Source organism: Rhinoderma darwinii, chromosome 4, assembly GCF_050947455.1.
Source record: "Rhinoderma darwinii isolate aRhiDar2 chromosome 4, aRhiDar2.hap1, whole genome shotgun sequence".
In the NCBI taxonomy this organism is placed as follows: Eukaryota; Metazoa; Chordata; class Amphibia; order Anura; family Rhinodermatidae; genus Rhinoderma; species Rhinoderma darwinii.
Window position 1 is genome coordinate 271,399,436 of NC_134690.1, and position 72,089 is coordinate 271,471,524.

The following is a 72,089-nucleotide window of genomic DNA, read 5'->3' on the forward strand; positions in this document are numbered from 1 at the left end:
TTAATGTTATGGTATGTTCACACGCAGAGTCAAAAACGTCTCAAACTACGGAGCTGTTTTCAAGAGAAAACAACTCCTGATTTACAGAAGTTTTTTGTGCCACTCGCGATTTTCGCTGCGTTTTTTACGGCCGTTTTTGGAGCTTTTTTCACTAGAGTCTATGGAAAACGGCTCCAAAAACTTCCCAAAAAGTGTCCTGAACTTCTTTTTTGCAGCCTTTTTTTACGCGTAAAAAAACGCAGCGAAAAACGCTTCGTCGGAACAGAACGCCCTTTTCTCATTGAAATCAATGGGCAGATGTTTGGAGGCATTCTGCTTCCGACTTTACGGCCCGAAAAACGGCCGAAAATAGGCCGTGTGAACATACCCTTATATTCCTTTACCTTGTTTGGTTACTCACAACCAAGTTGTAACTTTACCTATTCAAAAATCTAATTATGAAATAGTTTCCTAGTTCCATGTTACCTTTCATTGTTAGTATACAACTTCATAGTGTATGGGTATAAAGCTGGGCGGGGGTTTCCGGACAGAAGAGACAAGCCCTTCTGTATACCTCACAAGCTCCTATCAAGATTTAGGAGGAGGCACTGCGCTAAGTAAGAAGAAAGAGATACATTAAACCCATATTACGTTAGAGACTTAATTAAGGGGTGTTACATTCATATAAAACAATAGTCACTAAATGTTCAGTTATTTACATGAAAATATCATGAAAGCCTTCTTAAAACATGTAAAAGCTATTTACATGCTCACTTTCATCAAATACCTACACTACAAGGAATATAATCCTCATTCTGGGATAGTGGATGTAGACATGCAAATTGTTCCTTTCTATCTCTAGTGTCCAAAATTTATTTTTAAACCACATGAAACGGGGAAAGAACAATAAGCAGATCTTGGTACACAGAATATGTCTTTCACAATGAATATCTATGAATGTAAATATAACGTCTTCACAATGCTTTCCAACATAACCAAAGGGGAGAAAGATTTTTATTGTGGTCACAGGGATCTTGACATTGCGGTGTTGAGGAGTCGGAAAGGATATGAGTAACTATTTTGGCCTAATAAATGCCTTCTTAGGGCAGCAAGGCTGCCTATTTTATTTCCTTTTCTCTTTGGAAGTGTGAACATGATGCCAAAGTATAGTTGATTGGCACCATTAGGAAATAAGTTGGCCATACACATAAGATACTGTAAAAGATCGATCGTCAGATCAGAAGGCGGACTACTGTCTGGCAGGTTGTGTTTTTTTTGTCCTAAAACCATATGTATGATATGATCGAACGATTTTATACAAACCCACTATTGGCTTACATTTTTTTTAAAACGATCTCCCTGATCTGCCAGTTTAGTCCGGCATGTTGATGGTTAAATAATTTGTACGCATTCCCGGCGATACTAATCTTATGTGTTTGGCCAGTTGTGTTCTTTTAGAAATTAGACAGGTAGGTTATGTTGGCAAAAATCTATTTCGGATAAGCCCAGATTTTGCATTGTGACAGGGAAACCATTAGCCTGGCAATATAATTTTGGCTTCTGCATGAATCCTAGATCCATGGAAATGACAAAATCTACATTATGCTTCAGTTTTTAATGAGATATGTACAAGCGAAAATGATGATTAATTTATTTCTAGTCTATTCTATTTTGCATAGTGTTTTCTACTTAAGTTGATATATTTAGATGTATACAGTCTGTGGCTACTTTATTATGAAAATGTATCTAATTCTTTATTGGGTCACCCCCAATATGCTGTAATGACAGGCATTGCACTTTACGTTGAAAGGTTGAGCTCTGAATTTGACTCCCTGTTGCACATCGATTTGCCAATACAATGCCTAGCTCCAGCATTCGATAGTTGTTTATAAGCACAGGCATTGTGTTCACTCCCTATATTTGGTCTAACGCTCCACACTCTGAAAATTTTAACAGCTACTGTTCTCACACCATTCCCAGTGGTTTTGCTTTTATTCACTGCAGAGCTTTAGCAGCAACCGTCCCATGTTCAATATTTGTAAGATTACCTTATTCACCCATTATCTAAACACTAAGTGTTATAATAGTTTCTGAATGTTTTCGCACTCATGACGACAGTGACACCTGTGTAATAACCACCTTACATTTCCTACTGGTCAGTAAACTGAATTATTTGACTGTCATTTTGGTCTAATACTATGAATACAATCCCTGTACATTTTATATAGGGCCTGTGAACAGGTTTGCTCGATCCTGGGCAGCCTCTTTCTTACGCCCCATGCACACGACCGTAAAAATCGTCCGTAATTGCGGACTGTAATTGCGGTCCGAAATTATAGACACATTCACTTCTATTGACAACGGACACTTTCCCGTATATAAACAGGAAGGTTTCCGGGCAGTAGAAGTGTACTGCAAAATATAGGACATGTCCGTACTTTTGCTTTTCACGGACTCTTGCTCCCATACTTTAGAGAAGTGCTTGGGTGAGCGCTGAGCTACTTAGTTTCTGATCGTTTTTTCTCGGAAAGCCAAACAATTGGAGTACGGGCTCATAGACTTTCTATTGAGCCCATACACCAATTGCTTGGCTTTCTGAGAAAAGTTGTTGAGAACCGAAGCAGCTCAGCGCTCTCCCGAACATTTCTGCTGCTTCATTTTAGTGATCGGTGGGGGTCTCGGTGCTCGGACCCCCACCGATCAAAACTTCTGACATGTTACTATGACATGTCAGAAGTTTTTTGAAAGTTCAGTTACCCTTTAATGTAAATGGATATTTCTAAAGGGAAAGGAGGATACTTAAAGCGTACTTAACTGTTCAGGCTACTTTTCAGAATAAGCTGTCATATGTGTGTACACGAGGATTAACACTATTTCTGGTCATTATATGGCTTGTATTCGGCATTTTTTAGCAGTGTCCCCTCTGTAGCCTATATCTTTATCTTTCACCTTGTGTTCCTTGTCTGTGTTCTAGAATGTCTCAATAAATAAAACCCTTATTCAGCATAGTTCACTGAAAATAGTACAAGCCAAAGGCACTGAACCAATTATATGTGAATGACTTTAACTCTACACTGTTCATGTATGAATATTGTATAACTGACCTAGCAGTAAATGGCTTTGAACATTATTAATTTACACTTCTGGTTTTTAAGTATTATTTTTCTATAGAAAATGTTGCGGAATTTTATATGGAGAACAAAACGTCCCATTAGAATGTTGGTGTCAGCAGTTGCCAGTGCTATGACGTAAACAGTAGTACAATTTAAGTGGAAATATACAGTGCCTTTTCATATAAAAGATAGAAAGAAGCACTGGCACAGTTACCCACAGTACGTTGTACATTCTTGCCCTATTTAAAGTTAATAGATCACTAAATTGTGACGTATTAAAAGTATTCCAAATAAGAATGTGAATCAAATTCGGGTAAGTAAACATTTTCTTTGGAAACTCAAAGTACTTATTCTTGCTGACTCATTTATCCAATTGGCAAGTGATACCAAAGGAGAGCAATGGATACTGTAGTTCTCAAAGTTTTCCATTCCTTGTCTAACCAGAATAATACAGTTGCACGAAAAAGTAAGTGAAACCTTTGGAATTTCCTGGATTTCTGCATTGATTATTGCTAAAATGTGATCTGATTGTTATCTAAATCACAAATATAGACAAACACAATCTAAACTAATTTTATTAAGCACATTGAGTAAACATCCACAGTGCATAGAGAAAAGAGCTCTAAAAGCTAATTGGCAAAAAGTATTTCAATTAAGGAGATGACATAGGAAGTGTGTGTTTCACGGTTGCTTTACTTATTAAAGGGGTATTCCCACAATTAAGCATTTTAAAAATTATTTTTATTTACAATGTAATAAAATTAGTCAAATTTGCAGCGTTCAAAAGTTATCCTTGCCCCAAGTACCCCAAATCCTACTTTGTTGAGATTTTGTCGCCACTGGCTACGTCCTGCTGTAGCCCATTTTCAGCAGGACGAGCATGCGCAGATTCATATATTTTTTAACGCAGGCCATTAGAGGTTTGCTGTATTGTGCCTGTGCAGCAGGTCTGTCCTGTACGTACTGGGCGGGCATGTTCAATGGAGCTCTTAGTGCCGCTTCCGCTGTCCCCCCCCAGGAACAGCATCATAGGACAGGCGCTTACAGAAGATTACTGCGATAAGCCTCATATGTGTCACAAGACACTTGGATTCATACAATACAAATCATGGTTTTTTTTTTCCGCGAATGCCATGTTTTAGAAAATCTGTGCATTTTGTAGTGGTTTTGCAGTAATTTCAGGAAAATACCATGACTGTTGTGCAGCTGGATATTATTGCTGGTCCATTTCAGGCTTCACTCGATCATTCCCCATTAAATGGTGATCCTTTCTGACTTTGACTCTGACTGTGACAGAGAGAGTTCAGTGTAGCCTTCCTCTGCAGCAGCACTGACCTCTGACTGTCAGGATACCTGTACTGCAGAGACATAAGTTAGAATCTGGAGAGTTGCCTATTATTAGGCACATTCTTTTCAAAGAATGCCACTGTACTGAATAAAACAGAGAAACCCATATTACCATTCACTGTGAAGGACTGTAGGACAGGAATGCGCCATACAGGGACGCGCTGGGGATCATGGGTAATAAAGTTTATTCCATTGGAATAGAGAAAGGGCAAGAGAACACGGCGCCACTTGGTGTGGATCAAAGAAGGTGGAGGTGAGAAATAAAGATAATATATGCTCACCGTGAGGTTATGAAGGTTGAATGAAGGAGTCCACGAAAGAGCTGCTGCCAGATCCGGGCCGGTTACCGAGGTGACCGCTTGGGTATGATGAGTGCACGTGGAAAAAATTGGGATCTATGTTGGCGCTGCTGCGTGGTAGGACAGGAAGAAATCCATAGGCCGGGTGAACTTTGAAAGTTTTATTGCTATGCAACGCGTTTCAACGCCGAACTGGCGTTTTCGTCAGGCATGGTGAACACAGAAAAAAGAGACATGTATATATATACACAGAAGAGGTCATCTGATTGGAGCCAGTTCAGACTGGGCAATTAGGCAAAAAAAACGCCAAAAACTCATGCAGGTCAGAGTTCAAGCGGTGCAGTCCAATGCAATGACATTTCATAGTATTTAATCAATAAAACACAATAAAAACCATAAGAAAGATAAAAGGCGAGTTGTCACTATAGAGAACTCTTATTTTGTTCTTATATGAAAATGTCGGGGGATGGATAAAAACATTTTGTGTGGGGGACGGCAATATTTTGTTATTGAATGGTTAACTGATAACATCAGAAGGGAACAGGTGGTGAACAAGTAGTAGATGTTTTGTTCTTAGTTTGTTTATTTATTTAGAGCGTGGGACGTTTGTGTGTCTGAAATATGAGTGGTTACGTGTGAAGGTTGGATTTGTTACTAGTTGTCAAGGAGACCACCTACGTTACGGTGGCCGACGTGGTCCAAATCAAGATGGAACGCACGGTGACCCGCAAAACGCCAGAGGACGCCGATCTATGCAGCAGGAACAGTGGGTGATGAACAGAGAACGGGTTGCCGAGATGTAATGGCAGGAAGGAGGTGAAGGGAAAGTGAGCCCTAATCTACCCACCGCCCTGTCCCTGCCTACTTGCAACGACCCGCCCTAGGCGACGAGGTACAACTGGGCGGCGGTCCCTACGCTGGCTAAGTGCACAGGAAGACAAACAGGGAACACGCAAGGGAAGGGGCAGTAGCCACGGAACGCCACGAGGAAACGGGGCGGCGAACGAACAGTCAGGACCAGGACGAAGTGAGTACACCCGAGCGGACACGGAGACAGAAGCAAGCCAGGGCAAGCAAAGCAGGTCAAGCAGAACTGCAGCAAGGCAGAAGCACGGCAGAAGCAGGCTGGAGCAAGCAGCAGTGGGGCCAGGAATCCAAAAGAATTACAAGCACTGAGGGAGAGCACAGGGCAGGTAATAAAGGGCAAGGGGCGGAGCTAACTCCGAGAGACCAGGCCGCGATAGGCTCTCCCACTCCTGAGCCTGCCACCCTGGTTGGTGGGAGAAGGTGTCAGTCGAACAGGTCTGGCCTCAGGTGTGGATTGATTAATCCCAGGAGTGTAGCTAGATGAAGTACCTGGCAGATCCCTAACAGTACTCCCCCTTTTATGAGGGGCCACCGGACCCTTACTAAGGGGACCCGGTTTAGTGGGGAAGAGGAGGTGGAACCTCCTGATCAATACCCCAGCGTGAACATCACGGGCAGGTACCCAAGTCCTCTCCTCCGGCCCGTATCCTCTCCAATGGACCAGGTACTGGAGGGAGCCCTGGACCATCCTACTGTCCATAATCTTGGCCACCTCGAATTCCACCCCCTCAGGGGTGAGAACGGGAACAGGAGGTATCCTCGAGGGGGACCAGGACGGGGAGCAGCGTTTAAGGAGGGAGGCATGGAAGACGTCATGTATGCGAAAGGATGGGGGGAGCTCCAGACGGAAGGATACAGGGTTGAGGACTTCAATGATCTTATAAGGTCCAATAAATCGGGGAGCAAACTTCCTGGACGGGACCTTAAGGCGCAAGTTCCTGGACGACAACCAGACCAAATCCCCGACGACAAACCGGGGGTTAGCAGAACGTCTACTATCCGCCTGAATCTTTTGTGCGCTCTGGGACGCCTCTAGGTTCTTCTGAACCTGGGCCCAGACAGTGCACAGTTCCCGATGAACCTCCTCTACCTCAGGATTATTGGAACAACCAGGGGAGACGGAGGAGAACCTAGGGTTAAACCCGAAATTACAGAAAAACGGGGAGACCCCTGACGAGTTACTGACCCGGTTATTCAGGGAAAATTCAGCAAGGGGAAGGAATGAGACCCAATCGAATTGACAGTCAGAGATGAAACACCTTAAATATTGTTCCAGGGATTGGTTGGTCCTTTCCGTTTGGCCATTGGTTTCGGGATGGAAGGCGGAGGAGAAGGACAGATCAATCTCCAACTTTTTACAAAAAGCTCTCCAAAATAAGGAAACAAATTGTACCCCTCTGTCAGAAACGATATTGACTGGGGCCCCATGGAGACGCAGGATGTGTTTCACAAACAAAGAAGCTAACGTCTTGGCGTTAGGTAGCTTCTTAAGGGGCACAAAGTGGCACATCTTGCTGAAGCGGTCGACTACCACCCACACCACCGACTTGCCCTGAGATGGAGGCAAATCGGTGATAAAATCCATGGAGATATGGGTCCAAGGTCTCTGGGGAATGGGCAAGGAACGTAGTAGGCCCGCAGGTCGGGACCTAGGGGTTTTGGACCTAGCGCAAACCTCACAAGCGGCGACGTAAGCCCTAACATCTTTAGGCAACCCAGGCCACCAATAGTTTCTGGTAATGAGGTGTTTGGTGCCCAAGATGCCAGGATGACCAGATAGAGCGGAGTCATGGTTTTCCCTGAGTACCCTCAGCCGGTATTGCAGGGGAACAAACAGTTTGTCCCCAGGGACGTTCCCGGGAGCTGCACCCTGATCAGCCGCGATATCAGAAGCTAAATCAGAATCCGTGGCAGAGACGATTATACCAGGGGGTAAAATACAAGCGGGATCCTTCTCGGAAGGAGGATTGGCCATGAAACTACGTGACAGAGCGTCAGCCTTAATATTCTTGGACCCAGCCCTATAGGTAACCAAGAAATTAAATCTGGTAAAGAATAGTGCCCACCGAGCTTGTCTAGGATTAAGCCTCCGGGCCGATTCTAGGAAAACCAGATTCTTGTGATCCGTAAGGACCGTTACCTGGTGTCTGGCCCCCTCCAGGAAGTGCCGCCACTCCTCAAAAGCCCATTTAATGGCTAGAAGTTCGCGGTTGCCAATATCATAGTTACTCTCCGTGGGCGAAAACTTCCTAGAGAAGTAAGCACAGGGGCGGAGATGGGTGAGGGAGCTGGTACCCTGGGACAGGACGGCCCCCACTCCCACCTCGGAAGCGTCAACCTCCACAATAAATGGCTCCTCTTGGTTGGGCTGAATCAGCACAGGGGCCGAGATAAAGCACTTCTTGAGAGTCTCAAAGGCCTGGACGGCCTCAGGGGGCCAATGGAGGACATCAGCACCCTTGCGGGTAAGGTCCGTAAGAGGCTTAGCGACGACCGAGAAGTTGGCAATAAATCTCCTGTAATAGTTGGCGAACCCTAAAAAACACTGTAACGCCTTAAGGGAGGCAGGTTGGACCCATTCCGCCACAGCTTGAACCTTGGCAGGGTCCATGCGGAATTCATGAGGAGTGAGGATTTGCCCTAAAAATGGTATCTCCTGTACCCCAAAGACACATTTTTCAGTCTTAGCAAACAGATTATTCTCCCGAAGGACCTGGAGCACCTTCCTGACATGCTCCACGTGGGAGGACCAGTCCTTGGAAAACACCAGTATGTCATCAAGGTACACAACAAGAAAATTACCCAGGTACTCTCTCAGGATTTCATTAATAAAATTCTGGAAGACAGCAGGGGCATTACACAACCCAAAGGGCATGACCAGGTATTCGAAATGACCCTCGGGTGTGTTGAACGCAGTTTTCCACTCATCCCCCTCTTTGATGCGGATAAGGTTATATGCCCCCCGTAGATCGAACTTAGAAAACCATTGGGCTCCCTGAACCTGATTAAAAAGATCCGGAATCAAAGGAAGTGGGTACTGGTTCCTTACGGTGACCTTATTCAGGTTACGATAATCAATGCACGGCCTAAGACCACCATCCTTCTTCCCCACGAAGAAGAAGCCAGCACCTACAGGAGAAGTCGAGGGGCGAATGAAACCCTTGGCCAGGCATTCTTGGATATACACCCTCATCGCTTCACGTTCAGGACATGAAAGATTAAATATCCTACCCTTAGGAAGCTTGGCACCAGGCACCAAATCGATAGCGCAATCGTAATCTCTATGGGGGGGCAACACCTCGGAGGCCTCCTTAGAAAACACATCGGCGAAGTCCTGAACAAACTCAGGAAGTGTGTTTACCTCCTCCCGGGGAGAAATAGAGTTAACAGAAAGACATGACATCAGACATTCATTACCCCATTTGGTGAGATCCCCAGTATTCCAATCAAATGTGGGATTATGCAACTGCAACCAGGGAAGGCCTAAAACCAGATCAGACGATAATCCCTGCATCACCAGTACAGAGCACTGCTCCAAATGCATGGAGCCAACCAGGAGTTCAAAAACAGGAGTATGCTGAGTAAAATAACCATTAGCAAGGGGTGTTGAGTCGATTCCTACTACAGGGATAGGATAAGGTAAATCAATACAAGGCATCTTTAGAGACATAGCAAATTCCACAGACATGATATTAGCAGATGAGCCAGAATCCACGAAAGCACTGCCCGTGGCAGACCGGCCAGCAAACGAGACCTGAAAGGGAAGCAAAATTTTATTGCGTTTCACATTAACGGGAAATACCTGTGCGCCCAAGTGACCTCCCCGATGATCACTTAGGCGCGGAAGTTTTCCGGCTTCTTATTCTTGCGCCTGGGACAGGTGTTCAGTAGATGCTTGTCGTCCCCACAGTAGAAGCAGAGACCATTCATTCTGCGAAACTCCCTACGTTGTCGAGGGGACATGGAGGCCCCGAGTTGCATAGGTACCTCCGAGTCCTCCGTGGAGGGGCGAGGAGACGGGACCTCGGGGGGAATCGCAGAAAAGTCAGAGGGGAGCACACTGAAGCGTTCTAGCTGACGTTCCCTGAGACGTCGGTCAAGTCGTACTGCTAGGGCCATAACCTGGTCAAGGGAGTCAGGCGAGGGGTAGCTAACCAGCAGATACTTCAGGGCGTCAGATAATCCTAACCTAAACTGGCACCTTAGGGCCGGATCGTTCCACTGAGAAGCTACGCACCACTTCCTAAAATCAGAACAGTATTCCTCAACCGGTCTTCTACCCTGACGTAAGGTCACCAGCTGACTCTCGGCTAAAGCAGTCCTGTCAGTCTCGTCGTAAATGAGTCCGAGGGCAGAGAAAAAACGATCAACAGAGGAAAGTTCAGGGGCGTCAGGAGCCAAGGAGAAGGCCCACTCTTGGGGCCCTTCCTGGAGTCGGGATATGATGATACCCACCCGCTGGTTCTCGGAACCTGAGGAGTGGGGCTTTAGGCGGAAATACAGTCTGCAACTCTCCCGGAAGGAGAGAAACGTCTTACGGTCCCCTGAAAACCGGTCAGGTAACTTGAGGTCGGGTTCTAGAGGTGAGGTGAGGGGTACTACTAAAGCAGCGTCACCCTGATTGACCCTTTGGGCCAGGGCCTGGACCTGTAGGGAGAGGCCCTGCATCTGCTGGGTCAGGGTCTCAAGGGGGTCCATGAAAGCGTCAGCGTAGGAGAAATGGTAGACTAGGTAAGGGCTTGTAATTATGTAATGGCAGGAAGGAGGTGAAGGGAAAGTGAGCCCTAATCTACCCACCGCCCTGTCCCTGCCTACTTGCAACGACCCGCCCTAGGCGACGAGGTACAACTGGGCGGCGGTCCCTACGCTGGCTAAGTGCACAGGAAGACAAACAGGGAACACGCAAGGGAAGGGGCAGTAGCCACGGAACGCCACGAGGAAACGGGGCGGCGAACGAACAGTCAGGACCAGGACGAAGTGAGTACACCCGAGCGGACACGGAGACAGAAGCAAGCCAGGGCAAGCAAAGCAGGTCAAGCAGAACTGCAGCAAGGCAGAAGCACGGCAGAAGCAGGCTGGAGCAAGCAGCAGTGGGGCCAGGAATCCAAAAGAATTACAAGCACTGAGGGAGAGCACAGGGCAGGTAATAAAGGGCAAGGGGCGGAGCTAACTCCGAGAGACCAGGCCGCGATAGGCTCTCCCACTCCTGAGCCTGCCACCCTGGTTGGTGGGAGAAGGTGTCAGTCGAACAGGTCTGGCCTCAGGTGTGGATTGATTAATCCCAGGAGTGTAGCTAGATGAAGTACCTGGCAGATCCCTAACACGAGAAGAAGTAGGTAGATATAAATTGAATGTGAATGATGGGACTAAAATTAATGTTTTCATTGACATAGTGTTCCATATGGTAGTTTGCTTTTATTTCTATGTTTATTTTTGTTTTGATTTTTATTTTTATTAATTGGTTTAAGTCACTTAGAGCAAATGGAGTAGTTAGAGGGGTGAAGGTGGCATCGATGAATTTTGTTGGGGCAATGCCTGAATTAAAATAGTTGATTTGGCTGTCTAGATGAAGTGTGCATAACATTTGGATTAACTCTTAGAGTTACTGCAAGGGGAGGGTACCCTATCAGAGATCGTTGGTGCATTAGGGTTCGGGCATGAAACCGCAGAAGCACAAGGGGGGGGGGGGCGTTGGGGGTGGTTTTGGTTACAGGGCTGGGATGGTGAATTAGCTGGTTATTGATGGGAAATACGGGAGCAATTGTGTCAACCGGGTCCCGTAGTTACATATTTGGGCTGTTACACTGTACTGTGTTATGGGTATTGGCTGGTGTGATGAATAGGTTTTCCGATGTTTGGGATTGGTTTGATAGTTAGTCTAGGGATGACTCAGTGATGTCGTTAAGACCCAATGGGTATAGTGTGTTCATTTTAAAAATCCAGAAATTTTCTCTTTGTTTTAATTTGTTAAATCTATTTGGGACGTCGGGGTGAATGTATTCAATGGGTGTTATTGTAATTTTATTGGATTGGCATTCGTGTGTCTGAGAGAAATGACGGGATACACTGTGTTTGAGATACCCAGTGTTAATATTGAAACGGTGATTATTGACTCGGGTTCTTAAGCATTGGGTGGTTCTACCAATGTACTGTAGTTGGCACGGGCATTCTAAAAGGTAAATGACATATGAGCTGCCACAGTTGAGAAGTGTTTGGATTGTGAATGTCTCGTTGGTGACGGTGGAAGTGTAGTTGTATTTTTTGTGGCTAATGGTGTTGCAGCAGAGGCAGCGTGAATGTCCGCATTTGAAGGAGCCTTTGAGGTTAGACAGAAAATTTGTGCGTATTGTCCGAACAAAGAAACATCTGACAATACGCACAAATTTTGTTAGAGAGAAAATTTCTGGATTTTTAAAATGAACACACTATACCCATTGGGTCTTAACGACATCACTGAGTCATCCCTAGACTAACTATCAAACCAATCCCAAACATCGGAAAACCTATGGATCACACCAGCCAATACCCATAACACAGTACAGTGTAACAGCCCAAATATGTAACTACGGGACCCGGTTGACACAATTGCTCCCGTATTTCCCATCAATAACCAGCTAATTCACCATCCCAGCCCTGTAACCAAAACCACCCCCAACGCCCCCCCCTTGTGCTTCTGCGGTTTCATGCCCGAACCCTAATGCACCAACGATCTCTGATAGGGTCCCCTCCCCTTGCAGTAACTCTAAGAGTTAATCCAAATGTTATGCACACTTCATCTAGACAGCCAAATCAACTATTTTAATTCAGGCATTGCCCCAACAAAATTCATTGATGCCACCTTCACCCCTCTAACTACTCCATTTGCTCTAAGTGACTTAAACCAATTAATAAAAATAAAAATCAAAACAAAAATAAACATAGAAATAAAAGCAAACTACCATATGGAACACTATGTCAATGAAAACATTAATTTTAGTCCCATCATTCACATTCAATTTATATCTACCTACTTCTTCTCGGCAACCCGTTCTCTGTTCATCTCCCACTGTTCCTGCTGCATAGATCGGCGTCCTCTGGCGTTTTGCGGGTCACCGTGCGTTCCATCTTGATTTGGACCACGTCGGCCACCGTAACGTAGGTGGTCTCCTTGACAACTAGTAACAAATCCAACCTTCACACGTAACCACTCATATTTCAGACACACAAACGTCCCACGCTCTAAATAAATAAACAAACTATGAACAAAACATCTACTACTTGTTCACCACCTGTTCCCTTCTGATGTTATCAGTTAACCATTCAATAACAAAATATTGCCGTCCCCCACACAAAATGTTTTTATCCATCCCCCGACATTTTCATATAAGAACAAAATAAGAGTTCTCTATAGTGACAACTCGCCTTTTATCTTTCTTATGGTTTTTATTGTGTTTTATTGATTAAATACTATGAAATGTCATTGCATTGGACTGCACCGCTTGAACTCTGACCTGCATGAGTTTTTGGTGTTTTTTTTGCCTAATTGCCCAGTCTGAACTGGCTCCAATCAGATGACCTCTTCTGTGTATATATATACATGTCTCTTTTTTCTGTGTTCACCATGCCTGACGAAAACGCCAGTTCGGCGTTGAAACGCGTTGCATAGCAATAAAACTTTCAAAGTTCACCCGGCCTCTGGATTTCTTCCTGTCCTACCACGCAGCAGCGCCAACATAGATCCCAATTTTTTCCACGTGTACTCATCATTCCATTGGAATGGGGATCACGTGAATCGCCTGTCCTGGATTGTCCATTTCAGGATCTGCACCCCCCCCCCCCCAAAAGTTGTGGAATACAAGGACCCAATAATAGACATGCTTCTACCTTCTTAATAAGGTTGTGGTAGTTTATGAAAAAACGTTTTAGTATGGGATTACCGCTTTTACTAAAGGTACAGAAAATATGGTTACTGACATATTTGTTCTTTTCAAGAAAGATTGATTAGTGTGAACCATGCCTTGAGGCAAACAACCTTCAGAAGACCGCACAAGAAGCGTAAAGCATTTCTAAAGACCTGGGTGTATATCAATCCATGGTTAGACAAATTATCTACGAATAGAGAAACAAACTGTTGTTACTCTCCCTTAGAGTGGCCGGTCCGTTAAGATCACTTCAAGGGCAAACCGGGGAATCCTGAAAGAGGTAAGAAAGAACCCAAGGGTAACAGCAAAAGACTTGCTGAAGACTCTACAAACTACAAAACCAGTGTTAATGTGTCCACTATTAGAAAAATACTGACGAAGAATCGCGTTCATAGGTGGACACCACGAAGCAAGCCGCTGCTGTCCAAACAAACCTTGTGGCCCATCTTAAGTTTGCCCTTGACCACCTGGATGTTTACAATGATTCTGAGAAAATGTTCTATGATCAGATGAGGCAAAAGTGTAACTTTTTAGCGCAAATGCAAAATGCTGTTTATAGAGGAAAAATAACATTGCACACAAACACCAAAACCTGTCAAGCATGGAGGGAGCATCATGGTTTGGGGCTGCTTTGCGAATGCAAGAGCCTTGCCAGTGAGGAGAGAGATGATAAAAGCGACCCTTGCGCCATCAGATGAAAATTTCCTAGCATACAGGCTGAAGTGGATCTGGCACTGGTTCAGAAATCCACGGCAGGTACTTGCTTCTCCATCATAGCGGTCAGGAAGTGGCAAAGACACACGCGGGTCAACACTGCCAAGAGGTGTAGTCTGAGGATCAACATTGCCAGGAGGAGTGGTAGGAGGAAAAGCAACTTGTGCCTCCTGCCGACTTGCAAGAATGTTCAACGCCTGGAGGAGCTGGTCCTGTCAAGACCGGAGGTCTAGCATATCCGCCCGCATCTCTTGAGACCTCGTCACAGTCTTGAATCGTCCAGTGGGGTCCATGGCCTGAGCGTACTGTCACAAAGGGTCTGTGGACCCACTGGGCCGTACCGCCTTGGCGGTAAGGCAGATGGCCAACAGAGCACAGGTGAATGTCTATAGTTCGTATAGGTACTTGTGGCAGCTCAGACAGCAGCAGGCCAGGCTGGGCTTGGACTAGGCAGCAGGTAGACGTCAGGCGAGGTGGAGCAGGTCAGACATAGAATACAGCACGACACAACTTTGGCACAGCACAGTGCTCGACCAGGATGGTATGGAATGCAAGGAACAGGAACTGGAAAAGGTAACAGGAACACACTAGGAGGCCATCACATAGACAAACTAGGAAACTTCAAGAACGCCCAGGCATAGAAGCAGGGGGCTGGACCCCTCCCACAGTCCAGGGTACCCACGGGTCAAAGTTCATCAAAAGTCCGGTACGCGCGCTGCCCCTTCAAGAGCGGGCACGAGCGCGCGCACCCCACGGGACCCAGCCGAGGTGAGCGGAACCAGGCGCTGGCGTCTCCTGAGAAAGAGCGGCTGCGGCTGTCAGGAGGGGATTGGAGCTGACAGCCCGCAGCCACGGACATTACAAATGGTATGATGAATATTTTTTGCTTGACCATTGTTAAAAGTTGTTCCCTTTTTGCTCTATAACAGTTCCTACAGAGAGCCTCCATTAATAATGCCAGCATAATGACCCCATTATTAGTGTCATAACAGTGCCTCCCATATATGGGGCCTAAGTAAAAGCACCCCCCCATAAATAGATCCTAGAGTAATAGAGTCAACAGAGTGACCCCACTGAAAGCCCAGTCCCAGTGGCAACTTGCCATAGTTGTTTGTGAAGAAGAAAGGCAGGAGGGACCCTCTCATCATTCTTTCATTTGAGCTCTGAAATACAGTGAAGGAAATAAGTATTTGATCCCTTGCTGATTTTGTAAATTTGCCCACTGTCAAAGTCATGAACAGTCTAGAATTTTTAGGCTAGGTTTATTTTACCAGTGAGAGATAGATTATATATATAAAAAAAAAAAGAAAATCACATTGTCAAAATTATATATATATATTTATTTGCATTGTGCACAGAGAAATAAGTATTTGATCCCCTACCAACCATTAAGAGTTCAGCCTCCTCCAGACCAGTTACACGCTCCAAATCAACTTGGTGCCTGCATTAAAGACAGCTGTCTTAAATGGTCACCTGTATAAAAGACTCCTGTCCACAGACTCAATTAATCAGTCTGACTCTAACCTCTACAACATGGGCCAGACCAAAGAGCTTTCTAAGGATGTCAGGGACAAGATCATAGACCTGCACAAGGCTGGAATGAGCTACAAAACCATAAGTAAGACGCTGGGTGAGAAGGAGACAACTGTTGGTGCAATAGTAAGAAAATGGAAGACATACAAAGTGACTGTCAATCGACATCGATCTGGGGCTCCATGCAAAATCTCACCTCGTGGGGTATCCTTGATCCTGAGGAAGGTGAGAGCTCAGCCGAAAACTACACGGGGGGAACTTGTTAATGATCTCAAGGCAGCTGGGACCACAGTCACCAAGAAAACCATTGGTAACACACTACGCCGTAATGGATTAAAATCCTGCAGTGCCCGCAAGGTCCCCCTGCTCAAGAAGGCACATGTAGAGGCCCGTCTGAAGTTTGCAAATGAACATCTGGATGATTCTGAGAGTGATTGGGAGAAGGTGCTGTGGTCAGATGAGACTAAAATTGAGCTCTTTGGCATTAACTCAACTTGCCGTGTTTGGAGGAAGAGAAATGCTGCCTATGACCCAAAGAACACCGTCCCCACTGTCAAGCATGGAGGTGGAAACATTATGTTTTGGGGGTGTTTCTCTGCTAAGGGCACAGGACTACTTCACCGCATCAATGGGAGAATGGATGGAGCCATGTACCGTCAAATCCTGAGTGACAACCTCCTTCCCTCCACCAGGACATTAAAAATGGCTCGTGGCTGGGTCTTCCAGCACGACAATGACCCGAAACATACAGCCAAGGCAACAAAGGAGTGGCTCTATAAGAAGCATATTAAGGTCATGGAGTGGCCTAGCCAGTCTCCAGACCTTAATCCCATCGAAAACTTATGGAGGGAGCTGAAGATCCGAGTTGCCAAGCGACAGCCTCGAAATCTTAATGATTTACAGATGATCTGCAAAGAGGAGTGGGCCAAAATTCCATCTAACATGTGTGCAAACCTCATTATCAACTACAAAAAACATCTGACTGCTGTGCTTGCCAACAAGGGTTTTGCCACCAAGTATTAAGTCTTGTTTGCCAAAGGGATCAAATACTTATTTCTCTGTGCACAATGCAAATAAATATATATAAGTTTGACAATGGGATTTTCAGGTTTTTTTTTTATATAATCTATCTCTCACTGGTAAAATTAACCTAGCCTAAAAATTCTAGACTGTTCATGTCTTTGACAGTGGGCAAACTTACAAAATCAGCAAGGGATCAAATACTTATTTCCTTCACTGTATGTCCTATCACATTCGGTTTCTAATCAGAGCAATATCGGAGATCGGAATAGCTTATAAAACTTATAACGTTTATTCTAAATCCTTTAAAATGTCAAACTCAAATTTTAAGTGGACCTAATACCTATTTAGAGAGAACCTATTAATATAAGGTTAATAGAGGTCTATGATAGGTATTATAATGGTAAATCAATATCCCAAAAAGGTGGATGACTTTTTGATATACAGGAGGGAGGTTGAAAAAGAGTTTGTTAAAATTTAGCGCTACTAACTTCAGGTCACTCTAACTAACAGGATTGGGGTTACTGAATAAAGCGTATTTCTTGTATTATGTAAAGCTATAAATTAATTATGTACCCCTATAAAACAAGGACCACACTAGTGTCTTTAAGGCTCTCTTTTCATTAGCGTCATGAGCCTAATTTATAATGGAACAGGTGTAAGAATGTGGAAGTGACCTACATTCTGAAAGAGTCACTGGTTTTATTCATTTGCTTTGTGTGTGCCAAAGTCATTAGTAACTAATTATGTCAAAATTGATGCTGTCTCTTTAATTGCAGCATGTTGTGTTCCAAGCTCCTTTTCTCCTCAGTGATAAGTTCCGGAGGAAGACATGTTGCTTCATTTCACCTGTATTGTATTATATTATTTGTGTGTGGGTTTTCAAACAATGGTGGCTACGGTATGTTTAAATTTGGTGCCGGGAGAAATGTTGCTACGTTTCACATTGCTGCGCCATTCCAGCACTGGGGGTCTCGAAAAGCGTGACTACTCTGCAAACCTCTTAGTGGTTAAATGGTGGTTGTTCCTGGGTTCAGTGTGCAGTCTACGGCCGATTGTACAGCAGAGGTGTTGCTGAAGTGTAAGAGAGCACAAGTGCTGTGTCAGTGCAGAAGGGCATGTGAGGGCCCTGAAATCCAGTGATGGTCCATGGAGATCGGCGAGTGATGGGCAGGAGATGTTACTGTAGTCGGGTGGAAGTGACAGGAGCCTCCCCATGAAAGAGTCTGCATTTGATTGACGGGTGGGGCCTCCCTGCAATATTTAAATAGACTGCAATTCGGAGGTCAAGTAAAGGCCTGGATTTACAGGGAGGAGTGCCAAGACTCTGTTCTGCATCTAGAGTGGTGAGCCACCATTGCCTGAACTGTTGCGAGCCAAAGTTGTACCAAAGATGTAAGCGACAGTGCCGCACATATCTGCTGACAATTGCTGTACTGCGGTTCCTTTGTGGCCGTGTATAAGAGTAACGCCAGCCTAGTAAAGTGACTTTCATTTGCCACTGGTCTCCTGGTCATCTTTCCACGACTAGCACTGCCTAGGCCTTAGCCACTCTGGGCCTCATCTTACACAATGAAAGCTATAATGGATCTGTTTTCAAACGAATCTGGACAACTCCTGGACTTATTTCAGGGCTTTGTCAAGTTCCTAGCGGCTTCCAGCGTTTTTGGTGGCAAGAATAGAGCTACAGGCTGTGCTATTCAAAACTGAAAAAAACTAACTATATTTTTTTAAGCAGTTTTGCAAACAATAGTGCATTGACTACAATTCTAAAAAATAATTAAAGGGGTATTCCCATATCCACGGGATATGGCATAAATGTCTGATATAGATCCTAGCTCTGGAACCCGCACCTTTCTTTAGAACGGGGGTCACCTGACTCTCATCCTGCCTTTAGGCAAAATGACTCACTACCATATTTTAAAGAAAATAAAACAGTGCGTCCTACTGTCTACTATATTGCATGTACTGTTGATGACAAAATCCAACAAAAGAAATTGAAACGCTTGCTAGAAAGGAGCTCTATGACGAGCACCTCACTTGGCAAACTTGCTATTACAGTGGGCCACAAACTTTTCTTGCACCTTTTTTTGTTGTGAAGGTGGTCATAGCATTTAAACAGTACATGCACATTTATAAATTGATATTTAAAATATTTACAGCAAATTTCCCACAGACACCAGAATTTTCTAAAAGTCGTTGGAAATATTTTGCTTTTGTCATATGTCTGTATAGACTTTTAAGACGGAATAAATGAACAGGTGCAGAATAAGAATTTCCTGTATGGTCATGAGGGACAGGATAAGGTTTCATATAATGTGATCCATGAAAAGGTCTGATGCAAGACTTGCTGAAATACTTTCTTGCTTTAGCTTAGCATTATAAATAAAGGTATTTTTATTCAGGAAGATGTCCAACAGATGAGGGCGATTGGTAAGTTTCTTCGAGTTGTGTCTGGTTCGGACCAGACTGGTGACCTGGGATTAAAGCATCGGAGATAATAAACAGGCAGGATCCTGATTGGTTGCTTTTCTGAGATCATCAGCAGAAGTGTAGTCAAGGGACCTCTCTGTAGTTGGCACAGATTCAAAGCTGATTTTAGTCTGATGCCCACAGCAAGAACACGTTACGGTTGTATGTCCTCTGCAAAGCAGCTGACTGGTTTTTATCGTTAATACATTCTTTTATATGTCTTAGGATATCTTAATCGCAGGATGAGGTTGAACATATGTTTTTTCCAACTTAGAACAAGTATATTAAAATAATTTACTATTCTATCACAGTATGTGTGATGTATAAATGTACACTGACATTTTTTCTATTTATTTTTAATATTAATAAAAGCAGTAACAACAACAACCACTTAGACCACATGCACATGACCGTTCATTTGCGTCCGCAATTTATCCACATATTTGTGGATAAATTGCGAACGTATTAATTTCTATGATCTCATGCACACGACTGTGGTTTTTACAGATTTGTGCTGGGGCCGCGAATCCGGACAGAAAAAGTTAATTACTAGTCATTTTACAGTACGGATTTGCAGCTTCTCTAAACTGGTGAATTGTTGTAGATCCATGAACCCTGATGACACACGGATGCACAACAAAGGTTTCCTGCGGTCAAATGGACTGCAACGCAGCCGTGGTTTTGCGGACTGCAAAACCGATACGGTCGTATGCATGAGGCCTAAATAATACAAATATCAAAGGCAGGAAGAGAGGAGAATAGTTTAACCAGATTTTAGCATATACATTAAAATCACCGGGCCTTCAGGGCCCAAGCCCTGGATCTTTGGCCCAGTTCCCCAGATGCCTAGATGACTGCCGCTACAGAGGCCGCAATTGCGGGCAGCGGTCCGCGATCCTGACTGGGCCGTGGCCACCACACCGCGTCTATAGAAATTTACTATAGTAACTGGGGCCTATGTCATAAAATACACGGGCCCCTGTTACTATAGTAATACCACTATACTTACCCTCCTTCCCAAGCGCAGCGGAAGTCCTGACGTCTTCTCACGTCATGACGTCATGACTCTGAATGCCGCGCATGACGTCATGACGCTGGATGGTGCCGGGACAACCACTGCACCGAAGAGCTGGGTAAGTGTAACATAATTACTGCTTGCTGGGGTCCTGTATCTAAGCCTGCCTTGTAATAGGTTTAGATACAGGGTCAAACAGACAGCATAATACATAGGCTTAGATACAGGGCCCATGTGTGATACTGTCTGTTGGACCATGTATCTAAGCTTACCACAAGACAGGCTTAGATACAGGACCCCAGCAGACAGTAATCTTGTATAAGATTACAGTCTGCTGGGGCCCTGCTTTTAAGCCAAATATGTGGTAGTCTTAGATACAGGGTCCAACAGATAGTATCACACATAGGCCCTGTATCTAACCCTAACACATAGTAGAATGGTGCACAGAAAAAGTAGAATTAGGCCCATACCCTCCCAATTTCATACAAAGGTTTATGGAGGGTTTTTTTCTCAAAGATTTTTTTATTCTCCGGCACATGCCATATTATAGAGATATTTTTCAATAGAAGCATTACTTCCAGGGAACAACACAGTCCCTCATAAAGGCAAAATTTGGCGCACATGGAATCCCTACAGCTCCATAACATGAACCTGTAGAGACTCTGTGTGCTGCAGTATAGGGTCTGTGCATACGTTATTGCCGTGTGCCCTAATTCAGGTCCACACACCACACCCGTTTGCCGCAGTTTGGGATGCTTATTTTATTAAGTTGTAGGATATGGAAGTTTTGACATTATTTAGTTACAGCTTACTCAATCCATACAACATTTTATACAACACTGTACCATAAAAATGTAATAGGAAAATATTTTTGAGGAAATTCTTTTATTTTGGAATGTTCCTGTTTTTATCATTATGTGAGTAACTGAGCCCCTGTGGTTTCCACATAAAACATAAATTTGTCAAATGTGTTTGATTTCCAGCCATGGATTTCACCAATTTCCCCTTGGTTTTGAGAAGCATTAAACAACATCAAAGGAGCTCTTTTAAATAAATAAAAAATAAATATTTCATTCCTAAGGCAGACACAGGTGTTAACATGTGAAACAAACACTTCTTATTTTCCCGGGTACAGTTATGTGGTGACCTTTACCACACAGCAGAATATCCTATATTTGAACATTTTCCTAGTCTTGGCGGTCACTATAATATTTCAATGCATTAAAGCAGTGTATTTCCCTCTGAAAATAATTTTCCATGGTGTATCATCATGTGTAATGTTTTAATTCAGTTGTTAGGAAAAAAAAAGGAAAAATCTAAATGGATCAAATGTTAGGGTATGTTTACACGCACTGTTTTCAGATGTAATTCGGGCGTTTTACGCCTTGAATTACGCCTGAAAAAACTGCTCCATTACGCCTACAAACATCTGCCCATTGCGTGCAATGGATTTTACGATGTTCTGTTCCCACGAGGTGTAATTTTACGCGTCGCTGTCAAAAGATGGCGCGTAAAAAGATGCCCGCTTCAAAGAAGTGCATGTCACTTCTTGGGACATTTTTGGAGCTGTTTTTCATTGACTCCATTGAAAAACAGCTCCAATAACGTCTGTAAAATACGTAGCGAAAAACGCGAGTTGTTAAAAACTTTTGAAAATCAGGAGCTGTTTTCAGGCGAAAACAGCTCCATAATTTCAGACGTATTTTGCTCCTGCATGTGAACATACCCTAATACAGTCTTATTATTTTATCTGATCTTAGTGACTGTCGATATTCCCATAGCTAAAGCTGTTCATACATTGTGTGGTATTTTGACCCATTGCAATGATAGAGTTGATAACTGAACATAAAGTGAAAGTGAAAGTTCAGTTTTACTTTCAATTTTTTTTTATTTACAGGTTATAACCTTTAAAAGTTGCATTTTTAATGTATTGTTACTCCAGTGATTTCCCTTAAAAAAAACACAATCGCAAACCAAAATATTATTAAACAGATTGTTTTACTGGACCCAACTGATGACACAGTGGCACAATAAGCATATGGTTACGATCTCTTTATGAGGCCCAGTCTCTTAAAGAGGCTCTGTCACCAGATTTTGCAACCCCTATCTGCTATTGCAGCAGATCGGCGCTGCAATGTAGATAAGAGTAACGTTTTTATTTTTAAAAAACGAGCATTTTTGGCCAAGTTATGACCATTTTTGTATTTATGCAAATGAGGCTTGCTAAAGTCCAACTGGGCGTGTTTAAAGTAAAAGTCCAACTGGGCGTGTATTGTGTATGTTACATCTGGGCGTGTTTACTTCTTTTACTAGCTGGGCGTTCTGACGAGAAGTATCATCCACTTCTCTTCAGAACGCCCAGCTTCTGGCAGTGCACAGACACAGCGTGTTCTCGAGAGATCACGCTGTGACGTCACTCACTTCCTGCCCCAGGTCCTGCATCGCGTCGGACGAGCGAGGACACATCGGCACCAGAGGCTACAGTTGATTCTGCAGCAGCATCGGCGTTTGCAGGTAAGTCGATGTAGCTACTTACCTGCAAACGCTGATGCTGCTGCAGAATCAACTGTAGCCTCTGGTGCAGATGTGGCCGACACAATGCAGGACCTGGGGCAGGAAGTGAGTGACGTCACAGCGTGATCTCTCGAGAACACGCTGTGTGTCTGCACTGCCAGAAGCTGGGTGTTAACGAACAGAAGTGGATGATGCTGATTCGTCAGAATCATACACTCCCATTCCTAACGCCCAGCTAGTAAAAGAAGTAAACACACCACGATGTAACACACATAATACACGCCCAGTTGTACTTTTACTGTAAACACGCCCAGTTGTACTTTTGCAAGCCTCATTTGCATAAATACAAAAATGGTCATAACTTGGCCAAAAATGCTCGTTTTTTAAAAATAAAAACGTTACTCTTATCTACATTGCAGCGCCGATCTGCTGCAATAGCAGATAGGGGTTGCAAAATCTGGTGACAGAGCCTCTTTAAGCATTACAAAATGCCTAACAGAAGAAACGTTAAGGGTATCTGCACACGAGAAGCGGCTTTTACGTCTGAAAAGACAGACTGTTTTCAGGAGAAAACTGCTGCGTCGTTTCAGACATAAAAGCTCCTCCTCGCATTATGCGAGGGGTCTTTGACGCCCGTAATCTTGAGCTGCTCTTCATTGACTTCAATGAAGAATGGCTCAAATTACGTTGCAAAGAAGTGTCCTTCACTTCTTTGCAGAGGCAGTCAATTTACGCGTCGTCGTTTGACAGTGTAAATGACAGGTCGTCGGCACAGTACGTCGGCAAACCCATTCAAATGAATGGGCAGATGTTTGCCGACGTATTGTAGCCGTATTTTCAGACGTAAAACGAGGCATAATACGCCTCGTTTACGTCTGAAAATAGGTCGTGTGAACCCAGCCTAATATATCAAGAATATCTCTTTGTACAGGTCTCTACTTGTCTCCCAAAGACCAGACCCAGACTACATTGCGTCAAACAGCCTTACGCCTCTACCACAGATTTCCCTGTGAGGGTATGTTCACACGACCTATTTTCAGACGTAATTCAGGCATTTTACGCCTCGAATTACGCCTGAAAAGATGGCTCCATTACGCCTGCAAACATATGCCCATTGCTTGCAATGGGTTTTAGGGCATGGCCACACGTGGCGGATTTCCTCCGCAACTGTCCGCATCAATGCCGCACCTAATCCGGGTTGCGGATTACGGCTGCGGATCTGCCCAAAATGTGCAGAAAATTGATGCGGACTAGCTGCTGCGGACTGCGGGAAAAGTGCTTCCCTTCTCCCTATCAGTGCAGGATAGAGAGAAGGGACAGCACTTTCCCTAGTGAAAGTAAACGAATTTCATACTTACCGGCCGTTGACTTGGTGACGCGTCCCTCTTTCGGCATCCAGCCCGACCTCCCTGGATGACGCGCCAGTCCATGTGACCGCTGCAGCCTGTGCTTGGCCTGTGATTGGCTGCAGCCGTCACTTAGACTGAAACGTCATCCTGGGAGGCCCGACTGGAGACAGAAGCAGGGAGTTCTCGGTAAGTATGAACTTCTATTTTTTTTACAGGTTGCTGTATATTGGGATCGGTAGTCACTGTCCAGGGTGCAGAAACAGTTACTGCCGATCGCTTAACTCTTTCAGCCCCCTGGACAGTGACTATTTACTGACGTCTCCTAGCAACGCTCCCGTAATTACGGGAGCCCCATTGACTTCCTCAGTCTGGCTGTAGACCTAGAAATACATAGGTCCAGCCAGAATGAAGAAATGTCATGTCAAAAAAGCAAGACGCATCCGCAGCACACATAACATGTGCATGACAGCTGCGGACTTCATTGCGGAAATTAGAATCTCCATTGAAGTCAATGGAGAAATTCCGCCATGAGTCCGCCACTGCTCCGCAACAGACAGAGCATGCTGCGGACACCAAATTCCGCTCCGCAGCCTATGCTCCGCAGCGGAATTTTACGCATCGTCTAAACGAACACTGCTAAATTAAAGTGGAAGTCAATGGACAAACGGCTCCGCTGCGGATTAACGCTGCGGAGTGTCCGCAGCGGAATTTAAGTGAAATTCTGCCACGTGTGAACCCAGCCTAACGATATTCTGTTCAGACGAGGTGTAATTTTACGCGTCGCTGTCAAAAGACGTAATTTGTTAAGACGTGTGAACATACCCTTAGTCAGGCATCTGTCTCCCTTTCCACTCCTACTCTTAGGGCGCTCTATCTACTTCCTGATCCTGTCCTCTATGGCCCTGTCTCTACCTTTTGCACTGTCCCTTGAATTCAGTCTAAAAAAGATATTCTCGAAACCTAGGTTCCCTGAATCTCAAGAGTTCTGCATTTTGCAATTGCTCAGTGTCCCTTCTTTGCATCACTACCCGACTCTCAAGGCTTAAGTAATATAAGGGGACTGTCTTCCAATGTTCCCCCACCAGTCACACCTCACAGGTACTACCACCAGAAGAAGTCCAGACTCTGCCTCAGGTCTCCTCCTATACTACCAGTCAACACAGGATCAAGCTAGCCTTCTCTCTAGTGCCCTGACTATTAAGAGTTCCGAACCACTACCTCTTCTGTTGACTACTCCAGCAGTCCAAACTTTTCCAGTGCTACAATTACTAGGCCACATCTCAGGCCTATAGGGCAATCAGTTCTTACTCTACAGGTCCAACACTACAGGAACAATTCTTCTCCCCTCATTAGGCCCCACTAGTGTCCCCAGGTTTGTACACAGTACCGCTCACACGTCCACTTGTCTCCACACCCGCTCTGACTTTCTCCTCCGCCCCAGCAGAATCCCCAGAGCTGAACACTCCGACCGACAATACACTGCAGTGGTGGCCTGCATGGAACACTGTCAATCCACCCTCATCCAGGGCCTGCCTCTATCAGCCTCCAGACCCTACTGGTCTTAGACTAGCTCACCGTCCCCTCTATGACACTAGCGTATGACTATCCTCCAAGGATCCTTCCACTGGCGACATCTTGCTCCGCATAGGCCAACATAACCTCTCTGGCTTACTACCCCTGCAGCTACGGCCTTCAGTCCTTTGCTGGCTGAATGCAGGAAGACAAGCCTAGCGACCAGGTCCCACTCATGATCTACAGCAATTATGTCTAGCCCCTCATGCATTTCACCTGTTCTCTGACTAATGGCGCCAAACCTTTACGTTACATGTGCCCTCCGTTGCCCTCTCTTCCTTCTATCAGCAGTGCATCAGCGTCACCACTCTCTGTGTCTTGCCAGCACCAGGCTCTTATATGGGCCATCAGTCCTCCTACCTCTCCTACCACTACCCCCCAGAACCTGATAGACAAAAACATGTATACAGTGCAAAGCAACATAATATTACCAATAAACACTTAAACAGTCTCTCAATGATTTCACATGCCAAAGTATCTTAAGGATGACAGGCCTGATTTAATCTACAGTGTATAGCTCCATTACGCATAACTACATTATTGAGCAGTTGGGAGAAATAATTGAACCACTGCACAACCATTATGTAATCCTACTTTCTTATATGTATGGAGGGACTAAGGGGCTGAGTTGCAACTAATCTGGTTGCGATTGCTATTTCTGTGAACCCTATAGCTATACTACTAGAAGAATTACACCCCACAGTGCTAGATTGAAGAGCCAAGAGATTATTTTATTGATTAAATTTGTCAGTGAGATTTGTGATCGTTTATGACCAGCTTTAAAGTACCAGTCTTTAATGATGCAATTATTAGTTATCCATAAATATATTCCAGTAGCATTCCATAGCTTGCAATTAATTGATGTTTTTTTCCCATTTCCCACAAATTGTTTTGAAAATAAAAGTTAATTAAAAGTTAATAAATTATATGTACTCCAAAATGGTGCCAATAAAAATACTCTGTCATACATGCTTGAGAAAGGCTCCTTGTATTGAGCCAAAATGTTACACGAGGGCTATTAAAAGCAACTTTTTTCACCTTGATTTGGAGTGCTGCCTATTTTTGGACACATATTGGAGGATTTGGAACCGTGATCGGGTTCCCAGGGCGTGCACCCATCCATATTTTCAGGCTGGTGCTGCTGGACGGTGGACTTTTTTTACTCTGTCATACAGCTATATCAATGTACAAATAATAATGTATAGCTCTTGGAATGTGGTGATGAATGCAGGTTCAAAAACAATAATTTCTCTTACCATTGAAATTCACTTTCCTTATTTCATGAACTGCACCGATTCCTTATCTAGGAGCACAACTTGAAGTTCCTGGGCCTGATGCAAAATATGCACCAGGGCCCCCCAACTATCATGTGCCATGTGTAGTACTAGTGTCCTGCCAACAAGTCCTACCTGTAAGTATAAAGCTCTATTTACAATACCGTCACAGCTTCCGTTTCGTTCCATACCGCCCAAATGAATTAAATGCAATGTTAAAGAAGCCTCAGCTACAATAAATGGTCAGAAAGTGTCATTGCATCACTATTGGTCCATTTTAGCAGCTGAAGTATGGTGGAACAAAATACATGTAGAGGTACACATGTAATACATAACATAAAAGCAATAATAAATAAATGCAGCCACCTTTAAAAAAAATAACAAAAAACATACACCATCAATTGGCTGTGCTCAGGATATCCAGAATAGTGTTGTGGAAAAAATATTGCAAGGTCAGGAACAAGATGTTCAGCACAGGAAAAAATGGGTCAGTTTATCTGGTGTGCATTAATATTTATTAACACTTACACCTGCATTTTCTACCTATTCCATTGTGAAATATGACTCGTCTATTTGTATACCTGCCAAACTATGCCACTTAGCAGTGTAATAATGACGAACAAGCAGTAAGAATAGCTATCACATCATGCCAGGAGTAGTACACCAAATTGTGCTTGTCAATCTACATGTGCTGACCTACTGTCGTGGTAAATACTTATCCGACTTCTACTTTCATTTACTTTTTCATTCATTTTTGTAAGGCTATAGAGTATAATATTGACAATGTTCACTTTTAAAGGGAGTCCGTAACCAGAATGTCCGAGTTAAACTAGTAACAGGGTATTGTAGAGGAGACTAACCGGTTTCCAGCAATTATTTTCATTTTCTGCTTACTGCCTCCATTGTAGAGAAATGTTTTATTAAGTTTATGCTAATGAGCATTTAGGTGCAATGAGGGCATTACCATTGCACTTAAATTCCATTGCTTCGCTCTCCGGTTCAAACCCCCTCCCTCTCTTCTTACATTCATTGACAGGGGCCAGGCAGCGTAATTGGCACGCTCATGCCTGGCTCTGTATTATCTGTAACACGCGTGCCTCCCTGCTCTTGACTCGGTGCATGCGCAGTACGATCTTTCTGCTCGACGTTCTAATCGGCAGTACTACGCATGCACCGATTAAAGAGTAGGGATGCTGCGCATGCGCATCATGGATGATTTTGTTCTCTGATACTGGAAAGAGCCTCTATATCTACAGGTGCACTTCTAGGTTTTAGATTTTCCAGGTGAATCTGGAGAAATGTGCATATTTAAGTAACTCTCACTAGACATATGAATCCTTAAATCACAATCGGTTGGGAGCTGGCGAAACTTCAGTGCTGAGTCTAAGTGTGCTCCAATTCTTCATCCCAGGACCTCTCCAAGGGTAGTCACTGATTGGCGGTGGATGCGTTTCTAGGAACATCTGGAGCAGATGCAGAATCAAAGGAAGGGTGAAGAAGCCAGAGAGATACCAGGAGCCCAATCAGCAGTGTGGCAAAACCAGAAGAGCAGATGAAACCAGAAGATAAGCCAGAGATCATGAACCAGGAAGTCGGATAAAAAGTACCAGGCAATGAAACCAGAGGGATCAAGACGAAGGTGAAAATCCAAGGGCGAAGCGAGGGTCACTGATCAGGACAAAACATAGAATAGTCACACACTAGTGGCAAGGAAATGCACCTAAATACACAGGCAATTGATCCAACGCTGAATCTTTATCTAAGGGGGTTATCCAAACCTTCTCTCCGGCCCGATCTGATGTTGGACTTGGAGAGACGCTGCAGCACGCCTGACAGGACAGTTGACAAGGCAACCATCCAACGGCAAGCAAGTATTGCAATACTTGCTGGGCGTCAGATGGTTGCCTCAGCAACCGCCTCGCCCTGTGTGCAGCAGCGTCTCTCCATGCCTAATGTCATATAGGGTGGGAGAGAAGGGTTGGAAAACCCCTTTAAAAATTGCTGTGACATCATAGTGGGCTGTTTGCCATGGAGACCGGATGCGACTGGTAGCTGTTGGCAGAGAGCCAGCGGTTGTGAGTGGGGTATAGGAGCTGGCTCACAGAGTGATAACAATCTGCATATTTTCGTAAAGAGTGAGACAAAGAGGTTGACACAGAAGACCTTTAGAAAATAAAGAGTTTTTATAAGAACCACTGCTTTTCCTTTTTTTTTTTGACCTGGAAAGAATCATATGGTGCTTGTTGGGCAAGAAAGGATTCCCTAGGTTATTTCCCATTTTCAAGCTAATTTTCAACCTCAACATGTCTTCAGGATCCCCCATAGAGGTAAAAGCTCTGTCTTTTATTGATGCAGTTACATTTATAAAAACACATATGCAATATTTAAAGAGATCTTGAAAAGACTTGTTGGTAGAACCTTGAATTAGGGTAAAGCTTAGGGCTCATGATTTTCTCAATCTGTAAAAAATGTTTTGCATTTGTGGCAATGCTTGAGCTGGATATGTTAGGAGAATAAGCAAACCATTAGTAGAGGCTGAGATCTCCCACTTTTAACCCTTTAGTAATGGGAAAGTAGGCATTTCTGTTCATTGAAATGGCCATTGGACATTTGTACAATGACATATTTGATGATACGTATTAGCAGGCATGGAAAACTTAAAAGCCTTCTAAGTGGGTTATACATTTATCTAAATAACTGGTCTGCTATATGTAAGGGCAAATTTTTTTATTTATTCTTACTCTACAGAACTGCCTATCTACGGAAGCTGGAGCAAAGAAAATTGCAGAACCCCCACCGGCAATAGGGTAATGTGATATCTACCAGGCAAAAACTACTGTATAAAGGTATTACAAATATAAACCTTCCTAGAAAACGAAAACTGTTCGAGGATTGGACTCTGTTAGTACTACCTCCATTGTTTTGTTGCTTTACGCTTGAGAGATGAGGCTGATAGGAAAACTCATGTATAAATAAGAAAAACAGATATTGTTCCTGTGCATGATTTGAGGAACTTTAATAAACAAGCGTTTAATTGAATAGATGTATTGACTTTTTTGGGCATAAGATATTTATGATGAGTCCAACCATTTATAGCTTTATTTTTGTTCTCTGTGGTAGAGTTGTTCTAATAGAACATTGTGTGCAGCATTGTACTCTTGTAGGCAAACAACAAATGAATACGTTAAAGAGTCTTCTAATGTAGTAATAAATCACGCCACAATACTTTTATAATCCAGCACAAACGTACTCTGCTATGTCAAAGGCTGATTTGTTCCTCAATACCTGTGGACACAATGGCATGTTTAGTGCCTACCCAATGAAATGTTACTTTCTGTTCGCTGCTGGTACGCTATCGTATTCCAGTGAAAAAACAGAGACTATAAGGGGAGATTTTCAACCTCTTTACACAATTTTTCTAGCCTAGAAAAGTCGCCAAAAATTCTCAAATTCTGGCATGATTTATAGTGGAAATCTGTACCTCCACCGGGCAATTAAATAAAAAAAATGCTCACATTACCGCTTTTCTTCTCCCCTCCGGGTCCTTAGCATGCTACGGATCATACAAGGTTCTGACAACGGGCAGCACCAGGACATTGTCTGTGAATATCACTGATGACATCGAGCAGCGTCAGGGTCTTAAGGCCCTTTAACACCGGCCGATAAGCGGCCGGCGCAGTGAGCGCCGATCAATGAAACATCGTTGATCGGCGCTCGTTTGCTCCTGTTACACACGAGCTATGGATGGGCACCAGCGGTCGTTACTCCGATCGCTTGTCCCCATACATTATTATCATGTCGGCAGCACATCTCCCTGTTTACACAATAATATTTCACTTTTTAAAACGATCCGACCAGCAGATGATTGAGCGTCTGCTCGTTCATCTGCTGATCGTTCCCCTGTTTACACAGGGCAATTATCGGGAACGGGCGTTCTATGAATGCTCGTCTGCCCGATTATCCTCCTGTGTAAAACCCTCTTTATTTGGAACGCAGAACTCAATTTTAGGACCTTGTATGAGCCACAGCACGCAGAGGGATCCTTAGGGGACCAGGTGGGAAGAGGAGGGATGGAGAGTCTACTTATTTTTTAGTTTACAGTATGTCGGTTGGAAAGGGGGGAATGGATGTCATAAGGCTGCTGTTGTTGCTCCACAATTCCAGCCAAGTTCCATGCTCTACAGTTGTGCCGCACATTTGGCCGAAAGTTGCCACACATTTATTAAGAGGCGTTCGCCTCTTAATAAATGTGTTGCATCTTACTCCAACTTTATTTCTAAGACTGGCGTATGAAAGGCCAGTCCTAATAAATTCCCCCATGACTCTGAATTAGACAGGGATCACAGTCACATTGAAATCAGTGAAGTTTTCATCACAAAAACAGCAAACTTTGACTCAATGATATGACTGAGTTTACTGACTAAATAATCAGAGACTCTACGGGGATGTTCACAATGAGTTTTTTGCAGGCAGGAATTTTGAGGCAGATTTTGAACTGCCTGCACTTTCTTTGCTGCATTTTTTGCGGCGTTTTCCGTGGCGATTTATGGCTCTCTCTGCCTCACATTGATTTCAATGGGAGATCAGAGACGGAATCGCGGCAAGAAAGATCGTGTTGCTTTTTTTTGTTGGGAAAAAAAAGCCTCCCTGATCTGGGCCTTAAACTTCTTATATGGCTATATTAAAAAATAATAAGAACGCACACATGTACCAGCTAAACATTAAACGGAGTTCCTACATGGAACCTATTCTTTTAGTGGGTTTGAAATCTAATGGCCCACATTTACTACTGCTGTCTAATAGTAGGACAGTGTAAACTTAGACCAAGAAGTCACAAAATGCGCCAAATTTATCACAGTGGTGTATGCTACATGAGCATTTTGGCACATCTTCACTGACCTGTTCCTTATACCACCTTTGATTTGGCTTATTTAGGCTTATTTGCACCATAATATTGTGGCAGTTTTCATTTGCGCAATTTGGCACATTTTGGTGCAATTTGTGCAATTTTTCACTAGACACATTTTTAAGAGCCACAGCCTTTCATGCTACTCCAAGACCCATTTTTTAAACACTTTTAAAAAGTGTCTATTGAGTTTGCAAAGTTCCTAATTGCGTCAAAATTGTGCCAAATTGCGCCAATATACACCACATTTCTACATATTTTAGACCTTGACACAGTAGTAAATCTGTCCCAATTTTCGAAACATATTAGTGAGCAGATATGGACTGTGATGTGGCCCTTTTTCCAACTTCTATCCACACCATAAACCCTGCTGGCCAAGGATTAGCTAGACTTTCCTTCACCTGGAGCAAATATTCATTTTGCTGCCCTAACTATATGCAGGGCCGCCATCACGAATTTCTGGGCCTCTTACTGCCAAATAGTCAGGGCCCCCTATTAATGTCAGAAAACACGGAGCGGCAGCCGCACGCAGGTGAAACCACGTCCCCATGTGGTGGTGAATGGCACCATGAGTTTGCAGGTAAAACAGTGGTAACCCTGGCACAACGGTATAGTCATTCGCCATTGCAGGTGGGCATGGTTTTCGTTCAAATGCGGCTGCCACTTTGTATGTTCTTATTGGTCCTTCTTCTTGGTCCCCATGGCGATTTGTCCTTATAACACTTGTCTTTCTTGTTGTGTCTTGTATTTATTTATGTAAACATGACAAATATATAAATGCAGACATATGGCAAATGCTAGAATCCTATTTTCCAATTTGTTAAATATAATCTTATATATATTTTCGAAAGTTTGTTTGAAGCCCGATTTTTCATTGGTTTAAAATGGATCATACTAACAGGATGTGCCAAGGGGGAAGTTGTCTTTATGCCTACATAATATTGATGGTTATGGATTCTTTCTATCATCTCCAACCTCTTATAACACACACTTCTTATGTACCATTTATTATTATTATTATTATTATTATTATTATTATTATTATAAGCGGGGCACACATTGCGGTTATCGCATACACCACTACACACATTCACTTTCCCTGGAGCTGCATCGTTCCTCTGTTATTGGACTTGAGGCGTCCGGCGCCCATCGTACTGCGCATGCGCACGGAGCCGCGCCGCGTTTCTCCTGGTGTCGGCCCCGGCGCATGTGCACTGGGTACTGGAGGAGTGGTGCTTGGTCCTGCCCCCAGTCATCGCATTGGGCATGCACGGAGGGCCGCGATGTGGGGCAGCCCTGGCGCATGCGCGTTGTGCACGGACGGGGGTGTTCTCGTGCTGCACTGGGCGTGTGCGGAGTCCTGCGTCATGCAAGATGGCGCCGCCGGTGTCTGACGCATGTGCATGGCGCTCTGACAGACGCCATCTATACCGTAAGTCAACCTCCCGAGCAACGCCGGATATAAAAGCTAGTTAAATATAGCTTATAAATTATACATTAAAAAGTTTTTTTAATATTTTTTTCAAATTATGCCATATGTATCATCAGGGTTTTATTTATTGTTTTTTTTTTTTTTATAGAAAACAATATCTGACATGTCAAACATATTGAAGAGGATAATAAAAAAAACTAATGCCTATCCACAGGATAAATCTTAAAAGTCTGAATGGTGAGTTCTGACCGCTGGGGCTCCACAGATCCTGAGGACAGGGAAAGCCTATAGAGAGAGCGCACTCACTGGGCTGTTTCCATATCTATCATATGGAGAGTGACCATGCATGCTCAAACACTTCTCCACTTCGCCACCAAGACCCTTGTTCTCTGGATTGGTGGAGCTCCCAGCAGTCAGACGCCATCATTCTGTATTTTTTTGAGCTATCCAGTGGATATCAGAAGGGGGCACAATCTAGAAGAGGCAAAGGGCCCTGTGTAGATAAGGGGCACAAGCGATCAGGGGCAATGTCTCTATGAGGGCAAGGGGGACCTATCTACCAAGGGAAAAGGGCTCTGTAAGTGCAAGGGGCCAATCTACAAGCGGCCAAGGGCTCTGTGGTGGAGGAGGCCCAATTTACTAGGACCAAGGTCTCTGTGTAGGGGGCCTATCCACCAGGGATAATGGGTTCTTTAAGGGTGGGAGGCAAGGGCTCTGTAGGGACAGAAAGTAAAACCTAACAGGGGCCAAGGGCTCAATGGGGAAAAGGGCATACATTGTGCATGATTACACAATTGCTGTTGCTAGTACTATTTCTTACCAGACAAGCAGCTCCAGCCCACTCCTCCTCTGCTCCTTTTTCAATGTGATGGTGTTTGGACTTCCGTATAACTCTAAACTCTTCTCTTCCCGTGGTCTTTTCTTCTCTGGCGTCGCAGCTGTCAGGAGAGTGAAGGGGCAGCATGGATATGTAAGGCCCGGCCGGGCATCTTGATTTTTAACTGCTGTGGCCCATGTAGTTTCAATTAGATAAAACTACAGGGACCGCAGTCATCATCATAAATGTGAGCGATGGAGAGCAGCACAGAACTCCCATCGCCGCTTCATAAAATAGGACTCTGCCTCCTCCTGAGTAGAAGAAGGGGCGGTTCGGCTGGGGCATCGGTAATGATACCACCAGCGGCAGTTGTTTGCTTGGACGGGCCCCGATGCTTTTACTTTGGTAGAAAGAATGGGAATTCGCAATGGTGCCCGTTCTTTCCTACAAAGTGAAACCGTCGGAGCCCGGGGCTCTATTGCGAAGGACCAATGCAGGGTTTTAGACAAAGTGTGGCCTTGGACAAAGTTAAAAGTGGGGCCCCAAATGCTGAATTATTGCATCAATAATGCATTCAATTCAGAAGGCGGTGTGCAGAGAACTGCATTGCTGATTTCTAGCACATCAAGGAGTGTTGCAAGCCCCAAAGCATATGTCCCCCCACTATCACAATACAATTATATACATATACAGTTATTAAATCATACCAGTATACAGATTAAATATTACCTGCATACTGTTACTGAACACAACTCCCTAATATAAGACCAATATTACCAATAATAACACAATATAAGGTCCAAATAATATCGCCACACTATAACCACATAGTGACTGAATAATATTCTGTCACACAATAACCACATAGTGACTGAATAATACCCCTATACTGATACAGAATAATACCACCACACCATCATGACCACATAGTGACTGAATAATACACACATACTGTTACTGTATAAAAACCAATATACAAAGACCAATATTACCACCATATAGTGACCATATAGTGGTAGATGCCAGTTATACACAGGAGCTCTGCAGACCATGTGATTACAGCACATTTATATCCGGTGACTCACAGGTGATGTCTTCTCTGATTAGAGTCATTCACTTTCCCTTTTTTTCTCCATCCGGCCCGGACCACTGTGATGAATTATGATAGCCACGACTCATCTCTGCTGAATTTGACACACATACATGCTGGTTTCTCGCTTTTACAGCATTCTTCCCAGCTATACCCCATTCTCTAAAAATACTCGTAATCCATAGTGCCCCAGATGATAATAATGTTTCCTTAGTGCTCGACACAATAAAAGTGCCCCATCAGTAACAGTGCCCCCATTGTGTCCCCACAGTAATAATGCCCCCTTTGCACCCCCTGTATATAGCACCACAGCATCCCCTCTAGATAGCGCCACATACAGCTCCCTGTAGATAGTGCCACACAGCCCCCTGTAGATAGCGCCACACACAGCCCCCTGCAGATAGCACCACACACAGCCCCTGTAGATAGCGCCACACACAGCCCCTGTAGATAGCGCCACACACACAGCCCCCTGTAGATAGAGCGCACAAACAGCCCCTGTAGATAGCTCCACATACACTGTTCCCTGTAGATATGGCCACAAACAGCCCGTGTAGATAGCGCTACATACAGTCCCCCTTAGTAGATAGCGCCACAGGGCCCCCCCTTGTACATAGTGGGCTTATTGTCAGTATGGAACGCTACAGTTGGGCACTCATATTGGCATCCTACTACACCAAAATACAAACAGCCCCACAGACCCACTCCAGAGCTGCTGTGAATGCAACAAAAGAGTCAAGTATCAATCAGATACATTTCTGTTAATCTGTCATGGGACTATTTTGTTTTATGCTGGATAAAAAAAATCATTCTACACCATCATGTTTTAGGAATCTCAGGAGTTTACAGACTATGCTTATGACAGTGTATAGGTATTTGCCACTTTTATTAATATTTCTACTTGCCCACTATATAACTAAATCCATTATTTAAAGTAACGAAAGCAGCACATACTCCAAATTATAAGTAATCAGTATATGATCGGTGGGGGTCCGACACTCGGACCCCACACGATTAGCTGTCTGGCTGCCTCCGGGCAGCGGACGCTATTCAGTGGTCGGTGCCGGAAGCAGAAGGCTCCGTACACTGCATAGTGCTCTGCTACTGCACTACACTGCAGCTCTGTTACTATTCATTAGAACAGGATCAGAGCTGCAGTGTTGCAGCATGGCCGCTATACAGTGGTCAGAGCCATCTCCTTCCGACACCGACCACTGCAAAACTTCTGGTGCCGGAGGCAGCCAAAACAGCTGATTGGTGTGGGGTCCAGGCATGGGACCCCCACCGATCATATACTGATGACCTACGCTGTGGATAGGTCATCAGTATGAAAAAAACACCCCGTGGCCGTACAAATTCTATCCTTTGCCACATTGTAACAAAACGATGCCACACATTGCAAGGAATGTTGTGTGTTTAAATCATGTTGCACTGCTAAACATAAACAAACAGTAGAGAAAAGAGAAGGTGAAACCAGCGCTGAAGTGGAAAATCTGTTAAAAACGGGAATCTTCTTCCAAGTTTTAATGTTGCTTTGTTAAAAACAATGGACAACGAAAAATGGTGGTGACGGGCAGGTAATGTCCAAAGTACAGAGTGTTGAGGGAGTGTTGAGTGTTGAGTGTTGAGTGTTCAAAACAGTGCTGTTAAACAAAAATAAAAATGAGCATATAAAATGAATAATATTTTTGTTGATCCATATCAAAATATTCGTAAAGCCATAAGCTACAAAGAATATTAGCTTTTCTACCAACATAATCTAACGAACAAAATATATAAAATATAAAAAATAAAAAATTTAAAAAAATAACTTGGAAACCCGAAATAATGAAACAAGATCAAACAAAAATTAAGAAGAAAAAAAACTGTTTTTTGTTATTTTAAATGTACGTCTTTTTGATTCTTCACATTTTCACACATTTAATTATCCATCGTTCTCCATCTAAAATCAACAGTAGGCGTCATCTAGCTTTTTAAGCCAGTCTTCCGTTTTTTTATTATTTTTTCTCAGGTCATCCCAGAATGAAATTTTTCCGCCAAATAATATTTTTTATAATGAAACAACAATTAAGTATCATACAGTTACCTTACAGGAGCCACTTTGAAGCAAAATTTTTCTGATTTTCTTTTCCCCCTTTTTTGTACCTCTGTGAAAAAGAAGAAACAACACAAAAATTATATCGTCCATACCGAATCACAAACACGGAGTTATTTTGTCCCTTCTGACATAAGCTTACTATACGAATGAAAACCAAATATAATATGTGCAAATACATATGGACACTTCTCTCAGTACCTAAATACTCGTTTGCATCTACAAAGGATTTCTTTTGCACACAATTACATCAAGGAAATCGGTACATACCTTATAATATTCCTTTATGTCCAGGAAATAGACAAATGATTGCGTTCCACAGGGCTCCTCCTTTTTCTCTTCTGTTTTGAACCGCAATTAACTAATCAATCACGAGACTGACTGGCTACAAAAAGTCTAGACTGCACAGTCAGACAAACCATAAGCCATGACTAAGGACCCAGCAGGGGTCTGAAACGCGTAGGCTACCGCCTATCTCCCTCAACACTCTCTGTACTTTGGACATTACCTGACCGTCACCACCATTTTTCGTTGTCCATTGTTTTTAACAAAGCAACATTAAAACTTGGAAGAAGATTCCAGTTTTTAACAGATTTTCCACTTCAGCGCTGGTTTCACCTTCTCTTTTCTCTGCTGTTTCCCTTGCGTGTGCCGACACGAGGATCCGTGCGCTGATCACCATACCATACCTGTGACAAGGTGAGCTGGAGGATATTCCCCATTTTTTCTGTATAAACAAACAGTCCCATATTACCAAGTCAGATATGGGCTATATTATTTTCGTGTTGGTGAATTTGAATATGGAAAAATACTGCTACGCAGCGATAGCTTAACTGATCATGCTAGGAATGTGAAAAATGTCTGGAAACTATGAATCTCTAAAGGAAATAAGGAACATTAGAAGTTTACAGAGGGATCAGACATCTGGATTCCTGCCAGAATCATATGGCTGCCAGACACTCATCCTCCATAGATACAATAGCTTCATGTATTTGCTCAAATGATGCAATACTTAAGATAGCATGTAAATCAAAGTGTAGCACAAATGCAACACAGTACTTATAATACAGTAATACTACATAATAATATTGTGCTTGCTCATAAATTATAATAACATGAAAATAATTCACACCACTCGGCATGTACAGAGGGAAAAGCCCCCAAGGTATATGCCGATGTGCCCATGGACTTTAATAGCCAACGCATTTGTATATGTCATATGTTCGATGTACCCATTTCTAACGGCACCGCCAAACGTAGGCAAATCTATCGCTAAAGATGGTGAACACCTTTCTTAAAATGTGGGTTGTTGTTTTTTAACCTTAATGAGGAGAAAGACACAAAATACCAAAGCTATAACATGCAACAGTTACAAGAAAAAGAAATCTCAGTATGCCCTTAGATCACCCTCAAATATCATAGTTTGAATAAGAATTCCCATTCACAGATACAAATTTGACCATTTGAGCGGCAAGAAGCACAGGTCAACTTTATATGATGAAACACTTAAAGGGGTATTCCAAGTTCAGCAAGTACAGCTTATTGATTGTTTAATATTTAGTTGTGCATTTTTTTTAATGTACTATGTGTTTCATGGTTTCTATTTAGGGGCATAACTAGAAAAGGCTGGACCCCATAGAAAACTTTTGAATGCCATTGTGGTGCCTCGACCCTGTCCTGCCCCTATATAATTTGCCCCGTCATAAACACTCATTAATACAGTCATGCACTTACCAAATAATACCACTATACAAGAGCCACACACCAACACCACATATAACTACCAGAAATACCAAAACAATCAGTAATATCACCATTCAGTGGTCACATATCAGTTCTTTACATGTGCTCTACAAAGTATTATCACACAGTGTATACAGTGCAATGTATACAGTAAAATTAAATCAAGTGATTCACAGGTGATGTTTTTTCACTGGACACACTTTTCCTTTCCTCTCCATCCGACCCGGACTGCCATGTCGACTACTCCCGGCCACGATTCATCTCTGCAGAGTTTGCTACCCAGATGTCTTTAGCCCTTTGCTTTTCCAGCACCCTACCCACCCTGTACAGAAACTTATTATCCTGCTACTGCCTTTAACAGTGTCCTACTGCTGCAAAAATAGTGCCACGCAGATAGTGCCCCTCTTTGTGAAGTACACAGTAAACATGCCTTTTTGAGCCACACACAATTTAATAGTGTTCTTCTTGTGTGGCACACAGTAGTAGTCCCCTCACCCAGTGTTTATGCCCTCTTAGTGCCCCCTCACATCAATAATACCCATTTAGTACTGCCTCACAGTAAGAATGCCCTTTAGTGCCCAGCATAGAAATGATGCCCCCTTAGGGCCCCTCTCAGTGTAAAAATGTACCATTAGTGCCCACCATACAGTAAGGATGTCCTCTTCATGCCCCCACATAGTAAGAATGCCCCCTTAGTGCCCCACTGAGAAATAATGCCTCCTTAGTTCCTCTCTCACGGTTTTGATGCCCACAGTAATGATACTACAGTACCCCCTTCACAGTAGTGATACCCCACATTCACCTCACACTATAATGATGCCCACTTAGTGCCCCCAAACAGTAGTGATGCCCCCTTAGTGCCCCCACACAGTAGGGATGCCCCTTTAGTGCCTCGACACAGTAGGGATGCCCCCTTAGTGCCCCCACACATTAGGGATGTCCCCTTAGTGCCCCCACACAGTAGGGATGCCCCCTTAGTGCGCCCCACACAATAGTGATGCCCCCTTTAGGCCCTCATGCAGTAGTTATGTCCCCTTAGTGCCTCTCCAAACAGAAATAGTGCCCCTTACAATAATAAAATCTTCACCTACCACCATCTTCATGTTGAGAAGAGCAGTTTACTCTACAGGCCTCTGCTGGTCTGTGCAGTCAGGTCCGTATTTAGAGTTGATGCTGCCCTATGCACTTTTAGCGCTGATGCCCTAGAATTCCCGAAGTTCTGTTTTACTAACGTTTATTTTTGTGTTTGTATTTTTTTACAGGTTTCGTAGTTGGACTACTTTTGATTTGAGGGCTACTTCGATGAAGGTTGTTTTTTATTTTCAATAAAATGGTTAACAAGGGTATGTTTGTTTTTTTTAGTAAAATCTTTTTTATATGTGTCTGTGTTTTTTCTAACCTTTATTACTACTGCCGTAGTGATTGACAGCATCCATTACTAAGGTGAAAGCAAGGTATAAGCTAGGTATGATCCAGTACCCAACCATCTGTAGTGACGGTCGGGTACTGGGGTGGCCACAGGCTTGTATTATTAGGCTGGGAAAGCAAAAAAACTGTAGGCCTTCCGAACCTGGTAATGCTAGCCTGCTTCTGCTTTGTTGTATCTGGCTGGTAAGTTGCCAACTGTCTGTAAATTTATGGGCAGTCTGCAAAAAAGGGTGTTTTTTTCTGTTGTCCGTAGTGCCCGGCAAAAAAAAGCACCGTATGTTTTTTTGTTTATCATTCTCCCGAAAGGTTACACTGTGCATGCACCAAAATGTACACGCGCCGTGCACAGGGAAGAGTAGGCCGCAGGCATATTTTCAGATTCCGCTTCGACTTCCACCCACCTATGCAGGTCGTTCAGCAACTACTGAAGTGGAGGTTGCCACATGCATCACAAGAAAAGTCCTGAATGACGAGGCAGGGAACTGATGGCTCCCTTGCCTCAACAGCGCTTTAATTTTCATCCTAAGGACTTAAATACAATTAAGTACAATACTGCCTAACCCCCTCCCTCTGTGAGTGGCCTGACTGCCAGTCAGTAAGGCCACAGTTGATTTAAAAAAAAAATTAAATAAATGAACGCTCCTGCAGTCATCCCTTCCCACTGGATGCCCTAGGCTAATAGCAAATATGGGCCTGTGTGCAGTCAGTGGTAAAATATGGCAACACAAAACAAATTTTATTTGTAACAATTTGTTTTTCTCCTTGTAAAAGTAGTAAAACATAAAAAACAATATAAATTTGATATCGCCGTAATTGTATTGAAACGCGGGAAAAAACTGAACATGTCATTTTCCACACAATGAACGGCATAAAAACTGAATCCATAAAACAATGAAGGAATCAGTTTTTTTCCCATTTAACCCCACAAAATAATTATTTTCCAGTTTCCCATTACACGATATGGTGCAGTAAGTGATGCCGTGATAACCAGGGGAAGTCCTTGAAGTTATTGAATTTAGAATAGCCAACTGCCACCACCACTTGTTTACCTGTAGCCGTAACCCGGCTTGGAGGCACCGCTCACCTCTGCAGATGGCTTTTCCGATAAAGCACTTCAAAGGGATAACACCCTAAGAAGCCTTCCAAATATTTTGGGGGACGCGTACCCTAACCCCCTCCCCACCAGTTTGTACTGACCAACCTCAAGGACTCTCCGCACCACCGCGAAACAGGCCTTGACTACCTCAAGCCTGTGAGCTCCTCCACACCAACACCCCTCTTTTAATGTCCTCTGCCAGGGCCAAGCTCCATAAATCCATCCCAACCTCATTCAGATGCACTCCATCCTGTCTCCAAAAACAACCCTCCCCGGATTCAAGATCCCTGTTCCTTGCGACAAATTTGGAAATCGCCCTGTTAACTTTCAGGCGGGCCTTCTTAATCCTCTCCACTGAACGTGCATAACACCAAGTTTTTCTAGGCACAATGTCGAACCACACTGTGACTATGCCTGGGTGTAAAGCCCACAAGCACAACAAGTCATGCTTAATGTCTCTCACCAAGTCCCGAAATGGGCGCACACCCAAATCGTTTCCACCAACATGCAGCACCAGGATCTCAGGAACCCGGTCCAGCTGTGCATACATCTGAAATTCGGGTAAAACCCTGTTCCAAACCATACCTCGGAATCCCAGCCAATGCAGGACAGAGTCTTCCCGCAAGATCCGAAGTTGACAACCGTCTGGGCGGACATCAGCCCTCAGGGCGCCCCACTGCACATAGGAATGTCCAAATATCCACACAAGACAAGGGCGGCGTGAACCTGAAGCCAGAGAAAAACATACACGCACACTCATAAGGCAAACAAGGATCACACACCGAACATCATCACCCAAAACACCACACATCCCCAGGATGACGAACAGCATTAGATCAGATGCGGGTAAACATAAGTACGGAACCTGATAGACTCCCACCTCCCGATACGCCTCACCCCAACATCGTCCAACCCCCAATGCACAGCCTCCGTCGCCGCGCCAATGTGGAAAGTGTGTGATGAATAGTCGTCCGGACAGAACCCAACTGGAGACAAGCATCTTTTAAATGCCACACAAAATGGACACCTAGAAAAGAACCATCCCCGTGATGAAGCAAAGGAAAGCCAGATAAGCCGACCTGTAAACCAAAATCGCTCATGCAACGAACCGGACACATCGCCAACCCAGGGAGAGCAAACAACACTATCCTCTTACCCCGACCTGTTTGATAAGTTTTCGACCGACGCAACATGAATTCCAACCTATCGACAAACAACTCCACGTCATCCTGCATAAGGCAACCCACACGCGACGCGCTTGGTGAAACTAATTCGCCCAGTCTAAGAGTACCAAAGAACGCCAACGAAAAAGCCAGGAGAAACAAACAAACTTCAAATGATGAGCTGCATACCTCATTTACCGCCGTTCCCAAGGAGCAGAGAAGCCAGAATGAAACGGGCCACCGACGATCAATCGCCAATCTACCTCAGCGCAAACCCTTCAAAGCCTGGCACGCCAAAAAATCTTTCATAACATCCTTTAACTCCCGCAGTTTTAAACCAAAGGCTAAAGCAGACACAAATCTATTCATCTTTGACACAGTAAAACCCGATTCATAAGCGTCCCCGAGCCAATACAAAAAAGCCACCAACCTGTCCCGGTCAGACCGGACGTCACCCAGCGACCTTACCCAAACCTCCCACTGACACCAGCCAATAGCATAAGCAACCCACATTGACCTAGTCAATGACTGTTCAATCAATGCTCCCACTGAAGTGAAACCAGCTCCCATAGATGATCCGGGAAAGCCGTGCCGATCAGATCCGCTCTAGGTGACAGATGTCGGAAATTATCCCACTACAAGGAAGAAAGAGCATCAGCAATACAATTGTCAACACCAGGCACATGCAATGCCACCACCCAAGCACTCAAGGACAGACAGGCTAGCACTAAATGCCGTAACAACTGCACAACTGCACAATATATTGTTAATAGCCAATACCACCAAGGTTGTCTCATTGAAAACGAACCTTCTTATCCCTGAGCCTGTCCCCCCAAATGGTCACAGTAACCACGATAGGGAACAGCTCGAGCAGGGCCAGGTTCTTAGTAAGACCATTTTGCACCCAACCGGACGGCCAACTCCCAACACCAACGGACCCCGCAATATGCACCAAAACCACCCCCACCCGCTGCATCCGTGAAGAGGTCCAGGTCCCCGGAATTGAGGACCCTAGACATCCAGAGAGACCGACCATTGTACCGCCCGAGAAAGCTATCCCACACTCTCAAATCTATCCGATGCTCAGCACTTAAACGCACGAAGTGATGCGGCGCCTGCACACCAGCTGTGGCAGCCGCCAACCGCCTACAAAACACCCTACCCATGGGGATGGTGCGACAAGCAAAATGTAGCTTTTCCAACAATGACTGCAAGCAACGCAACGTAATCTTTTTGAGATGACATGTCCGCTGCACCTCCAGACAAAGAGCCCCCAGTTTATCCTCGGTGAGTCTGCATTCCATCGCAACAGAATCTATTTCTATCCCCAAAAAACGAATAACGGTAATCGTACCTTCATTTTTATCAGGAGTCAAAGGGACCCCAAAGTCCCTCATGACCCTTTTCAAGGAATAAAGGAGATTGGCGCGCACCGAGCAACTACCAGGACCGACGCATAAAAAATCATCGAGGTAGTGAATTAAGGAATTCACCGCTGCCAATTTGCGTGTCACCCATTCCAAAAACGAGCTTAATGCCTCAAAGTATACGCAAGAAAGAGAGAACCCCATGGGCAGGCAACGATCGAAACAACCCAATAGCCGTTGGCTGTCAGGATGAACCGGTAGCAAACGGAACGCCGCCTTGATGTCAGTTTTTGCTAAAAGGCCTCCTTCCCCCGCTGCCCTAACTAATCCCACTGCCTTATCAAAAGAGGCGTATACCACCAAACACAAATCAGGATCGATACCATCGTTAACCGACGACCCCCTGGGGAAAGATAGATGATGGATCAAACAAAACTTGTTTGGCTCCCGCTTAGGCACAACACCCAACGGGATCTGCCCCAGGCGGGTCGGAGAAAGGACCTGTCATGCGACCCAAGGACACTTACTTACATAGTTTCACAGACACCACTTCAAAATGCTGGTAAGCAGAGTGACAGGAACCTCACATGAGGGAGGCGGATAACAAAGCCAAAACAAAAACCCTCGTAAATTAACTCTGCCCCTGCCCTATCTGGATAGTTACTTAGAAAGGGGGCCATGCTTTCCAATGTTACCGGTGTCACCCACTTGACTAGCCGAGCCCGACTGACCTCCCGCCCTCTTGCCTTTTCGCAAGCACTTGAAAGCCCCGTGGAAAGGCCCGTTGCAATTTGAACAAACGTGATTGAACTTGCACGTGGCCCCAAATTTACATTGGCCTTCATTGAACTGCCAAAACCATGTCCGGATTGGTCGACCTGCCCCGTCGACCCGCCGTTCCCTAGAAAGGACTGACCCGGAAAAAGCGGAAAAGTTCTCTGGTGCCTTCTCCCCTATCACGCTAGCCAATATAGCGAAAGCCTGTAGCCAGTTAACAAAAGTCTGTGGAATAAGCCGATAACACCGACGTTCCTCCTCCTCCTTCCTACTCTCATCCCGCTTGCCCTTATCCAAATTAAACTTCGCAAGTGGCAAGAAAGAAAATATTTCTACATACTCATTCTTCCATATACGCTCACGACCCTCCAGCTTAAGGTGCATTCCCAGAGGGCCTTCAAAGCACACATAAACCTCACCCTGAGCCCGGTCGTCGAGCCGAGTCCTATCCCCGTCCTGTTGAGAATCCGTCTGAACTGACACCGCCACAACCCCCACGAAGCCTGCAACTGCTCCCGTGACAGGGACCTGTGACTGACTAACCACTGCCCAATCGCAAGCACCCCCCCCCCACACCACGACGGGCATACGCACCCCATCTAAGCTGCCCACCAGCTCGCGCAAGCAACCTGCAAGATCCGCCAACCCGTCGTGACCATCCCCGTCATGCTGCAACCCGCCCAGAGCAGCCCCCGACACAGCGCGCAAACTGATCCCCCCCTGACCACCCCAGACATCAAAATAGCAGGTCAAGAAGGTGATACACACTCACCCCCCCAAAAACAACAACAAAGAAAATAAACCCAGCTTCCTAGAATTCTGTACCACCAAACCCTGCCGAAAACCTTTTATTGCCGGCTTCACCAGAAGGAACTTTGTGATATCAGTCTCCCCTTTAAACCAGAACCCTGCAGCTGCTAGCTTACGGCCTATACCTGATGGGGACACGCCTTACTCTTAAACTTTACCATTAAAATATATATCCATGTCCCAACACCTCTCATTCCTGCCACAATATGCTGTAGGCCAACCATGTGGCCATACTCAAATACTTTCGCACTAAAGACATAGCTTCTCCTATACCAAATTACAAAGCTGTTCTGGACAAGTAATCCCAAGTAATTGGATAATTGCGTCTGGCGCCAGCTCCCGAAACCTGTCCCACTGTAGGCGAGAATGAACAATAAAATCATTTAACAAAAAATCCTGTAGAACTATACGCCACAACATAGGAACCACATGTGGGGAACTAGCCTCATTTATTGCGTGCACTATACCCAAGTTGTCGCCTGCCTGTCACACAGTGTGTTGCCCTAAATCTCCACCACTACTGTCCCTGGCCCTCCACCTGCACACTATTTCCTCTGGTAATATGCCTTAAAATAATGGGCTTCAGATGGGTCAGTAAACAGATGCAGGTCAGCACTAAATGCCGGTCTATCCATCAAAACTGACTGCCTGTTTTAACTATCCAATTGCAAAGCGGGGGTCCACTGGGCCATACCGCCTTGACAGTATGGCAGCTGGCCAACAGTCTATAGTTCGTATAGTGTAGCTGTGGCAGCTCGGACAGTAGCAATGACAGGCTCGGCTGGGACTAGGCAGCAGGCAGACGTCAGGCGTGGTGTAGCAGGATAGGCGTGGAATACAGCACAGCACGGCACATGACCAGGTAGCACGGGATACAGGTACAGGAACGGGGAACACTGGGAACTGGGAAACACTAGGAAACCATTTGCTTAGACAAACTTGGGATACAACAACAACGCTCATGCATGGGAGGAAGGGGCTGGGCTCTTCTTATAGTCCACGGAACTTATGGGCTAATTTGACATTAAACTCTGGTGTGCGCGCTGGCCCTTTAAGATCGAGTACGAGCATGCGCACGCACCCTACGAGACCCGGCAAAGGTAAGCGGAAGCCCATGGCTGCGGCCGTCAGGAGGTGAGTGAGCCTGACGGCCCGTGGCCATGGACATGACAGATATGAAAGTTACTCGCTACACTCTCCATAGAATGAAACAACGGGGGCCCAAAAATGGAGAATCGCCTAGATAGTGCAACACATAGGCAACCTGAGCCTCCTGTTGCACTACCCATTCCAAACGGCACTAAATGTTCAAAAATAGGTACACAAATTTCAGCATCCCATTAAGAGACAGCAATCCACAAATTATTGACCCTACCAACCACACGCCAAGAAACCAAAACTATCTTGATTGACAGGCAGTAAGTGAAAGGCAGCCTCAATGGCTGTCTTTCCCAACAAGGGCTTCTTATCAGATCTCCTAACCCAAGCCACTGACGCATCAAAGGAAGTAGAAGATACTGTGCAAAGTGTTATTGACGTTATTTACCAACGTGTTTGCTGGATGCGACAAGTGGTGAATTAGACAAAATCTATCAGGTTCTTTCATTGGAACAAGAGACAATGGGGAGATTTAAAACCCATTAACAGGAGACACATCAAATGGGCAACCCATATGGCTCAATGAGACCTCTTTCATCAACTTGTCTGGGACTATCTGCGGTTATGCCAAAGCTGATTATAGGTTGCTCGGCGCCCCCGTTATGGAAGGTGACAAACACAGAATTGGAAAATCTTCCTTAAACCCAGTCTCCAAAAAAAAGAGCTACCTGCCTGTATGGATAAACTACAAAAAACAGGCACATGCTTACCAGCCTTACTGGTGTTGTCGCTCTTCTGTTCAGAGTCGCCCCACTTTTCTTGAAACATCTGTGGTTATATTGGCAGGCTGTGTTTATGTTGGCAGTCGGTGCTGAATGTAAAACACCCCACGTTAAACTGCCAGCAACATCATTTACCGGATGCAGATGACCACTCGCCACCGGCTTATTGCCCCCGATAGTCGCCTGTTTAAACTCCACCGCTAATTCATTTGTTGTTTAAACCGTAGGCTCTACTGACTGAGTATGTCCTGGGGGACCCCTATTAGCCTCACACCAAATCCCTATGGGGGACCACACATCACCTGTCACCAAACAACTCTTGCATATCCCTAAAAGAGCTACATACTTTCAAGACTAATGTTACCCCCCCAGACAAACCCAAATCATTGGTGTGCTATGAGTAAGAACCTTGTTGTTTGAAACGCGTAAGCGTTCTCACACCAAACCTGTGCTCTGTTCTATTTTTAAGATATTTGCTGAATAAATTTATACTTTTTTATGGATGTGCTGGAAGATACTTTTTCCTTTACTATATGGACTTTCCTTGCTAGCCTAACAAGCTCCCTTCCATTGCACTCCATAAATGAAGAACTACAGATACCAGGAAGACATACATGTGGTGAGCCTACCTCTTGTTGTTGTTTTTTTTTCCTCTTTAAGAGTTAGTGGGCTGACCCGGCCATCCCTGAGAATAATTTTTTCAGCGGCCATCAACCTGGATCAGACATTACTGCAACTGGAATCATTAAGCATATAGGCCTTGGTTATCACTGCCCACTGCAGACCTATTGCAGGCTTAATGTCTGATGATCATTAAAGTAGGCCTGGCACGGTCCCTCTAGCCTCTGGTGCAACAAGGGAGCTTAGGTGTCACAGAGGGAGAATGGTCTTCCTGGTCAAATTACCAAAAAACTAAAGTAATTGACTAAAACAAAGTAATGTAAAACATAATTTTTCATTATATTCACTTAACAATCAGTGAAGAAATACAAAAAATTGGTTTCTTTACGAACCCCTCTGTTATCATTCGACAGGCTGTACATCAAACAGTGCATTCAGGTCTCTATGATAAAATCCCAGTGACGATCCATGTAGATCAAGAAAAAAATGTATGACCAAGAATTTAGTCTGGACCTTGCCCTCACCCAGTTCTGCTTTAGCAGAGTTTATACCTGTTAACAGGGGCGTAGCCAAAGGCTCATGGGCCCCGATGCAAGAATTCTTACTGGGCCCCCCCCCGCAAACTTCTCATGGCCGACGGTCCGCAGCTTTCAGCTGCATCGCTGGGTCTCCTAAGTGACCCAACAATGCAGCACTAGCAGCCGGGGCGTCACTAAGGCTGGGTTCACACACCCTATTTACGGACGTAATTCGGGCGTTTTAGCATTGAATTACGTCCGAAAATGCGGCTCAAAAGCGTTGGCAAACATCTGCCCATTCATTTGAATGGGTCTTACGATGTTCTGTGCCGACGGTCATTTTTTTTACGCGCCGCTGTCAAAAGGCGGCGCGTAAAAAAGACACCCGCGTCAAAGAAGTGCCTGTCACTTCTTCAGACGTAAATGGAGCCATTTTCCATGGACTCCATAGAAAAACAGCTCCAATTACGTCCGTAAAGGATGCAGCGAAAAACGCCTGCATATGCCATTACGGCTGAAATTACTGTGCTGTTTTCTCCTGAAAACAGCACCGTAATTTCAGCCGTAACAGACGCTGCCGTGTGAACATACCCTCAGGGCTTAAAATGTCAGGGGAAATAGCCCCAATACATATGTGTCCGCCCAAAAAAAAGTGTGTATATGAGACCGCATAGCATATCTATAGCACTACGACCCTATAAACTATGGATAGGATTAGATACAGTGGCTCAGCAGACAGTATCACACAGGATAGGATTAGATATAGGGCCCAGCAGACAGTATCACACATGATAGAATTAGATACAGTGGCTGAGAAGGCAGTATCACACATGATAGGATTAGATACAGTGGCCCAGCAGACAGTATCACACATGATAGGATTAGATACAGTGGCTGAGCAGACAGTATCACACATGATAGGATTAGATACACAGCTCAGCAGACAGTATCACACATGATAGGATTAGATACAGTGGCTCAGCAGACAGTACCACACATGATAGGATTAGATACAGTGGCTGAGAAGGCAGTATCACACATGATAGGATTAGATACAGTGGCCCAGCAGACAGTATCACACATGATAGGATTAGATACAGTGGCTGAGCAGACAGTATCACACATGATAGGATTAGATACACAGCTCAGCAGACAGTATCACACATGATAGGATTAGATACAGTGGCTCAGCAGACAGTACCACACATGATAGGATTAGATACAGTGGCTCAGAAGGCAGTATCACACATGATAGGATTAGATACAGTGGCTCAGCAGACAGTATCACACATGATAGGATTAGATACACAGCTCAGCAGACAGTATCACACAAGATACGATTAGATACAGGGCCCAGCAGACAGTATCACACATGATTGGATTAGATACACAGCTCAGCAGACAGTATCACACATGATTGGATTAGATACACAGCTCAGCAGACAGTATCACACATGATTGGATTAGATACAGGGCCCAGCTTGCTGACATTGCGGCTCCAGCGCTGGACCCAGGACAGGTAAGAATAATAATTTTGCTTCTTTATGTGTTACTGATTATTTTTGTGTGTTTGTGTTTTTTTACAGGTTCGGTTGTTGGACTTCGGATAAGAGGACTTCTATGACGGTGTTTTTTTTTATTCTCAATAAAATGGTTAATGAGGGTTGTGTTTTTTTATTTCAATAAAATATTTTTTCTATGTGCTTGTATCTTTTTAAACTTTATTATCACCGCCTTAGTAATGGCCGCTGGCTGATTGACAACCTCCATTACTAAGGCGGGGCTTAATGTTAGCCGGTGCAGAGGCTACACTAACCCCCATTATTACCCCGGTACCCACCGCCACCAGGGGTACTGGGAAGAGCCGGGTACGAACCAGTACCCGACCATCTGTAGTGACGGGCAGGCACCGGGGTGGCCGCAGGCTGGTAGTATTAGGCTGGGGAAGGCCAAAAACAGTGGCCCATCCCACTCTGGTAATGCTGCCTGCTGCTGCTGTGTTGCATCTGGCTGGTTATGAAAATTGGGGGGGACCCCACATCGTTCTTTCCAATTTTTTTTTTTTTTAAATGACGTGGGGTCCCCCCATTTTTCATAACCAGCCAGATACAATAAAGCAGCAGCAGCCTAGCATCACCAGGGTAGGAAGGGCCACTGTTTTTGGCCTTTCCCCTCCTGATAATACCAGCCTGCGGCCACCCCAGTGGCCAACCATCACTACAGATGGTCAATTACTGGATCGTACCCGGCTCTTCCCAGCACCCCTGGTGGCGGTGGGTACCGGGGTAATAAAGGGGGTTAGTGTTAGCCACTGCACCGGCTAACACTAAGCCCCGCCTTAGCAATGGACGTCGTCAATCAGCCGGCGGCCATTACTAAGGCGGTAGTAATATAGTTTAAAAAAAAACACAAAGACATAGAAAAAATATTTTATTGAAATAAAAAAAAAACCCACACAACCCTCATTAACCATTTTATTGATAATAAAAAAAAAGCTGTCATCGAAGTAGTCCTGGAATCCGACGTAGTCCAACGACCGAACCTGTAAGATAACACACAAAAAATGATTAGTAACACATGTGTTAGGCTTATATACAGGGCCCATGTGTGATACTGTCTGTGGGACCCTGTATCTAAGCCTACCACAACGTAGGCTTAGATACAGGGTCCAGCAGACAGTAATCTTATACAGTATAAGATTACTGTGTGCTGGGGCCCTGTATCTAAACCTACAGTGTGGTAGGCTTAGATACAGGGCCCAGCAGACAGGATCACACATGGGCCATGTATCTAAGCCTACCATGTGATTGGCTTAGATACAGGGCCCAGCAGACAGGATCACGCATCGGCCATGTATCTATGCCTACAGTGTGGTAGGCTTATATACAGGGCCCACCAGACAGGATCACACATGGGCCATGTATCTAAGCCTACCATGTGATTGGCTTAGATACAGGGCCCAGCAGACAGGATCACACAATCTGTGATCCTGTCTCATGGGCCCCCTAAGCCTGCTACATCGTAGGCTTAGGGGTTGTGCAGTCCCTAAACATTGATGGCCTATCCACAGGATAGGCCATCAATAGCTGATGTGTCGCCCGGGACCCGCAAATCAGCTCTTTTGAAGGGGCCGCAGCACTCGTACGAGAGCTGCTTCCCCTTCATTTCACTACTCGCTCACACTGTGAATCGCCGACATGGATTCACAGTGTGACCGGAATGAAGTGACAGGAATGAAGGGGAGCAGCTCTCGTACGAGTGCTGCGGCCCCTTCAAAACAGCTGATTGGCGGGTCCCGGGAGTTGGTCCCCGCCAGTCAGGGCTAACCTTACCTTCCTCTTCGGCCGCGGCGGGAGTTCTGTCGTCTCGATGCTGTGCGCGGTGCATAGCGCTGTGACGTCATGCACTGCGCACAGCGCCTGTCGTCAGGACCTCCGCTGCCATCCGGAACCAGGAAGGTAAGTAAAGTATGTTACTATAGTAACAGGGGCCCGCGGCCCGAGTTACTATAGTAACTTTTTATTGATGTGGTGCGGGGGGCCGTGGGCCCCCTGGCTTCGGGGCCCGGTCGCAATTGCGACCGCTGCGACCCCTATAGCTACGCCAGTGCCTGTTAAGTGTAACCCTATGGAGAAACCCTATAAAGCAACCCCTAAGAATAACCCTTATTCTTGCATTAATCATTATCCTAATGCCATTCCCATCAATCTTTTTATCTATTTTCATCTGATGTTTTGCCAAATTAATAACAGGTAACCATTAGTCCCATTTGGAACGTAAGTCATTATTTTTGTCATCAAGCATACATGGGGATAGTGAGTATGTATAGCACATATGGTGTCAGTAGACCCCAAGATACGCTTATATGATACTACTACTAATAAAAATGCATATATAGTCATATAACTTGTAGCCGCCAGCCGACCCAGCTGACCTTCGTAGCTACCCGCTCCATGATTTTACCTAGGAACCTGCCGTACAGCTCGTGTTCCCCCACTAGCAAAGTCGCCCTGCCGTATGGCTCGTGGCTTGCTTGCTGTGGCCAACCAAATCAATCCGCCTTCTCAGAGCGTAGTGTCGTGATCCACCTTACAAAATATTGCAACAGTTAACCTAAACATTTCAACAGGGAGGGAGGAGAGTGTGTATCCTTGCTCTCCATCAAAGAACTGAACTGGCCACCCATTATCTACCCCTATCCCCCACCTACTTTACCTGACAGACGAATTGTTCAGCGGGCTTTTCCCACCGAACGACCGTCCCCCTTTTCCACCCCAGGTGGGCTAACTACTTAGCCCACCTAACCATGCCTGTGCTACAAACCATGCAGCCGCAGTCATTTTAACATTAATGGTGGCTGAGGGACACGCATAGTGTCCCTTATGCCTCCTTGCCCAGACTTGGCCCCCGAGCTCGTCGTTCTTTATATTGTGTCAAGTAATGCCCAGAAATATATATGTTGATACAAACGTCACATGGAAAGGAACGGCTGAAATCTGCTAGAAAGCACTATAGCTTCTTGTTGATATTAAGGGAATGACAAAAGAGAAAATGACAGAATAATTGTACTAAACAAAATAATGCTTCACTATCAGGAGAGATAATAACGTCATAGTCACTAAACAAACATGACATTGAGCTGAAAGGAATGTAAGAAATGGTCCCTGGGTTATTTAACATTCCCGTAGCAGACTATAAAGATCACAGCACCACTTTTTGTCTCATGGCATACCACTAAGCTATAAAATGTAATGAGTGCATTCTCCAGCTCTAACAAAATATGTGTAAACAGTTCCAGCGGCATATTCTAAAAAGCTTCACATCCGAATGAGAGATCATGCCAACTGGTCTGGGTTCTTAAAAATCAAAATGTCCCCTCATTTCAAATAGGTGTCCATCAATATCTCTGGTAAGTAAACATTTTTTATTGTGTTCAACTGAAACAATCATGGTAATTGTTTTGATTTTTGGGGTTAGTTAAAAAGTTACAAAATCACTGATATAATACAAGAAAATCCTATGACCACTAGTAAATCCAGTTGTGAGGTGTGCTTTAGTATACCTCAACCTTTATTAATACCCAGAAGCCAGAAGTAGCACACTCAAAGATATCTGTATTCAATCACCAACCAATCCAAAATCAATGCTAAATAAGGAATAACGAAACAATTGCCAACGTGGTTGTGTCTAGAAACCTCAAGACTGTGCTCACGCAATGCAATACTTGATCCTTTCTAGGGTGGATGGGGGTTAGGCCAAAACCTGGAAAATGAGGTTCATGAATGAAGACCAAGGAAAACTCAGCTTCTAAAAGAAACATAAAAGATTCCTATTGGAGATTGCCAAAAGGCATTTTTGAGGTACAGCTTGTTGTGGTAAGAACGTCTTATGAATTTAACTAGTCCTGCACTCACAGCTCATAAGGTTGTTACAATCTATAAGTCTTGGCAATCCTCTGTGAGCAAAATCCAGCATAATTTCATCTACTGTAGCAGCAGCACAGTATAGAACATGATGGACAGGCAGACAGCGGCAATGGCAACATTAGGCCGGTGATAAATAGCCAGTCCCCACTGTCAGTAATGGCAGATCTATTTATTGGCATCACGCTGGTGTGTGAAAATCCTCACAGATCCAATCACGATTCATTTTCGATTTGGTGTGACCATACCACTTTCTGCACTGAGTACACTCTCTGACAGCACACTGGAGGGTGGACAAGACCGTGCACGGATGGCCCACTGGGCTAGTTCCTGCCACTGGACGAATCTGCTGACCCAGATGTCCATGGGGTCAGGGTTCAGGGTATCTGCCTGAGAAAGGGCACAGTCAGGTAGGACTGAACCTGGTTTCCGTTTGCTGACGTTTGTCAGGTTGGCGTGGCAGATGAAATTACAGTTCCATCATATTTAGCAAACTGTATCAGATGGGGCTATTGCTGCTGCTTCTGCTACTTGTTGAAGTCTAGTGGTGGAAGGACGACTTAGTAGGGAGCGGAAAGAGGGGCCTTCCGGCCAGACGTGGCCAGAAGATGTCTGCTCGGTGAAAGCTGCATCAAGCTACTTACAGAGCGTATCCAATTTTACCTCCCTTTCAGAAGCAGGAAAAAAATACCCCATTTTGCTTTTATCGTGAAGGGTCAAAAAGCATGATTATCTAAAAGACATCCCTTTACTTGATGCTAATGATACGATTGTCAGCACATAAGCACTGCGATCGTTGGTCGTGGCCAGCGTCGTCATCATCCTCATCATCATCATCATCATCATCATCAAAGATGTCACATGTCTGCCACAATGAGTGTCAGACTCATCTCATAGCTGTATCTGTGAAAACTCCATGTCCCCTCCATCACCAACTCCCCCTTATCCTCCTCCTCTTCAAGTCCATCCTGTTACACTTGCTCCTGCACATGACATCATCTGTGTGGGTCCCCAACAGCACAGGGCGGTGAGCAAGATGTGAAAGCTGTTCTTTGTCAATTCTTTGTTGCATCAGTGTGAGCGTTTGCTCCAATATTAATATTAGGGCATAACACTTCATGCCGCTGTTGTCCCTACTCACAAATGTGGTGGCCTCTTTGAAGCGCTACGATACATTTTTAAAAATGTTGCCACACCAAATTTATGATGTGCGCCATTCAGGGAGCATGTGTTATAGTACCCAGTGCCCAAATGCAGTGTAGCCACAGAGTTTCTGCTATTACCGCTGACTGCGTTGCCCAGTTGTAGTTGGCGAGGATACATCCAGCGGGAATTTTGCTGCTCGATGCACAACCCAAATTAACCCTCTGTGTGTCTTCTTTCACCCAGGCTCATCAAGTATAAGACAGCATGGCAGCACTTCAGCCAAGGCCGGATTTAGACACAGTGTAGCCCTGGGCAAAGTTAAAAGTGGGGCCCCAAATGCTGAATTATTGTATCAATAATACAGTCAATTCAGAAGGCGGTGTGTAGAGAATTGAATTTCTGATTTCTAGCATGGCCAGGAGTGTTGCAAGCCCCGAAGCATATGTTCCTATCTTACACAAAAAAATTATCTATATACTGTATATATACAGTTATTAAATCATACCACTATACAAGATTAAATATTACCCCCATACTGTTACTGAACACAATTCACTATTATAAGACCAATATTACCCATAATTATACAATATAAGGTCCAAATAATACTGCCACACCATAACCACACAGTGACTGAATAATACACCCATACTGTTACTAAATAATACTGACACACCATAACCACACAATGACTGAATAATACCCCCATACTGTTACTAAATAATACTGCCACAACATAACCCCACAATGACTGAATAATACCCCCATACTGTTACTGAATACAACTCACTATTATAAGAGCAATATTACCAATTATAACACAATATAAGGTCCAGATAATACAGCCACACCATCACCACATAGTGACTGAATAATAACTCCATATTGTTTCTGAATAATACTGCCACACTATAACCACACTGTTTCTGAATAATACCCCTATACTGTTTCTGAATAATAGCCCCATACTGTTACTGAATAAAAACCACTATACAAAGACCAATATTACCACCATAAAGTTACCATACAGTGGTAGATGCCAGTTCTACAGAGGAGATCTGCAGACTATATAAGTGATTACAGCACATTTATACAGTATCCAGTGACTCACACATGATGTCTACTCTGATTAGAGTCATTCACTTTCCCTTTATTTCTCCATCCGGCACATACCACTGTTACGACTTATTCCAGCCACGACTCATCTCTGCAGAATTTGACACACAGACTGTAAAGAATCGGGTGGGGAGACGACAGGTGAGCCCTAATATACCCACAACTCAGTCCCTGCCTACTTACACGGCCCATCCTAAGTGACGGCGTACAACTGGGCGATGGTCCCTATGCTCAGTAAGTGCAAGACAGACAACACAAGACAAGTGCACACAGAAGCAAAGGGGAGTAGGGGCAGTTGCCCACGGAAAACCGTGAGCAACAGGCAGTGATGAACAAGCCGAATCAAACCAGGAGAGTACGTAGTAGCAAAACAGAGCAGGAGAATAGTCAGGCAAGTCAGGGCAAAAAGTTATTGCGGTCAATCAGGTAAATAGCAGGAATAGCAGAGCCAGGAAACAAGAGAATCACAGGCAAGGAACATGCTGCAAGTGAGGGTATAAATAGACCAAGGGCGGGAGCTAGAACCGTCAGGCCAGGCTGTGATAGGTTCTCCCTCTCCTCAGCCTGCAAGCCTGAGTGGTAACATCGCGTCACTCTAGCAGACCTTGGAGCTGATGAAGGCTGATTAACCCCGGGCGTCGACACAGAACCTGTATCAGGCTAACCCTTTACAGTACCCCCCTTTTATGAGGGGACACTGGACCCTTCCTAGGTGGACCTGGCTTGTTGGGGAACCGAAGATGGAACTTCCTGAGCAATATACCGGCGTGAACATCCCGGGCGGGTACCCAAGTCCTCTCCTCAGGCCAGTATCCTCTCCAATGGACCAGGTACTGGAGGGAGCCTTGGACCATCCTGCTGTCCACAATCTTGGCTACCTCGAATTCTACCCCATCTGGAGTGAGAACAGGGACCGGAGGTTTCCTCGATATTGCCAAGGACGGGGAGCAGCCTTTCAAGAGGGAGGCATGGAACACGTTGTGTATCTGAAAAGACGGGGGCAACTCCAGCCGGAAGGAGACAGGGTTGAGGACCTCAATGATTTTGTATGGCCCTATATACCGGGGAGAAAATTTCTTGGCCGGTACTTTAAGGCGCAAATTTTTAGAAGACAGCCACACCAGAACCCCGACCACAAATAGGAGGTTAGTTGAACGTCTTTTATCTGGCTGAGTCTTTTGGATGCTCTGGGACGCCTCAAGGTTCTTCTGAACCTGGGCCCAGACTGTGCACAGTTCCCGATGAACGACATCTACCTCAGGATTGTTGGAACCACCAGGTGTAACGAATGAGAACCGTGGATTAAATCCAAAATTGCAGAAGAAGGGGGAGACCGCCGACGAGCTACTGACCCGGTTATTAAGGGAAAATTCGGCGAGGGGAATGAAGGAGACCCAATCATTTTGACAGTCCGAGATAAAACACCTTAAGTATTGTTCTAGAGACTGATTATTCCTCTCAGTTTGGCCATTAGTTTCAGGATGGAAGGCCAAAGAAAAGGACAGATCAATCTCCAGCTTCTTGCAGAAAGCTCTCCAAAACAATGAAACAAATTGTACCCCTCTGTCAGAAACAATATTAACAAACTACTATATTTCCTCCTTTATCAGAAGGTTTCAAAACCAGTTCATCGTTTTTACTTGTCATCCAGTGCCAATCTCTCAATAGTGCTAAGGTTACAAAAAACCCTTGACTTGTTTTTTCTTAATTTCCTCAGATCAGTGCATACCATCTTAACAAGGATGTCAATATGGCTATATTGGGAAAATGGAGGAGTAAGTTTGGACTTAGGTTGTATAGACGAAAAAGGTCCGGTAGCAGTTGCAACTCCAAATTCATTTTCATCAAGCAAAGTTTCAAGGTCCCTAAGGGTGTTTGATTCCTCACGACTAAAATGTGTCCCATCATGAGTAATGTTTTAAATGCTTGTGTAAGGCTAATTTACTGGCGAAAAGGTTAATGTCCTTTGACCAGATGAAATCATCAAAGCCAGGCGCGGGAGTATATGACAGGCCCTTACGTAGTAAAGCTTCTTGATAGGGATTTGAATGATATGAGGACAATTTGAAAATCTTCATGTCATCATCTCTGAAGTCATGTAGCATAGATGGTATTATTGTGTCGGACCCCAACGTGGGTTTGGTGGTCCTAAAAAAAGGAAATGTGGTAAGAGGAGTCATTGATGTATTGACAATGCTTGATGGGCCTAAATTGTTCCCTCCATTTGTTGAATCTATACCGGTGGCTTGGGGTATCGGTGGTATACCCAAAAAGCCTGGTAAGTGTGAGGCAGCAGAAATAGAAGACATAGATTTTGAGCTGTAACTGGTAGGGAGACATGTCCCAGTGCGATTAGGATAACCTGCTATTGTTGATTTAGACGGTGTAGGGGTTCTCTTAGAGGAGTTAGATTTATTGTTTCTGATTTTACGTTTAGTACCTAGCCTGAAACTCTCATTAGGTGGTCTAGAGTCATCCGTGCCGGAGGCATCAGATTCTGAGAAATCAGTAAAGATAGTAGTCTATTTGGAAGTGGGATATGAACGTATTTTATATGTGTACGCTTGTCCCGTATCAAAGTCCCTTCGGTCACGAATATATTTGCGATGTTTTCGCTCTTTTATTTCTCCCTGTAAATTCTCAATATTCTTTTGTCATTTGCTTTCAGATGTACTAAACTCATGAAGAGAATTAAACGTTTGTATATCCGCAATTTCTTTTTCTAACTCGACAGTAGTTATATTGTGATCCCGTTTTTCAAATTCCAAGAGGTAATTAAGCATGCGTAAGGAACTGCCAGTCAGAAGCTCCTCCCAACCCTTGATAAAAATACTATCATTACGGTAGAGATTTGGTACGATGTTAATGCAAAAGCCTCTATAAACTATTCCTTGCTGGATATATGTTTCCAAGTTTGCTATTTCCCAGCTCGATCGAATATACTTTTGGTATGTTTTTTGTAAGTCCTTAAACGCTGTGTGGATATCGAATTGGTGTAGAGGAATTTTATCAGTGGAGAAGACATATCCAACTTCAGCAGAAAGATTCTCTGAATTCGGATTTTTGGATAAAAAAAAACAGCCATAACCTAGGTATATAAATAGATAATTGAATGTTCCACAATGGGAACAGGGTCAGAGAAAGAAAGGGGTAATTAACCCAGCAATATTGCAAACAGATATACTGTAGACCCTTGGTAGCTGGCGGGCTCAATATATAAACTAACGAACTGATGCCAACAGGCAAGATAGCCCTATTTCCCAGCTACCACTAAAATTCTAAATCTTTATTATGCTATATTTAGCGAACAGACAAACCAAACATATAGGATTAAAATTATCAATGCCTGGCACCTTTCCTCGTTGTGTTGGTGCATTTTTACCACTGCTGTCAAAACATTGACCCAGTGAGACGTGAAAGTCGTAATTGCTGCTCCATGTGTCAGTGGTGGCATGTACCTTGTCACACATGAGAGTACAGGGCAGGGACAGCTTTCTTTGAGGAAAAACTGGTGGCTAGGTATCCTTCATCAAGGCTAAGCACACGCCATCAGTTGCCCAAAGGCAACGGTGGTACGGCAGCGACTGCACTGCCAGAAATTTGGTCAGATGGGAGTTCAGCACACAAACACATTCTGTTGTGCCCGCGGTCGCTGACCTACTTGCCGGCGTCTCCCTCCCCAGACATGCTTTCACACGCGGCTGTAGCTCCCCTCTGTGTCCTGTAGGGTGTGCACACTCACTCCTGGCCTTAAAGGGCCAGCGCACGTACCTGTGCAAAGTTCCCCAACCAACCCCTCTACACACTGGACTTCAAAAAGGGCTCTGCCCTTCTTCACCATATTTGAGCGTTGTTGTGTCTGCCCATGTTTAGTCTTTACAAATGGTCCCTTAGCTGCATCCTATATTCTGTGTTTCCGCTTCTTGTATCCCACGTCCAATAATTGTATTTGCTCCAGTGCGTTATCTAGTGTCGGAGTCGAGAGTGTCATGTGTGCCAAGTGTTATCTGTGCCAAGTATCATCTGTGCCAAGTGTCATCTGTGCCAAGTATAATCTGTGGCAAGTATCATTTGTACCAAGTGTCTGCTACGCCCCATGTTACTATGCCACGTGTCTGCTACGCCTAGTGTATGCCACGCTGACTGTTTGCCAAATCATCTATTCAGGTACTCTTTTCCTAGAGACTGTTGTTTGGCCAGCTGCTACTCCGCTACGGCGGAGCGGCCTAGTGGGTCCACATCCCCCATAACCGTAACACATTCTTAGTTTTCTCTTCCATTAACCCGACCACTGCCACTCTGTATTTTACCAGATATTTTATTTGAGGCACTAGTGAGCCTGCACTGGTTATTCTGACCACAAGGCCTATAGTTATGAAGAAAAAAATTCACAAGTTACACAGTCAATCTACTAAAGTGCACGGTATTGTTGCTTGGTGCTGTTATTGTTAAGTTTGATGCACAACAGTATGTAAAATTTGGGTGGCACAATGAGTAATTAGATATATTCAAAACAATGTCTCTGACACACAGGATCTAGCCAATATCAATCACATCTAAGTTCATAACTTAGATGTGATCAATATTAGCTGGATCCTGTGTGTCAGAGATACGCAGATCCCGCTCTCAGCTCATCCGTCAGTTCATCTCTACTGACGGAATCGGCTCAGAGATAACGATATAGTTTCTATGTATAAAGATTACATAGAAGTTGTATTGTGAAAAGCAAACACACATTTTTAATAAAAGTCAATTTGAAAGTTGCTTTAAAAAAAAACAAACCACATAACAAATTGATTTATTAAAAGAAAAAAATCCTTCCAAAGGTGTACATAGCCTTTAACCCCTTCCCAACATTTGTCGTAATTATACGTCATGGAAAGCCAGTGCTTCCCGCAAATTGTCATATACTTACGACAAATGGATGGCACCGGCTCAGAAGCTGAGTTGGTGCCACAGTCCCTGGATGTCAGCTGTATCTTACAGCTGACACCCTGCTGTAATGGCGGGGACCGAAGTTTGCTTCGATCCCTGCCATTAACCCCTTAAATGCAGCGTCAAAAGCGATTAAAATGTTTTCAGCACATCGGCACCCCGGCAATGAAATTGTCAGGGTGACAGTGGCGGCAATGGCAACCGGAGGCCTAATACTGGCCTCCCGGTCTGCCTAGTATGGCAACCTTCCAGGCCCTGCCTGAAGGCGGGGCCTAAAAGGCTTCCCCAGCCGTCGGCAAGATGGCGCCGGCTCAGTAGTATGTTACAGCTGACATCCACCTGTAATGGCAGGAATCGGCACTAGCTCTGATTTCTGCCATTAACCCCTTAGATGCAGCAATCGAATGCGATCGCTGCATCTTAGTGGTTGGCAGCAGATCAGCAGCCCTGCTATGTGATCTTAGGGCTGCCGACTGCTGCTATGGCAACAGCAGACCTCCTGCTCTGCCGTTACGGTAGCCGATTAGGCCCCCGCCCGGAGGCGAAGCCTAATCGGCTTGCTGACAGTGAAGGACTACATAGGTAGTGCAATATATTAGAAAACAAATCTGACATGGGACATTCAAGTCCCCTAGTGGGACTAAAAAAAAGTGTCGAAAAGTGTAAAAAAAGTGACAAAAAAAGTTGTAAAAAATATAATAAATGTTTCAAGTAATAAAATAAAACACTATCGCCCTTTTCCCTTATCAAGTCTTTATCATTGAAAAAATAAATAAACCATACATATTTGGTATCGGCGCCGCCGTAACGGCCTGAACTCTAAAAATATTATGTTATTTATTCCACGCGGTGAACGGCGTAAAAAAAAAAGTAAAAAACAATGCCAAAATTTCTATTTTTTGGTTACTTTCCCCTTTAAAAATTTAAATAAAAAGTGATCAAAAAGTAGCATGTATCCAAAAATAGTACCTATAAAAACTAGAGCTCGTCTCACAAAAACACAAGCTCTCATACAGCTCCGTCGACGAAAAAATAAAAACTTATGGTTCTCAAAACATGGCAACAGAAAAAAATACGTTCTTTTTACAAAAGTAATTTTATTGTGCAAAAAGTTGTAAAACATAAAAAAGTGCTATAAATTAGGTATCGCCGGAATCGCACTGGCCCGCAGAATAAAGTTAACATGTAATTTATAACGCATGGTGAACACTGTATAAAAAAAACCTATGCCACAATTGCTGTTTTTTGGTCACCTTGCCTTCCAAAAAATAGGATAAAAAGTGATTAAAAAGTCGTACATACCCCAAAATGGTACCAATAATAACTACATCTCGTCTCACAAAAAAAAAAACAGCCCTCATGCCACTACGTCTATGAAAAAATAAAATTAGTTAAGGCTCCACGTGTCAGGAAATAAAAACATTTCAGTTGTGCAGATCAGAGGGGAACATTTCTTCTGTTTCAAGTAGCGATTTATCAAGGGACTAAAATTAGGGAACCAGGAAGGGTAGGGCCCAAACATATCTGCTGGAAGCGAGGGGACTGGTATTATACCAGGGCATCACTTTCCCAGCAAAATTCCCCAAACTGCAAAGGTGCGGAGTGTGGACCAAATGGGGGATAATTTAGTAAGAACCGTTTATTAGTTCGACACTGGCCTGTGCATAAAGGATTCTTCACAGCGTAACACACTGTTAATTTTTTTTAATTTATTTTTTTCACCCCATTATTATACCACCTGACTATGCCCCTGATGTACTCTGCCCAGCTTACATATACACCCACATTATAAACTGAAATACCAGTAAAACTCCAAACAAAACTACTACCAAGCAAAATCCACGCTCCAAAATGGTGCTCCTTCCCTTCTGATCCCTACAGTGTGCCCAAACAGCTGTTTACTTCCACATATATGGAATCCCCATACCCGGGAGAACCCTTTTAACAATTTTGGGGCTGTGTGTCTCCAGTGGCACGAGCTGGGCATTAAATATTTGCCCCTGAAATGGCATATCTAGGGAAAAATGTTAATTTTTACTTTGCACCATCCGCAGCGCAATCATTTATGAAAAAGACCTGTGGGGTGAATATGCTCACTATACCCCTTAATTTAATTTGTGTAGTTTCCAAAATGGGGTCACTTCTCAGGGGTTTCTTTCATTATTTCACATCGGAGCCTCTGCAATTGTGAACCAATACTTTGTAAATCACCAAATTAGACCTGAACTTCGAATGGTACTCTTTCACTCCTGAGCCTGGTCGAATGTCCAGGCAAAAGATTAGGGCCACATGTAGGGTGTTTCTAAAACTGGGAAACACGGCATACTAATTAGAGAGCTGTCATGTTATGGTGGCACAAGCTGGGCACCACATATTGGTATCTCTATGGAAAAAAAATCCTATTTTTACTCTGCAACATCAAGTGCACACAAATTTATGCAAAACATCTATAGGGTTAACATGCTCACTACGCCCCTAGGTAAATACCTTGAGGGGTGTAGTTTCCAAAATGGGGTCACTTCTGGGGGGTTTCTACTGTTTTGGTCCCACAGGTGCCTTGCAAATGCGACATAGCGACCTGAAACCAATCCATCAAAATCTGTACTCCAAAAGCCAAATGGCGCTCCTTCCCTTCTGAGCCCTACCGTGTGCCCAAACAGCAGTTTATGACCACATATGGGGTATTGCCGTACTCGGGAGAAATTGCTTTACAAATGCTGGGGTTCTTTTTTTCCTTTATTTGTTGAAAAAATGCAAAATTTTGAACTAAAGCTACGTCTTATTGAAGAAAAAGGATTTTTTTTATTTTCATTGTCCAATTCTAATAAATTCTATGAAACACCCGTGGGGGTCAAAATGCTCACTATACCCCTAAATGAATTATTGAAGGGGTGTCGTTTCATGATGAAGTCACTTTTGGGTAGTTTCCACAGTACTGGTACCTTAGGGCTTTGTAAAAGTGACATGGTGTCAAGAAACCAATCCAGAAAATCTGTGCTTCAAAAGCCAAATGGCGCTCTCTCCCTTCTGAGCCCTGCCGTGTGTCCAAACAGCCGTTTATGACCACATGTGGGGTATTGTTTTACTCGAGAGAAATTGCTTTACAAATATTGTGGTGCTTTTTCTCCTTTAGTCCTTGTGGAAATTAGAAAAAATTAGCTAAACCTACATTTTCTTTGAAAGTATGTAGATTTTCATTTTTATGGCCTACTTCCAATAATTTCTGCAATAAACCTGTGGGGTCAAAATGCTCACTATACCCTAGATAATTTCCTTGAGGGGTGTAGTTTCCCAAATGCTGCCACTTTTGAGGGATTTACACTGTTTTGGCACCGCAAGAGCTCATCAAACCTGACATGGTTCCTAAAATATATTCTAATAAAAAGGAGGCTCAAAATCCACTAAGTGCTCCTTTGCTTCTGAGGCCTGTGTTTGAGTCCATTAGTACACTAGGGCCACATGTATGATATTTCTAAAAACTGCAGAATCTGGGCAATAAATATTGAGTTGAGTTTCTCTTGTAAAACTTTCTGTGTTACAAAAAAACTGGATTAAAAATGAATTTATGCAAAAACAAATACTTTTAGGGGTGAAGTTTTTAAAATGGGTTGACTTATTGGGGGTTTCTAATGTATAAGGCCCTTAAAGCCACTTCACAACTGAACTGGTCTCGGAAAAAATAGCCTTTTGAAATTTTCTTGAAAATGTGAGAAATTGCTGCTAAAGTTCTAGACCTGGTAACATCCTAGAAATATAAAAAGACGTTCAAAAAATTATGCCAATCTAAAGTAGACATATGGGGATGTTAATTAGCAACAATTTTGTGTGGTATAACTGCCTATCTTACAAGCAGATGTATTTAAAGAGGCTCTGTCACCAGATTATAAGTGCCCTATCTCCTACATAATGTGATCGGCGCTGTAATGTAGATAACAGTGGTATTTATTTTGAAAAACGATAATTTTTGAGCAAGTTATGAGCTATTTTAGATTTATGCTAATTCGTTTCTTAATAGACAACTGGGAATGTTTTTACTTTTTACCAACTGGGCATTGTACAGAGGAGTGTATGACGCTGACCAATCAGCGACCAATCAGCGTCATACACTTCTCATTGTTCCAGCCCATTTTCTTTCACTGCACAGTCACACTGTGTGTGCTGTGGATCATGCTAGGCTGGAACAATGGGAAGTGTATGAAGCTGATTGGTCAGTGTGATACACTTCTCTTCACAATGCCCAGTTGGTAAAAAGTAAAAACCGCCCAGTTGTCTATTGAGAAACTAATTATCCTTTATTCTAAAATTGCTCATAACTTGCTCAAAAATGATCATTTTTCAAAATAAAAACCACTTCTGTTATTTTCACTACAGCACCGATTAGATTATGTAGGAGATAGGGCACTTATAATCTGGTAACATAGGCTCTTTAAATTTAGAAAAATGCTAATTTTTGCCATTTTTCTCTCAATTTTGGTGTTTTTCACAATTAAATACTGAATGTATCGAGCAAATTTTGGCAGTAACATAAAGTACAATGTGTCATGAGAAAACATTCTCACAATCCCTTGGATAGGTAAAAGCATTCCGAAGTTATTACCACATAAAGTGAAACATGTCAGATTTGAAAAATGAGGCTCTGTCAGTAAGGTCAAAATTGGCCAAAGCGGGAAGGGGTTAAATATGGCTAAAAAAGTGTTTTATTTATATATCTGACTATTCCTTCATTTTACATTTTGGGGCCTTTTAAAACAAGGTTAATTTGCCAATAGATGTTTACATGATAAAAATAACATCTAATCTGTCTCTTGGCTAGAAGACCAAATACCTTTTATGTTCTTGGGACTTACCAGCTGTAAATGTTTGCTTGACATCTTTAAAAAGACTGCATGCTGTCAGCAAACTTTGTAAATAGTGCTGGTCGCCGAGCTTGTTTGATGCTACCATGACTGACTTATACAGAACATGTTGTCTAGCAGTGACTTAGCACACATTCCCATCCCAATAAACCTCAGTCTCTAGTATTTGTTTCGAGGATAGTTCACACACTTGGCTGCATATAATGTTTTTGCATGCAATAATAAACCATCTTACAAAGCAATGTAATGACATACTGTAGTGTAAGGGCTTGTCCACACGTAATGGAATTGCTGCAGAAAATTTCTGTAGCGTTTCCGTTAAAACTAGCAGACATTTCGCTGGGGAAAAAACGGACAAAACATTTCCTGCCTTTTTTGTTGTAAAAAATGGTGCGGATTTTGCTGCGTTTTTTTCAAGTCTGTGAGATGGTGATATCTCCTATGAAAAACAGAGCATTTCAGTCCACTTTCCGCAGCAGCTGAATTTCGGACTGGAAATTTTACACAGCGTTTGGATGAGATTTGTTAAATCTCACCCACTGTGCTGCTACTGTATTCTGCTGTGATTCCGGACAGAAAATATGCAGCAATTCTGTTACGTGTGGACAAGCCCTAAGGCCTACTGTCAAAAACAGGATTACAAGCCTGCAAGAGTTCAGTAACCATTTCAATTGCAGCAAGTTAAGAGCTTTATAATGGACACTTTATTTTTTATAATTCATAAATAGAACTTATTAGTAATAAAATGAAACAATATAGTACCTCCCTTAATCTGCCCAAACCAGGCCCAAAAAACGAAAAATATATTTTTTTCCACATGCTATTTGCCATGGTACTGGAGTACCAGACTATAAAAATTTACCAAATATTACCATGATACAAAAAAATAGACACCCCAAATTATTTTTCTAGTTATTCAATTTATGTTTTAACCCTCCACATGTTTTACAGAATTTTCCCAAACAAGGTGAAAAAAAATTGTGAAACATTATCCATAACGTAACCCTCCCCTTTGTTCTCCCTACAAATACAGTGTGAAAGTTAATAATTTGGGACTGTATGATATATTTTAAAACAGGGATAGTTACAGAGACCAGGATTAGAGGGACATGTAGGGCAATAAAATCGCCTGTCCCTTCGTATGCCATTTGTGCTGCACACTCTGCATCGCTTTTATTGCTATTTTTTTCAGTAGCAGGCACAGGGTGTACAAAGTGACATTCCTCAAGCCGTCCGACAACTTCTGCTTCATGGCTGTGTCTGGGGTTAGGGGACTCAAACAAAAGGTGTTCAATCCAGAAATTATTTTTTCCGGAAAAATATATATTTTTTCTTTCCACTTATTAAAAGTATTTACTATACCCCTAGACGAATATTAGCAGGATATTTATACTAGCATAAAAAGGCCTCCAAAAGCCAAAATAGACTCCTTCTATTATATGCCCTGTAATGGGTCCATGTAATAGATTAGACACACATATTTGGTATCACCATACACGGGAGAAATAGCAGAATGTGGAACGGTATCTCACCACATGCTTTTCTGTTTACAAACATCCAAACGGAGTGTCAAACCCAGCCTTAATCTCTGTGCGGTTCCCTGCAAAAAACACAGACATTAAGGCTATGTTCACACGCTTAACAAAAAAACGGCTGAAAATACGGAGCTGTTTTAAATGGAAAACAGCTCCTGATTTTCAGCTGTTTTTTAAGCAACTAGCGTATTTTGCAGCGTTTTTTATGGCCGTTTTTGGAGCCGTTTTTCTCAAGAAGTAACATGCACCATTTTTTTACAAGGCCTTGGGAACAGAACGCCGTATTTCCCATTGAAATCAATGGGTAGATGTTTAGAGGTGTTCTGCTTCCAAATTTTCAGCCGTTACGGCCAGAAAAACGGCTGAAAATAGCCCGTGTGAACATACCCTAACAATAATTTTAAAACCACGAGATTTTGCAGTAAAACCGAATGCTAGCTTAATGTATGTTTGCGGCTTCTCAGTGGCTGTTATATGTGTCCACACCCAGTGTGACTATTAGGGTATGTTCAGCGCAGTGACCAAAAACGTCTGAAAATACAGAGCTGTTTTAAGGCGAAAACAGCTTCTGATTTTCAGACGTTTTTGTAGCAACTCGTTTTTCACGGCGGATTTTACGGCCTTTATTGGAGCTGTATTTCAATTGAGTCAATGAAAAACGGCTCCAAAAACGTCCCAAGAAGTGACATGCACTTGTTTTTTACGGGCATCTTTTTACGCGCTGTATTTTGACAGCGACGCGTAAAATTAAGGCTTGTGGGAACAGAACACCGTAAAACCCTTTGAAAGCAATGGGCAGATGTTTGTAGGTGTAATGGAGCCGTCTTTTTCAGGCGTAATTCGAGGCGTAAAACGCCCGAATTACGTCTGAAAACACTGCGTGTGAACACACCCTTATCGTATGATCTGTTTCTTGCTCTAGTTGTCAGGTTGTTGAAGCCCGCTGATATCGGCTACTAGCAACTTATTCCCCTCTTTCCATTGAAATTGATGGAGCAATAACGACGGCGGTACCTAAGGAGTTGGACAGAAAGAGGGGGCTCCATCTGTAAGTCCAGTGGTGCTTCCCCCTAATTTTTGTTTTAATAAAGGGCAATCTATGTACCCCAAAATGGTGCTAATAAAAACTACACTTAGTTTCTTAAAACACAAGTCCAATGTGAAGCTACAAAAAAGAGTTAGGCCCCATGCACACGACCGTAAAAACGCCCGTATTTATGGCCAGTAATTACGGGCCCATAGACTTCTATTGGCCACGGGCACCTTCCATTTTGCGTACGGGAAGGTGCCCGGGCCGTTGAAAAATATAGAACATGTCCTATTTCAGGCCGTAATTACGGCAAGGGCAGGCCCATAGAAGTCTATGGGGCTCCCTTAATTACGGGTGGCTACGTGTGTGCATCCGTAATTACGGGAGCGTTGCTAGGCGACATCAGGGGATTTCAATTTATGAATAAAGAGAAGCAGAGAAAATGGCGTCTGAGCGATCATATGACCCTTTTAAGGGGTTTGGACATGATTGTGACATCATTTCCAGCCCCCTTTTTTTACGGGTCCGTAAATACGGGTTAAAAACGTGTGACAAAGAACCCGTATTTACGGCCAGTATTTACGGGAGGGAAAAAATACGGTCGTGTGCATGGGGCCTTAGGCTGTGTTCACATCAGCGTCCGGATTCCATTAATGGGTTCCGTCAGACCTTTCCATCGGGGGAACCAATCAACGAAAAGGCAATCGGAAACCAAAGCTTGCGTTTGCATTACCATTGCAATGGTAATGCTTCCGTTGCTAATGGTTTCCGTTTGTCTCCATTCCGTAAGCTTTCCATTTTTTGGGCGGAAACAATAGCGCAGTCGACTGTTTGTTGCTGCAGCATGTGCATGGATTTCTGCAAGCCTCATTTAGATATATGGGACAGTCGCAGAAATTTCTGCAACAAATCTGCCGCCTGTGAACATACCCTAAGGCCTTATTTACACGAGTGTAGTTCACGTCCATGATACGCACGTGAAAATCACGTGCGTCGCACAGACCTATGTAAGGCAATGGGGACATTCAGACATTCCGTGTTTTTCACGCAGTGTGTGTCTGCTGCATGAAACTCACGACATGTCCTATACTTGAGCGTTTTTTGCGCATCACGCACCCATTGAAGTCAATGGGTGTGTGAAAATCACGCGCAGCACACGGAAGCACTTCCGTGTGCTGCGCGTGATTCGCGCAACAGCAGATCAAGAAATGAAGTGAAAAAGAAAACCACCTCCTTCATTTCTTTTTCTAAACCTCGTGTCATAAGGATGGCATATGCGCGAAAATCACGCAGCCACGCACCAAACACTTATGACACCCCTAACTGCAACGCGTAAAAAACGCTGTGTTTTTTAGGGCGCGCAAAACGCACACGTTCGTGTGAATTTCGCTTAAGGGTATGTCCAGACGTGGTTTATTTACTGTGGAATTGCAGTGTGTATTCTGCAGGGCAAATCCGCAGCCATTGACAGTACAATACAAGTGGATTTGGTTTTTAAAACCCCATCTACATGTAGAGGAAAAAAATCTGCACTGAAGGCAGAGCAGACTTTCAAATTGGCTGCATGCACAGTTAGGGCATGCCCAGACGTGTCGGATTTCTTCCGCCACTGTCCGCATCAATGGCGCACAGAATCTGCGTTGCAGATTCTGTTGCGGCTTTGCCTAAAATGGGCATTAAATTGATGCGGACTGGCCGTTGCTTATTGAGGGGAAGAGGGCTTCCCTTCTCTCTATCAGTGCAGGATAGAGAGAAGGAACAGCACTTTCCCTAGTAAAAGTAACAGAAATTCATACTTACCCGGCCGTTGTCTTGGTGACGTGTCCCTCTTTCGCCATCCAGCCCGACCTCCCTGGATGATGCGGCAGTCCATGTGACCGCTGCAGCCTGTGATTGGCTGCAGCCATCACTTAGACTGAAACGTCATCCTGGGAGGCCGGACTGGAGGAAGAAGCAGGGAGTTCTCGGTAAGCAGGAATTTTTTTTACAGGTTGATGTATCTTGTGATCGGAAGTCACTGTCCAGGGGCCTGAAACAGTTACTGCCGATCGTTTAACTCTTTCAGCACCCTGGACAGTGACTATTTACTGACGTCGCCTAGCAACGCTCCCGTAATTATGGGTGCACACGCGTAGTCACCCGTAATTATGGGTGCACACACGTAGTCACCCGTTATTACGGGAGCCCCATTGACTTCCTCAGTCTGGCTGTAGACCTAGAAATACATAGGTCCAGCCAGAATGAAGAAATGTCATGTTAGTAAAACCAATACGCTCCGCAGCACAGATAACATCTACATAACATCTGCAGAATTTATTGCGGAATTTTGAATATCCATTGAAGCCAATGGAGAAATTCCGCAATGAGTCTGCAACAAGTCCGCTACACGTCCGCAACAAACATTGTATGCTGCGGACACCAAATTCCGCGCCACAGCCTATGCTAAGCAGCGGAATTGTCCGCAACGTGTAAACAAACACAACTAAAAAGCTGTGGAAGGCAATGGAGAAACGTGTACGCTGCGGATTTCCGGTGCGGACTGTCCACAGCGGAATTCCAGAGCAATTCCGCTACGTGTGGTCATGCCCTAAGGGCACGGCCAGACATGGCATAGTTTTTCCGCTGCAAATGTTGGTGCAGAATTGGGCCAATTACGCAACGAATCTGCACCAACATTTGCATATTTGACAGATAATTCAGACGCAGAAAACACAGCGGACTTGCCACCGCTTTCAGTTTTTGCATTGCAAAGGCTGAAATCCGCAGTGAAATTCCGCTTTTCTCCGCAACAGACAGTGCATGCTGCGGAGGGAAAATTCCGCACCGCAGCCTATGGTCCGCATCCTATGAACTAACTTGCCTAAATTGAAACAACTGTAAAAAACGGCCACGGAATTTGCACAGCAATTCCGCCACGTCTGGCCGTGCCCAAAGGGTATGTTCACACGGCCCATTTTCTGAAGTTTTTCGGGCTGTAAACGCCCGAATAACGGCCGAAAAATCGGAATGTTCCGATGGACCGTTTTTTTCAAACGTAAACAAATGGCCGCGAGAAAGAAGTGCAGGTCACATCTTGGGACGTTTTTGGAGCTGTTTTTCATAGACTCTATTGAAAACAGCTCCAAAAAAGGCAGCGAAAATCGCGAATGGCTTAAAAAACGTTTGAAAGTTAGGAGCTGTTTTCCCTATTTTCAGAAGTTTTTGAGTTTGTATGTGAACATACCCTTAGCAGCGAATTTTCACCACAGATTTCAGCCTTTGTAATGCAAAGGATGAAACAAGCGGCAACTCTGCTGCGAAATGATTTTTTCAGCAGATTCGATGCGTAATTGCTGC

At 44.0% G+C, this 72,089-nt stretch overlaps 1 long non-coding RNA gene across 1 annotated transcript; it reads left to right on the top strand.

Moving 5' to 3' along the window:
- Positions 1-29,205: 29,205 nt before the first annotated feature.
- On the top strand, positions 29,206-40,394 carry LOC142761114 (uncharacterized). The gene is made up of 3 exons (XR_012883508.1): positions 29,206-29,296; positions 29,718-29,815; positions 40,315-40,394. It is a non-coding gene; the product is annotated as an uncharacterized LOC142761114 (long non-coding RNA).
- The last annotated feature ends 31,695 nt before the right edge of the window (positions 40,395-72,089 follow it).